This window comes from Pimephales promelas, chromosome 10 (genome assembly GCF_988280905.1).
Source record: "Pimephales promelas chromosome 10, fPimPro1.hap1.1, whole genome shotgun sequence".
Lineage (NCBI taxonomy): Eukaryota > Metazoa > Chordata > Actinopteri > Cypriniformes > Leuciscidae > Pimephales > Pimephales promelas.
Window position 1 is genome coordinate 12421308 of NC_142778.1, and position 72089 is coordinate 12493396.

At 44.8% G+C, this 72089-nt stretch overlaps 2 protein-coding genes and 1 pseudogene across 2 annotated transcripts; 1 reads left to right on the forward strand and 2 right to left on the reverse strand.

Moving 5' to 3' along the window:
* Positions 1-6026: 6026 nt before the first annotated feature.
* LOC120473900 (uncharacterized) lies at positions 6027-27141 on the reverse strand. Its single transcript, XM_039663959.2, has 6 exons — positions 26306-27141; positions 21842-21868; positions 21454-21507; positions 21296-21349; positions 21011-21219; positions 6027-6115 (listed from the first exon to the last, which is right to left on the reverse strand). Exons 1-6 carry the CDS (start codon positions 26976-26978, stop codon positions 6113-6115), a joined length of 1020 nt encoding a protein of 339 aa, XP_039519893.1. The 5' UTR covers positions 26979-27141; the 3' UTR covers positions 6027-6112.
* A 20222-nt stretch (positions 27142-47363) lies between these two features.
* Positions 47364-50224, reverse strand: LOC148977327 (uncharacterized; annotated as a pseudogene).
* A 15152-nt stretch (positions 50225-65376) lies between these two features.
* On the forward strand, positions 65377-69720 carry LOC120479218 (uncharacterized). The gene is given in 2 exon segments (XM_089116672.1): positions 65377-67719; positions 67721-69720. Coding segments are annotated over 2 exon segments (3399 nt in total). The 3' UTR covers positions 68777-69720.
* Positions 69721-72089: the final 2369 nt, after the last annotated feature.

Genomic DNA, 72089 nt, shown 5'->3' on the forward strand with positions numbered 1-72089 from the left:
GTTTTTTGCGGAATAGTCCTTTTTTTCCATATGTTGCGAGCTTTTGTTTTATTATTATTATTGCCACAGCCCATATACAAACACAGACAACAATTATTTTATCGACGGGCAAAGTTTGCACATAAATGTAAGATTTTTCCGATCCTCACCGAGGCTCGTCATAAACCCCGTTTAATTGATAGTGCGCGTCCTCGGCGCTCCTTGCTTTGTCACCTGCGGCCGCGGTGCGACACTGGTGGCTGGTGTTGCCAGATTGGGTGTTTTTTCGCTACATTTTCGCTACGTTTTTTCGCTACAAGTTTACATGTGTTTTAGCCAGGTTTTCGCCTGGAAGGCTCTATAGAAATCAATCTGGCACCCTATTTACAAAGTTATACTGAGAGAGAGCGCACGTTCACAGACACCAGAATAAACGTGTTCACAGTAATGTTCATCAGGCAGTAATACAGTATATGAACGCGTTCAGGCACAACACTGGGGAAGAGACACGTCTGCAGCGGCCCATAACAGTGCAGAAACACGTTAGAGTTAGCGTGTATTGCCTAGCTACAGGTGCGTGCAATGACGTGCGGGTCGGATATATGTGACCTGGCCGTTCAGATTGAAGTCGCATTTCAAAAGATCGGATACATATCGGATTTGGACCACATACCCAAGTGGCCTGGGTCGCATTTGAAAAGATCGGACCTGTGTCATTCAGACTGTCATGAAAAAATCAGATACAGGTCGCATAGGGGCAAAAAAATCGGAATTAGGTCGTTTCAGGCTGCAGTGTGAACATAGCCTTAGAAGCTCTATAAAGAGGTATACTTGCAAAGTTTTATGTTCTCTCATGTGTTGCTGCGGTCCTAGAACGGCCTGTCCCGGCCGCGTGCGTGAGCGGATGTTCTTTGTTGCGTGTGCACGCAGCTGGCCCTCTGTGTTCCGTGAGGTGTCACATGGCCTTCGGCGCGCGTGTGTTGAACAGAGGTTAAAGTCTTTGAGGAAACATTACCAAAGGAAATAGTTCGGCTAAGTTCACTTCCTTTCCTGGGAGGTGAACTTGGTAAAATACTTAAGAAAAAGACTAAACTTTTAGATAAAACAAAAGAACCGAAAGGATTTCCAGAGGGGAAATCGAGTCAGAGACTACATGGCTATAAGGCAGACGTAGAGACCAGTGGAGCAAGAGAGCCACTGTCCTTTTAAAGGGACCATGCCCCATCCGGAGCAACCTCTCTCGTGCATAAATCCTGACTTTTCAGCGAGTGACTTGTTTTGATCGCTAGGTAGCTCTCTGCTTGTAGATGCAGCTAAAATTTAGGTTAATTACATCAATCTAATAATAATATGTAAGGCCTTTACATTGTAGAAAGGGTAGCATCAACCAGGTCAACATATACAGTATATAACTCTGTCCTGAGCTTTCTTATTCAGAAACAGGTTTAGTCATACTGCAATTTGGATTTCTTTTTAACCAAAGCAGAATAGATATCGGTACAGATTAGAAGCTGCTGAAATGAGATTCCGTTGTCACACAGGCTTACGCTTAAATGCTGAAGTTACTGATACCGTTGGAAATCTAAGACTCTTTTACTTAAAGGTGCCATATAACATCATAAATCAAATCCTACTCCATATTCCATAACAGATGGGGGCAGTATACCTCCAAAAAATGACTTGTGCTCCTACCATCGCGCATGTTATTCAAATCATTTGACATGATAGTAAAAGGTTGGAAGACCGCAGTTTCACGTGGAACATTTGGAGATTTTTAGATATCAGAGACTCAATGAACTAAACACTAGAGTGAACTAAACTAAACACTATGAATCTCAACACTAAATGATGAAGACCGCCTCATAGATCTCAAAAACAAGCTGGTGCATTTCGACGGTATGGGAAAATAAAAGCTTGGGCAATTATTTGAAGTTTATGGTATTCGTTTTGTTCATATTACACTTTTATTGTTAGTGAATTAATTTGACAGACAGCATTCGCTGATGTTGATCAAGCTAGCGCCGTGAATTCACCGTGAGACACACGCAATTGACACTTAGCAAGCAGGTTAGTTAAGCTCTCAGATTCTGTCAATTATATTACGCAATTCAAAGAATAAATACCGTTTTGGCGCTTGTACATGTTACACTACAGATCCCTAGCGCACGTGAACCGATCGTCTCTACTAGCTTGAAAAAGAACACGAACACTGGTGAAAGATACTACAGTATGCTACAACTTACCAAAATGTATTCCTCATGCATAATGTCGACCAATCATTTTTTGAACTCTTCCCTGAACTGAAATGTAGTAATTGGCTGTATTTCCACACGACTGACATCAGGTTCAAGTACACACAAGCCGGCCGGCGCGAGCGCGACTCACTCGTCTATTGCAGTTTGGCTGGTGCTAACGTTGCCCGTCCGCATACCGCCTCCCATGGCCGGAACTGGTATTACGACACCTGCCGGGCCGGGGCTAGTAATTTAGCATGCTAATTCAGGTTAATATCTCGGCAGCACTATAACTTGTCAGTTTTTTAATGACATCTTTGCACTTATTTCTTCTCATTCTTTTGATGCGTGTAGCTCATTTTTCGTATATTGTTACCTCAATTATTACATATGCCACCTTTAAAGTAGAGATGTCAATTCCAGCTATCGTTTTATCTGCATTTAGACAAGCCAGCATTCAAAATGTGTATTGCACATTGTGTTCTAGTTGGATTGCAACGATCAAATGCATGCCTGTAGGTTAACAGTAGTTTAAAGCTCAGGTGGTTTTCCTATACTTTGGCGTTTGGCGTCAAGGTGACGTATGCCCTATTTGGAGCTAGTGTTTTTTTTTTTTTTTGTTTTTTTGTAACCCTTCATTGTCATGAAACCTAATGTTTAGCTGTGCCAATTCAACCAGCATCTAGAAACTGTTTGTTTCAAAAGAGTCGTGTATAGTCTGTTGACAGGTGAGCCTTAAACTTCCATTCAAGATTTTCTCTAAATAAGTACAATTCAAATTTTGCTAATGCAGGGTCTTGCTGCTCTGTGAGCACACATTTTCATCTACTTTTTCATCTAAAAATTGTGTGTCCTGTGCTGACCAGGGACTTTTAGCAGAGCCTTGCATGGTGTTCATGCTGTGTGCCTTCTAGTTTTGCAGTTCAGAATCAATAGGGTCCTAGGAACCCTTTCAGAGGAGGCCTTCTGTGTTAGAGGCCTTCTGCGTTAGGTCATGCATCGTTGAATGGGCATTGCGTGGGGCAGGCGAAAATATGGTGACTAATGGGTTTTGGAGTAAAAGTTCCTTGAAGCTGGTGTCCTCCTCAGTCACAGGTTCATTGTAAGTTCCACAGAAAACCCGTTCGGAGTCGGTGGTGGTAGCACAGGCCCTTCTAGGTCTGTCCTGCTGGGTGTCTGGGCTGGGCCCAGCTGGGCTGGCTGTGTCCAGATTAGATGGAGTCTGTGTCAGTGTGCCACACCGGTTAGAGACTGCAGGTGAAAATCAATGTCTTGTAGATTGGCAGGAGTGTTGTGAAAGGTGGGCTTTCAACCCCCTTTTCAGCTCTTGTGCTTTGGCTGAACGGTGCAGACTGGTCAGGGGAAACTTGTGGTGTGTGTTTCCCCTTTTTCGGTCACGCTGCAGTCTATAAGAGTGTTGCAACTCTCATTGAAAGTGTTAAGTTCGTGTTTGAGATAGGGCTGCAACTTACGACTATTTTAATAGTCGACTAGTCACCGACTATTGAAACGATTAGTCGACTAATCGAATAATTATTAAATTTTTCTAAAATTTAGCATGAGATTGCTTTAATTATGTGAAAAATGATAGTAAATACAAGAAAGAAGGGGGTACTTCAATGAAAAAAATGCATATTTTATTGAACTTTGCTGCTGATAGGCTAATTCATACTAAAATTAAATAAAAATGCCCTGTCTAAAACCAATTAGGCACAGTGCTTGGTCAGTATAGACATAAATATATAAAAAGAGAAACTATCATTTTTATAAAGGACAGGCACATTTGTTTTATAAGAAAAAATAAATTAAAATCAAATAAACATTTTCTTCCTGTAAACCAGGGACAGGCAGGCACATTAGCAGCAATAAAACAGTAAACAAAAATATTAAGTGCATTTTGTAAGATACATTCAGTGGTCAATCTGTTGCAAAAGAACTTTACAACTCGTGATCCAAAACAAAACGTATTGGCTTCCATGTTATTTACCCGTATTTTCCGCACTTTAAGGCGCACCAGATTATAAGGCGCACCTTCAATGAATGACCTATTTTAGAACATTTTTCATATATAGGGCGCACCAGATTATGAGGCGCATAAGATACTGCAGTCAAACGTTTGACTGGGTTTGCGTTATGCATCAACTAGTTGTGCTGAGAATGTAGCGAGTGCGCGGCTTCAGAGGTGAGGCGTTTATTAATGTGAGCGTGCTGGGGCGGGCACGTAACTTACATTCGCAGCCTGACTCATGAGTATTCAATGTGCGGCGGCTCGCTGACAGCAACAGCTGGCTGTTTTGAATGAGACGACCCTGTTACTGTGAACGGGGAGCGCTTTATGAACATTCTGTGACGTGCGAGCAGCGCCAGGGACAGTGTGTCTGTTCGTGTGTCTGTCAAGAGTGAGCGCTCGTGAGCGGGAGACACACATAACCTGATTTATACGAGGTTGAACTAGCCGTGTGACAAAGCGGGCATAAGATGGACGCGGAGCATTGTTAACTAATTGATCCATATACAAGGCACTCTGGATTATAAGGCGCACTGTCGTTAGTGCCACTTATAGTGCGGAAAATATGGTAAATCTTACCGAGGCGAGTCAAACTCCATTTCATTCAACTGTCTGACGTGCTTTCTCTTTAAATGTTCATGCATCACCGAGGTGCTGCCGTGATATGCAAGGACTGCTTTGCAAACCATGCAGGTAATCTTTTTATTCACCGTATCCAGGCTAAAATGCTCTCAAACTTTAGATGTTTTGGTATGTGCAGCTGGTGCGCATAGCTGCTGCATTGGACACCACCATTTCTGTATGTTATCGCTAAGCAGAGAAGCTAATGCGCATGTGCGACTCGGCAGAGGTTGTAATGAAGAGAGATGCCTCGGTCGGAACAAAAACATGTCTGGTGACAACTTCGACAATGAAATTCATTGTCGACTATTTCTATTATCGATTTTTGTCGACAACATCGACGAATCGTTGCAGCCCTAGTTCGAGATCTTGTCTCTGCTGAACGAGCTTGTGGATGGTAGCTCGCGCCAGTAGCGGTTCTAGGCACGGGCGAACCGAGCAGTCACCCGGGGCGGCATCTCTTCATGTCACATGGGGGGCGGCACAAGCAGTTAAAAAATCCTCCGTGCCGCGAAGGTTTTCTATTTTTTATCATTTCGATTCAATTATTGGCAATGGCGCCCCTGCTTGCTGAGAAGGTGCCGTGCTCAGAAGCGATGTCAAGGGGGTCTCTTGATTAGTTCACATATCGCGTCTTTTGCACGCTCAAGGTCGTTATTTCAAATAGGCGATTAGGCGAACGGGAAGCGCGCTCATTTTGGGCACACGCTCGAAGGGGGTCTCGCCCTGGGTGTAATTCAAAGTTGAACCGCCACTGGCTTGGGCCTCTTGCGAGTGTCTTTTGCAGGCCGTGGCTTTCGAGTCTCTTCAAGTTCAGTCTCTGTTCTTTGCAAAGAGAACTTCACTTTATCAGAGTTTCTCGTTGAGTTCCTCTCTGGTTATTTTCTCTGACTGCTCTCTTCGTTCTGTGTGCAGATGAAGATTAGACAGGGCAGTTTGAAGTCTTTCCAATTCCTTCTGTAGCTCGGGGTCATTGTCATCCTCGGCTTGCATCCTTAGCGTTGCAACTTCGTGCTCCAGGGCGATGCGGCTCCTTTCGTAGAGGTGTGCTTGTACGATGAACTGGCGAGCGAGGTTTTTGACGTGCCGGGCCCAGTCTTTGTCGTGGGGGCTTGGTTTGTGCGCCATCAGCTTGTCCTTGTCTGCGTCCAGCTGCTCTTGGCTCGGGGGCTTTGAGTCACTGGGCAGGGATGGAGGTGTCATGGATCTCAGCCATGTCTCCAGGTTGTCCCAGCGGGTTGTGGGACTGTAGGACCGGAACATACTGGCTTCACTGTGGGCGAGAGGAACACGTTTAACGAGCTATAATACAGGCTATGCAGTGTATGAAAATTTTGGTTAACTGATGCAGACAATTGGGTAGGTCAGCATTGGCCTGAATAAAGTTTTTTGACATGGCGGTAGCTTAGGGGTCACCTGTTGATGCTAACAGCTTGATTGTCAACCTATTACTCAGCTTTCCTTGGTATCTCAGATAGGTTTTGTCTTTAGGTGAACTGAAAGGAACACAGCACAACAGAAAAGAGCAATGGCAAGATAGCAAAGTTTGATATAACATGCAACCATCAAAGATGGAAAGGTCTGTAATGAAATGGTGTTAATAGTAGGGCTGAATTCTAATAGTCGAGAACTCAACGAAAACGTATTGGCTTCCATGTTATTTACCCGTATTTTCCGCACTTTAAGGCGCACCGGATTATAAGGCGCACCTTCAATGAATTACCTATTTTAGAACATTTTTCATATATAGGGCGCACCAGATTATGAGGCGCATAAGATGCTGCAGTCAAACGTTTGACTGGGTTTGCGTTATGCATCAACTAGTTGTGCTGAGAATGTAGCGAGTGCACGGCGTCGGAGGTGAGGCTTTTATTAGAGTGAGCGCACTGTGGAATTCAAAACTGACTGTGGAATTCAAAACTGAATTCTAATAGTCGAGGATTCAACGATTCGATTTGGAGAGGTCTGATTCGACTATGAACGTTATAGTCGAATAATACACGGCCAGTTCAACCTCGTATAAATCTGGTTATGTGTGTCTCCCGCTCACAAGCGCTCACTCTTAACAGACACACGAACAGACACACTGTCCCCGGCACTGCTCGTGAGACACAGAATGTTCATCATGCGCTCCCCGTTCACAGTAACAGGGTCGTCTCATTGAAAACAGCCAGCCGTTGCTGTCAGCGAGCCGCCGCACATTGAATACTCATGAGTCAGGCTGCGAATGTAAGTTACGTGCCCGCCCCAGCACGCTCACATTAATAAACGCCTCACCTCTGAAGCCGCGCACTCGCTACATTCCCAGCACATCTGGATGCATAACACAAACCCAGTCAAACGTTTGACTGCAGTATCTTATGCGCCTTATAATCCGGTGTGCCTTAAAGTGCGGAAAATACGGTATACATGTGTTTTATATGACAAAAAATCTATATGACAAAAAAAAATTTATATGACAAAAAATACGTGACAAAAAATCTTTGTTTTAGGAGGCAAAATATATATATATATATATATATATATATATATATATATATATATATATATTGTAATTCTGTGAATCACACTGCTCAAATCAGATGAGGAAGGGTTGGCTCTCCACAAAACATAAAATATTATTTTTCGTGTTCACAGAGGAAAAAACAATGTTACAGACGTGACAGTTCTCCGACGGACACGAGCGCTCTGAAGCAGCACTTAAAGACTGCTTTAAAACTTTCACAGACCTCAAACAGAAAAAAACTCAAAGCCTTTAAAGTGAATTTCGTTTTTTTTATAATTTTTTTTCTGGATTTTAATTAATGTTTCATCAACCAATTGTCTGGATTTAATAAATAAGAAGGAAAAGCAGACAATTAGGCTACTGATAATCAAGGCACGGAGGCATAAATAGCATAAATAAATAGCCTATAGCTACCGCAACTCAGCGTATAAGTACAGTGCCTTGCGAAAGTATTCGGCCCCCTTCAACTTTTTGACCTTTTGCCACATTTCAGGCTGCAAACATAAAGATATAAAACTGTAATTTTTTGTGAAGAATCAACAACCGGTGGGACACAATCATGAAGTGGAATGAAATTTATTGGATATTTCAAACTTTTTTAACAAATAAAAAACTGAAAACTTGGGCGAGCAAAATTATTCAGCCCCCTTAAGTTAATACTTTGTAGCGCCACCTTTTGCTGCGATTACAGCTGTAAGTCGCTTGGGGTATGTCTCAATCAGTTTTGCACATCGAGAGACTGAAATTTTTGCCCATTCCTCCTTGCAAAACAGCTTGAGCTCAGTGAGGTTGGATGGAGAGTGTTTGTGAACAGCAGTTTTCAGTTCTTTCCACAGATTCTCGATTGGATTCAGGTCTGGACTTTGACTCGGCCATTATAACACCTGGATATGTTTATTTGTGAACCATTCCATTGTAGATTTTGCTTTATGTTTTGGATCATTGTCTTGTTGGAAGACAAATCTCCGTCCCAGTCTCAGGTCTTTTGCAGACTCCATCAGGTTTTCTTCCAGAATGGTCCTGTATTTGGCTCCATCCATCTTCCCATCAATTTTAACCATCTTCCCTGTCCCTGCTGAAGAAAAGAAAGGCCCAAACCATGATGCTGACACCACCATGTTTGACAGTGTGGATGGTGTGTTCAGGGTTATGAGCTGTGTTGCTTTTACGCCAAACATAACGTTTTGCATTGTTGCCAGAAAGTTCGAGCACCTTCTTCCACATGTTTGGTGTGTCTCCCAGGTGGCTTGTGGCAAACTTTAAACGACACTTTTTATGGATCTCTTTAAGAAATGGCTTTCTTCTTGCCACTCTTCCATAAAGGCCAGATTTGTGCAGTATACGACCATTGTTGTCCTATGGACAGAGTCTCCCACCTCAGCTGTAGATCTCTGCAGCTCATCCAGAGTGATCATGGGCCTCTTGGCTGCATCTCTGATTAGTCTTCTCCTTGTATGAGCTGAAAGTTTAGAGGGACGGCCAGGTCTTGGTAGATTTGCAGTGGTCTGATACTCCTTCCATTTCAATATTATTGCTTGCACAGTGCTCCTTGGAATGTTTAAAGCTTGGGAAATCTTTCTGTATCCAGATCCAGCTTTAAACTTCTCCACAACAGTATCTCGGACCTGCCTGGTGTGTTCCTTGTTCTTCATGATGCTCTCTGTGCTTTAAACGGACCTCTGAGACTATCACAGAGCAGGTGCATTTATACGGAAACTTGATTACACACAGGATTCTATTTATCATCATTAGTCATTTAGGTCAACATTGGATCATTCAGAGATCCTCACTGAACTTCTGGAGAGAGTTTGCTGCACTGAAAGTAAAGGGGCTGAATAATTTTGCTCACCCAAGTTTTCAGTTTTTTATCTGTTAAAAAAGTTTGAAATATCCAATAAATTTCATTCCACTTCATGACTTTGTCCCACCTTTTGTTGATTCTTCACAAAAAATTACAGTTTTATATCTTTATGTTTGCAGCCTGAAATGTGGCAAAAGGTCGAAAAGTTCAAGGGGGCCGAATACTTTTGCAAGGCACTGTATAGTCTACTCCACAGACCTGAAACATATATCTATATTGAAATGTCTACTTGTAAATAGAACGATTCAAAACGAAAGAAAACGTAATGCTCTCTGCGTATGAAATGAACTGTGCATTTCTCTCTGGCGCATGCACTATGCGAAGATCGCGCAGCATCGTCAACTTCATCTTTATTAATAAACAATTAAAATGTCTCGTTGCTATATTTGTTCTTCGTGACAGCTTTTTATTTTCGGCAGCGCCACTGCTACCCTTAGGCTAAAGCATTAAGTTACAAGTTATAAGCTCACCATCGCATCAAAAACATGATTGTGTAAAGACTCTGTTTGGGTCTGATCAAGGGGGAATTTGCATATCATAATTAATAATTGATAATTAATAATTATTCATACAGATTTGCACTTACATGTTAATAAATCTCCCATTGAGGGAAGCTTTGTCAATTTTACCCACATGCATGCATGTGCATCTGTAACGGTCACCAGCTGGAGTGCCCTTGATACCCACCAGAAAGCACTCCAGATAAGACTATGTTTCACACAAACTACATTTCCCAGAACTCACTGCCCGGACTCATCATCACTGATCACATTCACCTGTACCTCATTCACTGATTGCATTCACCTGTGTCTCATCCTGTTAGTGTGTCTATATATACCTTGTGTTCACGTTCAGTGTTTGCGAAGTCTTGTTGTACTGTTTGTCTGCATTTCTGAGCATTTTCTGTGTTTGTTCTCTGGTTTTTTGACTTTTGGATTGTTCTTGGATTTTGATTATTGCTGCCTGCCCTGACCTCTGCCTGCTTCTTGGATTCCCATTGTTTATTCTCCATTGTCCTGTCTGCTGATTCTCGACCCTGCCTGTACGACTATTCTTATATTAAAGCTGCATTTGGATCTACATCTCCCAGTCTCGGAGCAGTTCATAACAGCATCTCTGCAATCAACCACAAATTAATTGTAATCAATTACACGGACCACGTTTTACAAGACAGGTAAAATTAATTTGCACAATTAAGTCATAGAGTTTATGAAAAGTAATTCTGTGGCCACAAGAATTAGTTTTCCTGCTCTATAAACAAATAATCTTTTAGGTACTTTTAGTTACAGCTTGCAGCGTTTTGATCGGCATATCATTGACCATGTAATGAGCAGACAGAATCAAAGTGAATATATTGATTTAATAAGGCAACTACTTAAGCATTTACTACGTTACAATGATACATGTATTTACAAACATTAAAACACAAACTAAGACGACGCGGGGCGTTTAGACAATGGGGAGTTACACGTGTTTATGAGGATATTTTGTCCTCCGTGCACGTGCGGCCCGCATGGTCTAGCTGCGTGCACGTTGCTCCTTTGTTCCGTGGGCGCGGGGCGTCACGTGGCATTCGGCGCGAGTGTTTGAGAGGCTTAAAGTCTTTGAGGTGACGTTACCCGAGGAAATAGTTCGGCAAAGTCCGCTTCCTGTCCTGGGAGGCAAATTTGGTAGTAAACTTAAAGAAGAGACGAACTTTAGACAAACAAAAGAAAGGATCCAGGGTCGGATCTGACCAGATCCCCGTGACTCACGGGAGTTACATATTGAAGCGGCGCTGGAAAGTTCAGAGGAGAGCGGGTGGAGCCGCGGGAGAAATCCATCCCCTCAATCTATCGGGAGAAATCCATCACCTTGGGGATATCCATCCCCTTCCTGTTGGCTGGAGCCAATCAGGGGAATGGATGTTGCACGCGGGAACTCGGTTTATTGTCCTTTGTTTGAGAGAATGCACCCCTCGTGGTGAAGGGGGTGTGTTTAAGGAGGTTTATAGTTTAACAGTTTAATCTTCTATGGCGGTAAAACACATTAAAAATACACTCTACTTTATACATCTGTGCATATTCAGTGCATATGAGCTGTTAGCATATTATATATCTGTTAGCATATTATATATCTGTGCATATGAGCATTCTAGAGGTGTCAAGAACATCAAATGAAAGTCAAAGGAAAAATACAGAGGTATTTAAAATGCATAAAGAAGGTATTTCTAATATCTATTTATGCCGCGACCAAACAAAGATGTTTCACTGTGACATTGGGAAACACACATACATAGAAACACATTGAGTATATCTGGTTAAATATCTTTAAAAAGAGAAAGAGTTTTTCCCTTTGTTCAGGAACTCACTCCTGTTACATTCCTTAGACATTCTATGTCACTTGTAACCCGATACTCACTGGAGGTATGCGCAAGTGTATGTGTGTGTGTATGTGTGAGAGTCCTGGGGAGGACGATGGTTTGACAGAATGTTCACCTTAGCAGAAGTCCCTACAATTGCGTGATAAAAACATGAAAAATACTACCTAAACATAGCCTAACTGTTTAGAAAAAAAAAACACAGAATGAATAGCCTAATACGCATACATCCATCTCTTTTGTTTGAAATAGAAAAAATATAGCTGCTACACCTATCTAAAAAAAAGGTTCGACTATCAGTTGACTACGGCAAAATCTAACGAATCAGATTCGACTATGAAAAATCCTTAGTCGAAAACAGCCCTAGTTAATAGTAACACAAGAAGTGTTACAGGGGAAGAGGAGGCCTAAGCCTGCAGTTTGTGGCTTGGAGAGTAGGAGGGAGCCAAACATTTCAATGACCAGGGGAATCTCTAGTTCCCTTTCGTAGTCACTTCGAGTTACGTCAGAAGTGACGGAGAATGGGGGCTCGAAGACTCTTCGAGACGAGCGTCCTCTTCAGTGTTGGTGTGACGGCAGTACCCAGCGAGATTCTGCATCGCCTGCGATCTGAGCAGTGGTCTGCCAGACTTTGCGCTTCTCCCTGGTCGCCTCAGCGCTGAAAGAGTGAATTTCCTCCTCTCATTGAAAGAGCTGCACGTGGCACGTCTTTTTCAAGATGTCTCGCCCGTGTTCTTCTGGGTGCGGTCGATTCATGTCATCTTCTGATGGTCACGATCGCTGCTCTGTGTGTCTGGGCATTCAACATGCAGCAGCAGCGTTCGTGGATGACTCATGTTCCTTCTGTGGGAACATGACCATTTCTACACTGAGATCTAGACTCAATGATCTGACAAAAGTGAGAGTCCCCGTCTCTGCTACTCGATCTGCTTCTTCCACGAGAAGCTCTTCGACTCGCGGACAGGGTGATCTGACGGTGACGGTGTGGAACAAAGCCCCGACGTTAGTTCCTCGGGCCACACCCCCGCTCCAGTGTTAGAGCCAGCGAGCGCCAGTTCGATTCAACCGTCTGCCTCTTCGCAGGCACCGTCTGTTTCGTTCGGCGCTCCAGAGGATGATGCGATGTCGATCGCAGCATCACAAGGCGGGCTGGATTCCTCGGGAAGTGAGGATGCGGCTGCGTTGCCTCCCTCGGGAGCGCCAGCGCTGCCCGTGTCTGATCCCGAGCTGACGGCCATGCTATCTCAGGCCGCCGTGAGTATCGGGTTAGAGTGGAACCCTCCGCCCTGCCCCGATCTCTCACGGATGGATAATTGGTGTTTGGGCAAGGCTGCCGCCGCAAGGCCACAGCCGACCCCAATACCTTTTTTCCCCGAACTGCATGCGGAGCTGAGGCGCACTTGGAAGGCTCATTTGTCCTCCCGAGAGCGCGCTCCAGCCTCCCCCGCCTTTCCTCCCCTCGACGGCGCTGCCGCCCGTGGGTACGCTGGGATGCCCCCGGTGGAGCGTTTTGTTGCGATGCAACTGTGTCCACAGAGCGCCTCCTCCCGCGGTCCTCCTAAGCACCCATCCAAAGCCTGTAGGTTCTCGTCTGCTATGGCGGCGCGTTCCTATAGAGCGGCGGGACAGGCGGCCTCCACCCTGCATGCAATGGGCACTTTGCAGGTCTTCCAAGCCAAACTGCTCAGAGATATGCACGAGGGGGGGACTGACCAAACGGCCTTCAATGAACTGCGAGCCGCCACCGACCTTGCCCTCCGGGCGACGAAGGTGGCCGCTCGCTCCGTTGGTCAGGTGATGGCCACTAGCGTGGTCCAGGAGCGCCACCTTTGGCTTAACCTGGCAGACACACGGGAAGCCGAGCGGACTCGTCTGCTCGAAGCCCCACTCTCCCAGGTTGGCCTTTTCGGCGGTGCAGTCGAGGACTTTGCCCAGCAGTTCTCGACTGCCCAGAAGCAGACGGAGGCGATCAAACATATTCTGCCCCGACGGCCAGCTGCTGCCTCCACCCAGCCGTCGGTGCAGACGCCTCCCCCTGCTCGCCATCGAGGACGCCCCCCCTGCGGCTCCCCTCCCTCCCGCGCTGCCCCAGCAGCAGCCTTCATCCGGGTCGCGGCGCGGAGGAGACCGCAGGCAGGCGTCACAGCCCCCTCAGGCTGCACGCCCCGCTAAACGCCAGGCAAAGCGACGTTCCTGAGACGGGCTGCTCAGTGATGAAGTCGAGTGATTCCCAGGAGGAGGTAGCAGGGTTACGGTGGGTTACGACCGATCCTGGATCTGCGCATTTTGAACAGTGCTCTCCATCGACTACCGTTTAAAATGCTCAGTGCCAAACGCAATTTCGAATGCGTTCATCTTCAGGTTTGGTTTGCAGCGATCGACCTGAAGGACGCGTACTTTCATGTCTCCATTTTGCCTCGAAACAGACCGTTTCTTCGGTTTGCTTTCGAGGGCCAGGCATATCAGTACGCGGTTCTCCCATTCGGGTTAGCTCTGTCCCCTCGCGTCTTCACGAAGATCGTCGAGGCAGCCCTTGTTCCCCTTTGCGAACACGGGGATCGCATCCTGAACTATCTCGACGACTGGCTGATACTGGCACACTCTCGAGAACAGGTTTGCGAACACAGAGACCTGGTGCTCTGGCACCTAGCCCGTCTGGGCCTTCGGGTCAACCGGGAAAAGAGCAAACTTTGCCCCGTGCAGAGGATCTCTTTTCTCGGCATGGAGATAGACTCGGTCGCCATGTCCGCGCAGCTCACGAAAGAGCGCGCGCAGTCACTGCTGACTTGTCTTCGACAGTTCGAGGGCAAGAGTGCAGTTCCACTGAAACTTTTTCAGAGGCTCCTGGGGCATATGGCATCCGCGGCCGCGGCAACGCCGCTCAGATTGCTTCATATGAGACCACTTCAGCTGTGGCTTAGCGATCGAGACCCGAGGTGGGCATGGCATCGCGGCTCGCTCCGAGTTCCAGTGACTTCAGCGTGCCGCCATACCTTCTTCCCGTGGTCGAACCTCAGCTTTTTACGGGCCGGTGTCCCTCTTCAGCGAGTTTCCAGGCATCTCGTTGTCTCCACGGATGCATCTACCACGGGTTGGGGTGCCATGTGCAATGGGCATGCAGCCGCGGGTTCCTGGACAGGACCCCAGCGCCTCATGCACATCAATTGCCTCGAGCTGCTGGCAGTACGCCTGGCCCTGCACTGCTTTCGAGCACTGCTCAGGGGTCAACACGTACTTGTCCGTTCAGACAACACCACTGCAGTAGCGTACATCCGTACATCTACGCTCACGCTGGTTGTCGCAGCTCGCCCGCCACCTCTTGCTATGGAGTCAAAAGCACCTGAGGTCCCTTCGTGCAGTGTACATTCCAGGAGACGGAACCTGGCAGCCGACGAGCTGTCACGGGTCCGCCCTATCTCCGGCGAATGGTGACTCCATCCCCAGACGGTCCAGCTGATTTGGGACCAGTTCGGGGAGGCACAGATAGATCTGTTCGCCTCCCAGGACTCATCCCACTGCGCCCAGTTTTATTCCCTGACCGAGGGTACTCTCGGCACAGATGCACTGGCGCAGAGCTGGCCGCGGGGCCCACGCAAGTATGCGTTTCCCCCAGTGAGCCTTCTTGCACGGGTGTTGTGCAAGATCAAGGAGGACGAGGAGCAGGTCTTGCTGGTAGCCCCTTATTGGCCCACCAAGACGTGGTTCTCCGAACTCATGCTCCTCGCGACAGCATCTCCTTGGCCTATTCCTCTGAGACAAGATCTACTCACTCAGAGACGGGGCACTCTGTGGCACCCTCGTCCCGATCTCTGGGGGCTACACGTGTGGCTCCTGGACGGGACGAGGCAGGTTTGAGTTCGCTGCCACCTGTGGTGGTGGCAACCATCACTTCCGCTAGAGCGTCGTCCACAAGACACCTTTACGCGTTGAAGTGGAACCTCTTCGTCAGCTGGTGCTCTTCTCGCGGAGAAGACCCCCGGAGATGATCGATCAGTGTCGTGCTTTCCTTCCTGCAAGAGGGGTTGGAGCGCAGGCTGTCGCCCTCCGCCCTTAAGGTTTACGTCGCGGCCATTGCCGCGTCTCATGACGCAGTAGAAGGTAAGTCCTTAGGGAAGCACGACCTGGTCATCAGGTTCCTGAGGGGAGCGAGGAGGCTACATCCGCCTCGTCCTCCCCTCGTACCCTCTTGGGACCTCTAAGTAGTTCTAAGTGCTCTGCAGAGGCCTCCCTTTGAGCCTTTGCAATCGGTAGAGTTAAAGTTTCTGTCCATGAAGACAGCACTCCTGGTTGCACTGGCCTCCATCAAGAGGGTGGGGGACCTGCAGGCATTCTCCGTTGACGAAGCGTGCCTGGAGTTCGGGCTGGCTTACTCTCACGTGATCTTGAGACCCCGGCCTGGATACGTGCCCAAGGTTCTCACCACTCCCTTCCGGGACCAGGTGGTGAACCTGCAAGCGCTGCCCCTGGAGGAGGCAGACCCAGCCTTGGCACTGCTCTGTCCGGTACGTGCTCTCCGCACCTACGTTGACAGAACGCGGTGTTTCAGGACCTCAGACCAGCTCTTTGTCTGTCATGGGGGGAGCCAGAAGGGAAGGGCTCCCTCAAAGCAACGGCTGTCTCACTGGATAGTGGACGCCATTGCTTTGTCTTACCAGCAGCAAGGCCGACCGTGCCCCCTTGGTGTGACGGCCCACTCCACTCGGAGCGTGGCTTCCTTTTGGGCTCTAGCGCATGGCGCCTCGCTAACAGACATTTGCAGAGCTGCAGGCTGGGCGACACCAAACACCTTCGCGAGATTCTATAATCTGCGAATTGGGCCGGTGTCCTCTCACGTACTCGCTTCCGCCAGTACTGGACCCGCTTAGGTGTCTTCGCTTGCTCGCCATTCCACTCCTCGGACTGGATAAGTGCTTTATTCCTCAGTAGTCTTCCGTTGAAGCCTTGAGTCCTCCAGCACCTACGATGCGGGCACCACTGCTGTTGCTCTGGATGCCGGCTAGGTGCCTCCATGTGCACGGTTCCCTATGGTAACTGTCTCATGTGTATTATCCACTGTAAGCCTCTCTGAGCATGTGTCTTCCCTTGGCAAGCCATCTGCCACCCCTGGAGTTAAATTCTGTAGCCACCTGCGGTTGGTGCTCCAGTGTTCTCCATATGCGTCCCTATGCGGCCATATGTGTATCTCTAAGTCCTCCTTCGGTAGGCATCTGGTAGCATGTCCCTCCCGGGATATGTTTCCCAGTGTACCTTGGTATTCCTGTGTCAAAGTAGGATCCCTGGTGATAAGCTATGTTCTGGGGTCCAGACTTTCGCAGGGCACTGGAAGACAGCTTGAAGATGGCGTGATGGCACTGACCCCCATTCTCCGTCACTTCTGACGTAACTCGAAGTGACTATGAAAGGGAACGTCTCGGTTACGGATGTAACCCTCGTTCCCTGAGTAGGGAACGGAGACATTACGTCTCCCTGCCACTTCTGCTGTATCGCTGGGTAGACGCCGGAGTTCAGTCTTGGCTCCTCAGCGAAGACATACTGCGGTTGTGGCTGCGGTTGCACTCCGGTTCGCATCGTATTCACGATAGATGTACAACGCAGTGTTGACCGGATGCGAGCAGAGCGACGCAACGCGAACGTGAAATCCCCAACAACACACGGATTCCCCATCCTATTTCTGGCCAAGTCCCAGTTCTTTGCAACAGTCGCTTCAAGCACTATGTTGCATCGCGCCGCTCGCGTCCTGTCTGTGTATTAGACACGGTGGCGTTCTAATCAATTTTACTCAAAATAAACTGACACCAGAGACCTCTTAGACAAATGTCTCATGTGCTACCGAGAACGCTACCTAACATATAAACACAAAATCATCCATGTTTTCAAATAGCTTACCTGATCTATCTAAGTAATACTTGGTAATATTATAAGTAATACTTGGTATTATTATAAGAAAACATGGAATTAATTTCCACTGTTACACTGACGACACTCAATTATATATTTCATCACGACCAGATGAAAACACTAACTCATCTAAAATGACAGAGTGTCTCAAAGATATAAAATGCTGGATGACGCGTAATTTCCTGCTATTAAATTCAGATAAAACGGAGGTATTACTTATTGGTCCAAAAAACTACTCACAAAACCTCTCACAATACAACTTTAATATAGACGGATGTCCTGTTACTTTATCCACTACAGTAAAAGACCTGGGTGTTATACTAGACCGCAACTTGTCGTTCGAAAATCATATTTCATATGTTACAAGAACAGCCTTTTTCCACCTTAGAAACATTGCTAAGCTACGTAACATGCTATCTATTTCTGATGCTGAAAAATTAGTTCACGCATTCATGACCTCGAGACTAGATTACTGTAATGCTTTATTAGCTGGTTGTCCTGCATCCTCAATAAACAAGCTACAGTTAGTACAAAATGCAGCTGCTAGAGTTCTTACTAGGTCAAGAAAATATGATCATATAACACCGATTTTATCATCTCTACACTGGTTACCTATTAAGTTCCGCATCAACTACAAAATACTACTACTGACCTATAAAGCCCTAAATGGTTTAGCTCCTATGTACTTAACGGACCTTCTTTCGCCCTACAATCCACCGCGTTCCTTAAGATCACTAAATTCAAGGCTTCTGGTCATTCCTAGGATATCGAAGTCCAGTAAAGGAGGGAGGGCGTTCTCGCATTTAGCTCCAAAACTCTGGAATGGCCTTCCCGATACGGTCCGAGCCTCTGACTCGCTCACACAGTTTAAAACTAGATTAAAGACGCTTCTCTTTAGTCAAGCATTCACATAATGCTTACCTTTTAGTCTTCTGTTATGCCATACGGAACCGTTTGCCACTGAAACTGCTTAACGCACCAGTGGGGCTCGACAGCCTTTTAGACAAACGGGTCGGCGCGTATGGTTGGGTTGCGGAGAGTTCAGGTTACGGAGAGTTTGTGAGTTATAACGGAAATCATTATGAACATCAGCTATGCTAATTATTTCCCATCTGCTTTTCTGCTGTTATCTCGGGACGCTTGTCCCGAGAAAAATGGCGTTCGTCAGGTCCAGTTTTGTGTCCAGCCTCTCACGGGGATTTCGGATGTCCCAACGCCTGTGATGAGACGACTCAACGCCTGTGAAGAGACGACTCAACGCCTGCGATATGTTATGGCGCCGTTTTATTCATAAACAATATTTATATTTAATATTTATATTTAAACAATATGAATGTAAGCCAGAGGAGAACTGGCCCCCGACTGAGCCTGGGTTCTCCCAAGGTTTTTTCTCCATCCAATCTGATGGAGTTTTGGTTTCTTGCCACTGTCGCCTTGCTTTTGGCTTGCTTTGAGCTTGCTCAGTTGGGATTATTTAGTGTTTAGCAATGTTGTTGATCCTGTGTTGTGCTACTTTCATGTTATCAGTGTGAAGCTGCTTTGATACAATCTGTATTGTGAAAAGCGCTATATAAATAAATGTGACTTGACTTGACTTAATCACTCCGGGCGATTCATGATCAGAGTGAGAGAGTGGCAGCCTCTTGAACCACCACCACGTTCAACTGGAAAACTTCTGCAGTCCCTAATATGCCAAAATGCTCTGTTCGACTTTTCTGAGATCATCTATTCTTCCCTGTGGATGACATACTTTCTGTAAGACCTGAATTTTTGACATTGAATTTTTAACATGAATTTTAGAAAACTGAATTTAAAGATCCGAATTTCTACATCTTTAAAACTTGAATCTGTATTTCTTTAAACTGAATATTTGCAGTATTTGAATTCAGAACAAAAAAACTAGCTGTTTGAAAATACAATTCTATAAAATTCAGCCATAAAATCCTTTCAGTTTGATAAATTTCAAATGTTCAATATTTGTCACAAAAAAATTCAAATTCAGAACTATTTAAACTACCACCTAAAATTCAACTTTGTTAGATTACACTTGCAATAATTCAAATTTACAAATTCAAATTCAAATCATTTTTGTCATATTAATAGCTCCATATTATCTTACTTCAAATACTTCAATTTGTTTTTTAAATATTATAGTAGGCCTATATTGTATTATATTATCTTTTTCTTTCATTCTTTTATTTATTATTTATATTCACTGTTAAAACACAACCAATGTTGAACCAAGGTGCTTAACACATAAATTCTATAAATAAATAAGCCTATTATTATTATTATTATTATTATAGAGTCTTTATTGTCCTATAAGGATATCCTTTTCCACACATATCATTGTTACATTCCATGCAGGATGTACCCAGCCTCATACATATAACATACAGCATTTAACAAAACCAAAAATGTCACCGGAGTTTGTTAAGTGCAGTGATTGCTGAGGGTATAAAACTTTTCTTAAAGTTATAAGCCTAAATAAAGAATCGCACAAAGGTATTGTTTAGGTGATATTAGGCTTATATTTTATTATAAGGCTAAATAAAGAACTTCATAAGGGTATTGTTTAGGGCTCATTGCCATTAAAAAGTTTGAAACCACTTGCTAAAGAAAATATCAGAAATTCATGAGCAATAAATAATCATTTAACTTTAATGGTTTAATGTGCCCTGTACACAATTCATTGACTATACAAAAACACTTTATGGTTTTTCCCAAACCATCTCAGTGTAACAGCTTCACAGCAAACAATTTTACGTTCTGGGAACGTTCTGGGAATGTTAGTTTTTGGTTCTGGGAACGTTCTGGGAATTTTAGTTTTTGGTTCCCAGAACGTTCCCAGAATGTTCCCAAGAAAGTTCCCTATTGGTGATCCAGGAAAGTTTTCTTAACATAAATAGAACGTTCTCTTAAGGTTAGGGGAACGTTAGGGGAACGTCACCAATAGGATTATGGATGGATGGATGGGTGTGTGTTTTATTGATTGAAGGATGGATGGTTTATGGATGGGTGGTTTATGGATGGATGGATGGGTCAGTGGTAGATGGGTGGGTGGTGGATGGATGGATGGATGGATGGATGGATGGGTGGGTGGTGGATGGTTTATGGATAGATGGGTGGGTGGGTGCTTTATGGATGGATGGATGGATGGATGGATGGATGGATGGTTTATGGATGATGGATGGGTCGGTGGTTTATGGATGGATTGATGGATGGTTTATGGATGGATGGGTGGTTTATAGATGGATGGATGGGTAGGTGGTTTATGGATGGATGGATGGGTGGGTGGTTTATAGATGGATGGATGGATGTGTGGTTTATGGATGGATGAATGGGTGGGTACTTTATGGATGGACGGATCGGTGGGTGGTTTTATGGATGGATGGATGGATGCTTTATGGATGGATGGATGCTTTATGGATGGGTGGATGGATGAATGGATGGGTGGGTGCTTTATGGATGGATTGATGTTTTTCCCCCATGTACCCCACACTGGTAACAGTAGGTGCATTTGAGTGTCTTGCAAAAGTATTACCATCTTGGCACTTTTTTCTTTATTTTCCAATTCCCTGTCAAGGATCTTCAGTTCATCCACTGTTTGGCATGGCCCATTTTCCAGGATTTCCCCACCTTCCTCTGTCACCGTAACTGCTACTGCAGCCAGTAACTGTCTCTGCATAGCCAGGATGTCTTGCTGGTTGTCGACAATCTCTTGTAGCTTTTGTAAGACTTTTGTCCGATAGCCTGTGAAGAAATATTGTATAATGCTCCTTGAATGTGCAGTTTTACTGTAGTGTTAAAAATCTAAAAACTGACTTACTTTTTGTTTTAGAGTTAGAATACTGGGGCTCTTCTATGAGGAACCGTAAAGCCGCTGTGAAATAAAAAAAAAATCACTCTAACTAGAATTATTGATAATTATAATGAATGTAATATTCTGAATTTTAAAATATAATATTCTGAATTTTGTAATAATACCTTCAAGAGGCTGTGATATACTTGGCAGTTGGGACTCCTGCAGCGATTCCTCTGCTGCATAAACAGACTAGTCAATTACCAAACCGGTTTCACAGACAAGGCTTACAGTGAGTCTAGTCCTAGACTAAAATTTAAATCTGAGCTATTTCAACTGAAAGAAACTTGCAATGACTGATCTTACAACATGTCAGTGCATTTGTTTTATATATGCACACCAGTAATTCTTTTTCTAACGCATGTTTATATAACAAAAAAAATCTTAAATGTCCTAATTTAACTATGACCTAATCCTGGCTTGGGCTAAGCCCTGTCTGTGAAACCAGGCCATAGATTCAGTATTAATGAATGAGTTGCAGGTTACAATTAACCATGAAAAAAAAAAACTTACAGTGTTGAGAAAGTGGTGAACTTCCTTCTTTTGCAGCGAGTGAGAGAGAGAGAGAGAGAGAGAGAGAGAGACGTTGACGTTTAAATATCTCTTTACTCAATCAAAAATTACATTACACACTTAACAATGATACAAAATAAATAATAAATAAATAAAAATTCACCAGACAAAAGATAAAACATCATCCTCACACAACACAAACAAACCACTATTTACGCACCATTTGCACATAAATTCAACCATATTTCCTGTAGTTTTAAAGAAAATATATTCAGCCCTTATTCTTGATTCAACAAGTGCTGTAAACAGGCTTAGAACTTTAACAATTCGTCCTTCAAGAGCAAGCCTACAAGTCTTCCAAATAGCTAGTTTTGCTTGCCCAAGAATAAAATTAGCAACAGTACAGCGATCCTTGTTCACTTTAGTATACCTACAGCCGTAAATAAAAAGTATTCTGTTAAAACCAAAACCCAACCCATCAATAATTCTACCCAGCAAGGCAAAAAGTGGCACCAATCTTGGACATTCAATGAAAACATGAAAAACTGTTTCATGACTATTACAGGCATGACATAAGGGCAAAACATTCAAGTTGAATTTAGACACAAAAACATTAGTGGCTAGCACACAATGTAACACTCTCCATTGTAGATCACCTGAGCGTTTTGGAAGGGGACTTTTATAAAAAAGCCTCCAAGAAGGATTAATATCATCTGCAACTGTGAGTTTTTCCCTCCATTGTGTGTCATATCTGTCATGAAGATCATTAAAACAAGCAGTTTTTACACAGACCTGATACATGTCTTTTTTCTCCACTGTATGAAAAAGTAGCCCTTTTAATCTCTCAAACTTTAACAAGTTCCCAACCTGACTGGTTTCCGGGCAAACTCCAGGACACACACATAAATTGGGAAAAGTGAGATGTGTAGGCCCACCCTCTAATGAAAGCTCTACAAACTGAAAAAGAGGAGAGGGAAGAGCAGCTTTTAAGCCTGAAATCAAGCGCTCTACCACCCTCACAGACCTCAAATCAACCTGCCTGGCAACATCTTCTGCTGATCTCCACTCTTTTAAGTCCAAATTAATCAAGTGTCCCACTTTAGTAAAACCTTTCTTCATACATAACTTAACTATACTATTAGACACGCAAACATTTCCTAAAAAAGGATTAAAAAACAGTGGTTCATTCAATCCATAATGATCATTTTCAGACCGATTGAACGTAAACACTTCCCAAGATTTCAAAACTGATGCATAGAAATCAGCACCAATTGTAACCTTTTCAATCAAAGGTGACATCAAAAACAGTTGTTTATCAAGAGAATCACAACAAAACGATCTTAGTAAAGTTAGTCCAAATGACACCCAAGGGATAAATTCTGTAGAAAAAAGCAGTCTCTGAGCAGTTTTCAACCTCATGGCTCTGACTTTAGCTGCCAGTTCAATCAGTCCTTGTCCTCCTTCATCTACTGGCAAATATAAGATTCCAGAAGGAAGCCAGTGGAATCCATCCCAAAAAAAATCAACAAAATCCTTCTGTAGTTTTTGTAGTAGTTCTTTCGGGGGGTTAATAACAGTCAGCCGATGCCACAGCATAGATGCTGCTAAATTGTTTACAACAAGCACCCTCCCTCTATACGACATTTGGGGAAGAATCCACCTCCATTTCTGTAGGCGACCAGACACTTTTTCATAAACGCCTTCCCAATTTTTCTGCATGTATTGCTCTGTTCCAAGGAAAACCCCCAGCACTTTAAACCCCTCTGAACTCCAGGGGCAGTGCTGAGGAAGACGAGGAGCAGGCCTACCTTCTTCCTCCCATTGGCCTAATAACAAAGATGTACTTTTTCTCCAGTTGACTCGAGCTGAGGAGGCTTTTTGATAAATCCCAAGAGCGGCTTCCAAAAAGCCCACATCTTCATTTGATCTTATTATTACAGTGACATCGTCAGCATAAGCGCTGAGTTTAACAGTTGCCATATCTGATGTAAAATGGCCCGTGGTTGAAATTCCGCAAAGCTGACGCCTCAGAGTTGTTAGTAACGGTTCAATGGCCATGGCATACAGAATACCTGACAAACTACATCCTTGCCGTATGCCTCTCCCAACTAAAAAAGGTCTTGTGAGTGAGCCACTTATTTTTAAGAAACTATAGATATCAGTGTACAGTAAATTCAAACACTAATGCACTTCTGTTAAAGCCGTAACACACAAGAGGACATGCAGACATTCTGACAAATGTGAGGATTGTCTTATGCAAGAGTAAAGGGTAACGCTGGGAACTGACATCTATTTCAGGATTCGATTTAATTCAAAACGATATTTCAAGAACTAAATAAAGAACCAACACCGAAAGCTTCAAAACATTTAAAAAGATACTCATGATCCACGCGATCAAACGCTTTTTCCTGGTCTAAAGATAAAAACCCCACATTAACATTATTATCTCTGGCAAAAGAAATCAAATCGCGAAGCAGAAACAAGTTATCAAAAATTGTACGTTTTGGAATACAGTATGATTGGTCTACGTCAATTATTGTTGATATGTACAGTTTTAATCTATTAGTTAAAGCTTTAGACAGTATCTTATAATCCACTCCAAGCAGAGACACTGGTCGCCAATTTCTAATATCCGCAAGATCCCCCTTCTTGGGTAGCAAAGTGATCAGTGCTCTTCGTAGACTCAGCGGTAAGGTGCCTCTTTGAAAGCACTCTAAAAAAACTGAAAACAAGTCTTCTCCAATCAGTAGCCAAAACTGTTTATAAAATTCTGTTGTTAAACCATCCAAACCCGGAGCCTTGCCAGAAGATAGATCATTAATGGTAGCAGTCAGTTCGTTGAAGTGCAATGGCTGATCAAGCTTGGCCTTATCACTCTCCCTCAAATGAGGAAGATCCTGGAGAAATGTTTTTGTTAATTCTCCATCACATGGTTCTGCACTATAAAGATTTTCATAGAAAAGCAGTGCTTGAGTAATTATTTCATGCTCGTCAGTCGTTTCACCTCCGTCTGGAAGTTTCAGACGACTTAAAACTCTTCTATCACCAACTTTCTTCTCTAAGTTGAAGAAAAAAGATGTTGGAGCGTCCATGGAATTAAAAGAAGTAAACCTTGCACGAATCAAAGTCTCTTTAGCTTTCTCTTCCAGGAGATTGTGGAGAAGAGTACTTCCATCACATTGTTCAATGTTCAGCTGCAAAATGTCCTGTTCAAGTCGTCTTATTTTGTTTTCAAGAGTATTCTTATTGTAGGCAGTATACTTCTGACAAAACATTTTGATCTGAACTTTACTGATGTCCCACCACTGACTCAGGGACTTGTACTGAGATTTACTCTCTCTCCACATCTTCCAGAAAAGTGAAAAAGAGTGCACAAAGTTGTGGTCCTGCAACAGCTTATTGCTAAAGCGCCAGTAGGGACATTTAAATGTGCTCTGTGCAGATGTGACATTGACAGACATATAATGATGATCTGAGAAAGGGGTGGGAGTAATACAACTATTAAAAAACTTGTCACAAACACTCCTTTGCACATAAATTCTATCAAGACGTGCTGCAGAAACCCTATTCAAGCTTACTTTTATCCATGTATATTGTTTTACATCAGGAAAAGCTTCTCTCCAAACGTCCACAAGATCATAATAAACAATCAAATTTCTAAAAACATCTGCTGACGGACTATGAGGTTCTTCATGATTTCTGTCCACTGTATGATCTAAAGTACAGTTAAAATCTCCAGCCAAAACAATAAACCTATCCTGTGGGACACTGCTTAATGCTGTATGAAGTTTTCCAAAGAAAAGTGTGCGTTCAGTCCCAATATTAGGAGCATATACATTAAAAAGTGAAAAATTCAACCCATGTAAAGCAACATCTACTCTTTGCATTCTACCAGGTATAACATCAAAAACGCTCACACTCTGTTCCTTAAACTCAACTCCAAGAAGAATAGCCACTCCAGCACTGTTACTTGAACCATGACTCAGAAAAACCTGTCCATCCCATTCACTCTGCCACTGAATTTGATTTTTAACATCTGTGTGAGTTTCCTGTAGAAAAACAACACTACTTTTTTTCATCAAAATATAATCAAAAACACTAGTCCTTTTCAAAACCTCACGACACCCATTACTATTCAATGAACTAAATCTCAAAGGTGCCATGAAAAATAATAAAAGATAACCACACAATAAAATAACTCCACAAGGGTTATTTAACATCCAAAACTTTCTCATTTTTTACTTTGCAAATTCAAAGAACTTCTAACGTTACTCAGAAGTTTCTTGAGACGGTACCGTTTTGGTTTATCAAGCTCTTCAAAGGAAGCTTTTCTCATAGCAAAGGTGCCGGATAATAAAAATAATTTTACATCCGGAAAATATGAATCAATTCTAGGTTTACGATGTCCTTTAGTAGTGTCCAAAAAGTGATTGATCTGCTGAATCGAATAAAGTTTGGTCTTACCTCCAGAGATAATGTCCGAATCCACTGCGTAATCTCTCATTAACTCCGTATCATCGTGATCATTATCAGAGTCTTCCATTAAATCCACAGGGTTTTGAGATGGCATGTCAACATTACACTGTTTAAACGCTTCCTCAGTATCACTCACACTTCTATCCAGCTGCGACTGTCCTCCATCGCCAGACAAATCAGTTTCAGGCACGGGCTTCAAACCCACCTGTCCCGGGCTCGTCTCCGGCTGCGTTTCAGTGGGAGCATGGCTCGGCCCGGCCACCTCCTCAACAGCCGTCTCCAGGCCGTTTCCAGAGGCCTCCAGCACCGATCTCCCCTCGGGCACGTCACCGAGCGCAGAGAGCGCTCCGTCCCGCAGCGGTTCTGAGGCCACAGCGGCCGCAGCAACCTCCGCGCCGGCCGCCCTCTCGGTGCTCTCCACACCTGCAGCCGGATCGGGCCCGTCTCGCCTCGGACAAGTCTGTCTTACATGTCCAAACTCACCACACACAAAGCATTTCATTGACTCTGAACTTATAAAAACAGTGTAATCCTTTCCCTCGATACTCAATTTCACCGACAGATTCAATGGATCACTCTGAGAATTCAGAATCATTAACGCCTGACGCCGAAAAGACATCACGTGTCTAATCTCGGGATTTTTGCATCCCAGAGGAATCATTTTAATGGGACTTACTATTTTACCATACCTCTGTAGAATTTGCTCAAGTTTTTCATTTTTAACAAACGGAGGTATGTTAGATAAAATGACTTTCTTTGCTGGGCTTGACAAAGGCAAAACAGGCACAAAAATATTGTTGATTGTCAACCCGGTTTCAATTAACTCATCCACCATTTGGCTTTCACTAAGGAAGAAAACAATAGCTTTGTTCATGCGAGAGGCAGATTTTATATTAGCACCTCCAATCACTGCACTCACAACTATCAAACAATCCTCGACTGATACCGCGGCCTCAGGCATACACTTACAACCATGTTTAATGGTTAACTGTGAAAGGTCCGCCATTTCCGACCCCATTATCCTCTCTCTCTGACCGAAGTCAGGAGAAAAACTAAACCTATGAACTATGAATCAGTAATATCAAAAAAGAATAGAAGGGAAAAAAAGAAATCTCACTCAAACAAAGAGACACTTTCACTCCCAACAACCGGCTCCTTCCACACTCACTCCGCACATCCGCACAGAGAGAGAGAGAGAGAGAGAGAGAGAGAGAGAGAGAGAGAGAGAGAGAGAGGGGGATTTATTCATCCATTCATTGTGATTGTCTAAAAAAGCATACTACAAACCCTTGTCCAGAGGATGAATATTTGAGAAAGAATCTGTAAATACAAAATTAAATGGATGTTAAATGGAGACATTGGGTAATAGTCATGTGGCCCATACTATAATTGTGGGTACATCTCATGTCTGTGAGATCATTTTGATTCTCATCATTATAAAGCCTCAATGCACACTTTTCTTGTACAAAATTATATTTAATAAGTATAGACTATAGACCCAAACATAGTCGGTAAAATAGTTGACCAGGAACATTGTTATATGCTTTTTGAAACATACATGAGTTTCTGGGAAAAAAAAAAAATATATATATATATATATATATATATATATATATATATATATATATATATATATTACATTGTCAAATGTACCCCAAATTATAGAATGACTCGTGACTCCTACTTGCGTTAAAAACTTACATTTTGGTGGATGAGGTTTTGACAGATCTGTATTGCCCTTTGGTCCTTTGGTAACTCTGCCATCATCTGAAATGGAAACATGCTTTAAAATGGACTTCACAAATTGTTATTTATAATTATGTAGGCTTTTTCCAGTTATTATTTTTTATTTTTTTTCAATGGATATAGACAAAATTCTTTCAAGTAATTTGATTAATCACCATTTGAGGAAGAATCAATTTCCGATTGATCAATTTCCAATTTTTTTTCACTGTGGAGAAGTCTTCGGTTTCAACATTTGGGGTCTCCACCACACGAAGGCATTTCTGAAGACCTTTAGTGTAAGAATCTTGAAAATACAGTAAATATTAAATATTGAAAAATATTAGATAGTGTAATAGTAGATTCATTTAAATAATGCAAAACTTCATTACCTGTTTTTAGCCAAACTTTTTTTAATAGACATCGCCTCCACTTCGCTTTGTCTGGCAGAGAGCAGTTTTTTACCAGTTTCCTCGTGTTTGTAAATGTCCAGTAACAAAACATCCCCTGACAAAAATGATTTGCCATTCTTGAACTGATTTAGAAATGTAATTACAGTATGTAAATGAATGAGAAAACAAAACAATACCTCTTTGGTTTCCTCCAACCATGACATTGGAATTATTTCAACGGCACTATCCTCAGCAAATTCCACAACTGCAAAACGTTTTGTGTCCATCTGTTGAGATAAAAAGATTAAAAAAAAAACATAAAAATTATACATATATTTATACAGAAGGAAATATTTGATAAGATAATTTACACAGTGTATTATATCTGTTCAATAACTTATTGCTTAAAATAACTGTTTTAATTAACAATAACATTAATAATTTTAATGACCTTCACTGTTTGTCCTCCTTGGCTTCTCTGAATGTCCTTAAATGGTGAATTAACAGTAGATATAACTAATGCATTGGCAGTCTCTTGGTGTGTGAGTGAGTGAGTGAGTGAGTGAGTGAGTGAGTGAGTGAGTGTGTGTGTGTGTGTGTGAGAGAGAGAGAGAGAGAGAGAGAGAGAGAGAGAGAGAGAGAGAAAGAGAGAGAGAGAGAGAGAGAGAGAGAGAGAGTGAGTGTGTGTGTGAGGGAGAGAGTGAGTGTGTGAGTGAGAGAGAGTGAGAGAGAGAGTAAACACACACTCACTCACAGCCTAAGACCTACACACATGTATATAATGTTCAATATTTTTCTTTTTTATGTATATATATATATATATATATATATATATATATATATATAGATGATTTCTAAATCCATTTTATTTTATTTATTAATCTGTTCATTTTATTATTATTGTTTTATGATATCAGTTTTAATATTTTGTGTACTAAATGTTCCAAATCATTTTCTGTGTTGTTTTGACGCTTTGGCAATAGAAAATGTTTTTTTTGTTTTTTTGTCATGCCAATAAAGCTTTCTGAATTTAATTGAATTGAGAGAAAGAGAGAGAGAGAGAGAGAGAGAGAGAGAGAGAGAGAGAGAGAGAGATTTTTTTTTTTGAGAATTCACAAAGATTTTATTTACAAAAAATCATCGTTACAATTATATAACCAGAAATTGAAACTAAAAAAACAACGAAAACAAATCAATAAATTGTGAAAATTAAATCTTCTTCAAAAACAGCACATAGAGCATCATTACAGCTCCAAATATTTTCAAAAGAAAACAAATCACCAATACATTTATAATAATAAAAATCAATTAAGATTCTAGATTGTACTAAGTTAAAAAACAATACAACAATGTTTTGTACTACATCCTGTTCAATTTTTTTTCTCCTGCTTAAATAGACAAAATTAAGCAATTGACACACAAACTTTTTCTTTAAGACATATTTACATCCTAAAATGAAAATCTCTTGTGAGAATACCTCATTGCATTTTTTAAATACATCCTTTATAACGGAAAACAATGGTTTGAGTCTATAACTGTCACAGTCTGCGTCTTCACCTGTTTGTCCCGTCAGCAGCACTACACTTCCCAGGATCCTCTCGTCACCCTATCCCGTGTTCACTCCCTCATCAGCCACCTGTTCCTAGTCATCATCATCTGTTTCACCTGTTCTCACCCCATTATGTTTGATTATTCTGTGTATTTAGTTCCCTCTGTTTTACTCATGATTGTCGGTCGATGTTGTATGTTACCCGGTGTTACCCTGCCTTCCTGCCTGTATCCCTATTAAATTACTTCTTCATTGTGAATCTGGACTCCTCCCGTTCCTTCTACCTGCACTCCTGCACTCCTGCACCAGACCCCGTGACAGATCGACCGACCGCAAACCAACAAAGATGGACGACCAGATGGAGGTTTTCCTCTTTGAGCAGAATGGGGCCTCTTTGGAGGAATTCGTAGAGGTTTATCTTCACCTACGCCAGGACATATACTGGGAGGAGGATTTCCTGAAACTACGGTTCTGGAGAGGTTTGGACGACCCATTAGCCCAAATTCTACTGCTCGATGACCTCCATCTGCCGTTTTCCGAGTTTTTGGACAGGGCTCTTTGGGTCTGTGGTTCGTCCCTTACGGTCACACCAGTCCAGCCCGAGTCCAGCCCTGTCGAGTCTGCGCTCACCGTCAGCCCTGCCGAGCCCGCGCTCACCGTCAGCCCTGCCGAGCCCGCACTCACCGTCAGCCCTGCCGAGCCCGCACTCACCGTCAGCCCTGCCGAGTCTGCGCTCACCGTCAGCCCTGCCGAGTCTGCGCTCACCGTCAGCCCTGCCGAGTCTGCGCTCACCGTCAGCCCTGCCGAGTCTGCGCTCACCGTCAGCCCTGCCGAGTCTGCGCTCACCGTCAGTCCTGTCGAGCCCGCGCTCACCGTCAGCCCTGCCGAGCCCGCGCTCACCGTCAGTCCTTTTGAGACTGAACGCCCTTCACTGCTGGTTCCGTCCAGCTCTTCAGAGACTGAATGCCCTTCACTGCTGGTCCCGTCCAGCTCTCCAGAGTCTGAATGCTCTACACTGCTGGTTCCGTCCAGCTCTCCAGAGACTGAATGCTCTTCACTGCTGGTTCCGTCCAGCTCTTCAGAGACTGAATGCCCTTCACTGCTGGTCCCGTCCAGCTCTCCAGAGTCTGAATGCCCTTCACTGCTGGTCCCGTCCAGCTCTCCAGAGTCTGAATGCTCTACACTGCTGGTTCCGTCCAGCTCTCCAGAGACTGAATGCTCTTCACTGCTGGTTCCGTCCAGCTCTTCAGAGACTGAATGCCCTTCACTGCTGGTCCCGTCCAGCTCTCCAGAGTCTGAATGCTCTACACTGCTGGTTCCGTCCAGCTCTCCAGAGACTGAATGCTCTTCACCGCTGGTTCCGTCCAGCTCTCCAGAGACTGAATGCTCGTCACCGCTGGTCCCGTCCAGCTCTCCAGAGACTGAATGCTCTTCACCGCTGGTCCCGTCCAGCTCTCCAGAGACTGTATGCTCTTCACCGCTGGTTCCGTCCAGCTCTCCAGAGACTGAATGCTCTTCACCGCTGGTTCCGTCCAGCTCTCCAGAGACTGAATGCTCTTCACCGCTGGTCCCGTCCAGCTCTCCAGAGACTGAATGCTCTTCACCGCTGGTCCCGTCCAGCTCTCCAGAGACTGAATGCTCTTTACCGCTGGTCCCGTCCAGCTCTCCAGAGACTGAATGCTCTTCACCGCTGGTTCCGTCCAGCTCTCCAGAGACTGAATGCTCTTCACCGCTGGTCCCGTCCAGCTCTCCAGAGACTGAATGCTCTTCACCGCTGGTTCCGTCCAGCTCTCCAGAGACTGAATGCTCTTCACCGCTGGTCCCGTCCAGCTCTCCAGAGACTGTATGCTCTTCACCGCTGGTTCCGTCCAGCTCTCCAGAGACTGAATGCTCTTCCCCGCTGGTTCCGTCCAGCTCTCCAGAGACTGAATGCTCTTCACCGCTGGTTCCGTCCAGCTCTCCAGAGACTGAATGCTCTTCACCGCTGGTTCCGTCCAGCTCTCCAGAGACTGAATGCTCTTCACCGCTGGTTCCGTCCAGCTCTCCAGAGACTGAATGCTCTTCACTGCTGGTTCCGTCCAGCCCTCCAGAGACTGTATGCTCTTCACTGCTGGTCCTGTCCAGCCCTCCAGAGACTGAATGCTCTTCACTGCTGGTTCTGTCCAGCCCTCCAGAGACTGTATGCTCTTCACTGCTGGTTCCATCCAGCCATCCAGAGACTGAACGCTCTTCACTGCTGGTTCCGTCCAGCCCTCCAGAGACTGAACGCTCGTCACTGCTGGTTCCGTCCAGCCCTCCAGAGACTGAACGCTCTTCACTGCTGGTTCCGTCCAGCCCTCCAGAGACTGAACGCTCGTCACTGCTGGTTCCGTCCAGCCCTCCAGAGACTGAACGCTCGTCACTGCTGGTTCCGTCCAGCCCTCCAGAGACTGAACGCTCTTCACTGCTGGTTCCGTCCAGCCCTCCAGAGACTGAACGCCCGTCACTGCTGGTTCCGTCCAGCCATCCAGAGACTGAACGCTCTTCACTGCTGGTTCCGTCCAGCCCTCCAGAGACTGAACGCTCTTCACTGCTGGTTCCGTCCAGCCCCCCAGAGACTGAATACTCTTCACTGCTGGTTCCGTCCAGCCCTCTAGAGACTGTATGCGCTTCACTGCTGGTTCCGTCCAGCCCTCCAGAGACTGAATGCTCTTCACTGCTGGTTCCGTCTAGCCCTCCAGAGACAGTATGCTCTTCACTGCTGGTTCCGTCCAGCCCTCCAGAGACAGTATGCTCTTCACTGCTGGTTCCGTCCAGCCCTCCAGAGACTGAACGCTCTTCACTGCTGGTTCCGTCCAGCCCTCCAGAGACTGAACACTCTTCACTGCTGGTTCCGTCCAGTCTCTCCGAGCCCGAGCTCTCTTCTTCGCTGGGCCCGACCAGCCCAGCCCCAGAGACCGTCCAGCCAGCGCCACAGACCGTCCAGCCTGTGCCGGAGACCGTCCAGCCTGCTCCGCCCTGGTCTCGCCCTCAGCCTGCTTCGCCCTGGTCTCGCCCTCAGCCTGCTCCGCCCTGGCCACGCCCTCAGCCTGCTCCGCCCTGGCCACGCCCTCAGCCTGCTCCGCCCTGGCCACGCCCTCAGCCTGCTCCGCCCTGGTCTCGCCCTCAGCCTGCTTCGCCCTGGTCTCGCCCTCAGCCTGCTCCGCCCTGGCCACGCCCTCAGCCTGCTCCGCCCTGGCCACGCCCTCAGCCTGCTCCGCCCTGGTCTCGCCCTCAGCCTGCTTCGCCCTGGTCTCGCCCTCAGCCTGCTCCGCCCTGGCCACGCCCTCAGCCTGCTCCGCCCTGGCCACGCCCTCAGCCTGCTCCGCCCTGGCCACGCCCCTCTCAGCCCCCAGTTCGTCCCCCCTCCTTCCTCTGTTCTGCGGCGTGAGGTCACGCCTCCCGGGAGGGGGGAGTTCTGTCACAGTCTGTGTCTTCACCTGTTTGTCCCGTCAGCAGCACTACACTTCCCAGGATCCTCTCGTCACCCTATCCCGTGTTCACTCCCTCATCAGCCACCTGTTCCTCGTCATCATCATCTGTTTCACCTGTTCTCACCCCATTATGTTTGATTATTCTGTGTATTTAGTTCCCTCTGTTTTACTCATGATTGTCGGTCGATGTTGTATGTTACCCGGTGTTACCCTGCCTTCCTGCCTGTATCCCTATTAAATTACTTCTTCATTGTGAATCTGGACTCCTCCCGTTCCTTCTACCTGCACTCCTGCACCAGACCCCGTGACAATAACAGTTTAAAAAGGCATGAAAAATTGTTTCTCTATCATCACAAAAAGGACACTTATCAGAATTTTCAGGATTTAAAAGAAGTAAAAGCGTTGACGGCAATCACACCATAAACAATTCGCCATTGTAGATCTCCTGTCTTTTTGGTCAAAGGTGGTTTATAAAAAATTCTCCATTCTTCATTCAATTTTAAAAAACCACGCCAAGGTGCATCTATCCTATTATTCAACTTTACCTTGTTAAAAACAATTACACAATATTTATACAACAACTTTCTGTCACAGGAAAAAAAATCAACACTTAATGAATCCGCTTGTTCAAAAAAAAAAACACCAGAGCACCCATCCAATTTAAGAGCAAAAAGCAAACCTGAAAAATGCTCTTCTGAGTCTGGATAACACAGTTTGTTTTTATAGTCCAACAATAAAAGTCTCTCTTGATCATTTAAGGCAGATTCCCATCTCTGAAGAAGTTGTGCTATAACACGAGTAGAATTTATCCCAAGACATCGAGATGTTGCTTCTTTGTTTTTAAAATCGAGTCCAGCTATTTCCAGTAAACGGCCAAGAGTCACTATTTTGTTGTCAACGAGTGCTTTGTTTAGTCCGGGAAGGAAACAATTGTCCGTTAAGTCCAAACGCTTCCCATGGATTAAAGGTTCTTCTAAAAGCCAATAAAGAGATTTTGAGTCACACTTTAAACACATTCTTATAAAAAATTGGTAATGTAGGAAAACTTAATTTCAGTGGATCCATAAAAAAAATTGTTCTACCCAAATTAACATTACCTATCCAAAATCAATCCTGCAACAGCATTCCAATTAAAAACATCTGAAACAGTTAAAAGTCTTTGCACAAATTGTAATCTAAAAGCAGCTATTCTACTTTGTAGATGTATCAGTCCCTGACCACCTGCTTCTTTAGACAAAAATAAGATACTTTGCGGGACCCAATGCAGCTTATCCCAAAAAAAAGTCCACAAGTAGTGCTTGTAGTTTTGTTATCAAAGTTAACGGGGGATCTAGACAAGCAAACTTGTGCTACAATGAAGAAGCCACCAAATTATTAGCAATTAAAACACGTCCTCTAAATGACATTTTTGGAAGCAGCCATTTCCATTTATCAAGTCAACCTTTTACTTTATCAATTATACCCTCCCAGTTTTTTTGCGTCATTACTTCATCTCCAATAAAAACTCCTAAATATTTAAAACCAATTTTTCCCCATTGCAGGCCCATAGGAAGTTTAGGTTTAGCATTTTTCCAATCTCCTATTAAAAAAGCTTCACTTTTTCCCCAGTTTATATTAGCAGAAGATATTTTTTTTTTTAAGTTTTCAATAAGTTTAACAAGGCTTGAATATCACTTTGTCCATTGATACACACAGTGACATCATATGCAGATAGTATGAATTTATTCCTACATTTTGGTAAAATTACACCTTGAAGTTTACACCTTATCTGATTTAACAAAGGTTCAATTGCCAAAGAATATAACATACCAGATAATGCACAACCCTGTCTTATGCCTCTAAAAACTGTAAAAGGAGTACACAAACCACCATTGACCTTTAAAATACTCTCCACACCATTATAAAGGACTTTAATGTAGTTAATAAAACTTTCACTAAAGCCAAATGCATTTAAAACCTTCCATAAAAAACAATGCTCTATCCGATCAAAAGCCTTCTCTTGATCTAACGAAATAAAACCACAATTTAGGTTTAGCATCTTGGAGACTTCAATAAGATAAAAAAAAAATGTTATCAAAAATCGATCTACCTGGGACACAGTAGGTTTGATCAGGATGAACAACACTGTCCATTACATTAGCTAGTCTGTTAGCTAAAACCTTTGATAAAAGCTTATAGTCACTGCAGAGCAAAGAAACTGGACGCCAACACTTTATGTCTTCAAGATCTCCTTTTTTCGGTAGGAGGGTCAACACAGCTCTTCGGCAACTTTAAGGCAGTTCACCCCTTGCCAGACTGGTATTCAACACCTCTAGGAGATCGTCTCCTATTGTTGACTAGAAAGATTTATAAAAATCCACTGGTATACCGTCGATTCCTGGTGCTTTTCCAGACACCATCCCTTGAAAGGCTTTCTGTAGCTCACTCATACTCAGAGGGCCAGAGATTCCACTGTTGATGCTTTCAGGCACTTGGGGTAAGTTTTCAAAGAAGAACTCACCCTCATTTTCTAGCTCTGTAGCAACTTCACTTTTATATAAATCCTTGTAAAAACCAACAGCCCTTTGGCGAATATCCGAAGGATCGGTCAAAAGAATACCAGATTCAGATCGTAAACCATGAATTGTTCTACTTTGACCATTCTTTTTTTTCTAAATTAAAAAAGAATTTAGTTGAAGCATCCATTTGATTCATATTTTGAAATCTCGACCTGACCAACGCCCCCTGTGTCCTAGAACCCAGTAGATCAGCCAATTGTGTTTTTTTATCTAAAAGTGAATCAAGGAAACCTCTTGTACCAGTATTCTCTGCCAAATCTTGAAGTTTTAAAATATCAGCCTCCAAGATACTCATTCTAAAATTAGTCTCTTTAGTGATGTTTCGAGTAAACTGTAAACAAAGTTGCTTAATTTGGGCTTTTCCTACATCCCACCATTGTTGTATAGAATTTTACAAAACTTTCTTAGTTTTAAAATCCTCCCAAAAATAATTAAAGCACTCTTTAAAATGTGTGTCACTTAACAAGGCAGTGTTGAATTGCCAATACACACTTTTAGGTTTTAAAAGATTAATAAAGACTGAACATTTGACCATACAATGGTCAGAAAAACGTCTCTGGTTACGTAACCCTAGTTCCCTGAAGGGAACGAGACGCTGCGTGTAAACGCCTCTGCGTGACGAGTCATGAAGCACGTATGAAATCTGTCCAATGGCGAGACGGAACGTCATGGGCGGGGTGACGTATCGACCAGGAAACTATAAAGCATCCCCGAAACACAAGCGCAACAGCTTCTGATAGGACTGAAGCAAGCGCTCACGGGCATGCTGGGAGTATGGCATAGACACGCAGCGTCTCGTTCCCTTCAGGGAACTAGGGTTACATACGTAACCAGAGACGTTCCCATTCAGGGAACTTCGAGCTGCGTGTAAACGCCGTGGGAACGCTAATACCAACGCCGCCATGCGAGCAGGTGTCCGTTGTATGAATATCAGAGTGCACATTCTGACGAAAGCATCTGCGCCCCTGGGGTGGAGCTGAAGTCCAGATTGTAAAACTTCACAAATGTGTGTGGTGAAGACCATCCTGTCGCCTCATAGATGTCACACAAGGGAACTCCTGATAATAATGCCTTAGAGGCAGCCATACTCCGGGTTGAATGAGCCCGGACAGCCAAGGGAGAAGGCTGACCGGAGGACTCATAAGCAAGTGAAATGGCCTCGACCACCCACTTACTCATTCTCTGCTTAGACGCCGTAGAACCTCTCTTAGGAGGCCCAACGCAGACAAATAATTGTTCTGATTTCCTCCACAGGGCAGCTCTGTGGACGTACGCGTCTAAGGCCCTCACCGGGCAGAGCAGATTTAGTTTCTCCTGGTCTGGTGTCCGAAACGGAGGAGGACAGAAGGCCTGTAGCACTATAGGTTTGACAACCGTAGTTGGAACCTTCGGAACATACCCCGGTCTAGGGAGGATGAAAGCCTTTGCCATACCGGGAGCAAATTCCAAGCACGAGGGGGAAACCGACAGCGCCTGAATATCTCCAATCCTCTTTAGGGAAGAGATGGCTAGGAGAAAGATGGTTTTGAGAGTAAGAAACTTCTCAGGCACCTCATCAATGGGCTCGAAAGGGGCTAAACAGAGCCCCTCCAACACAACCGCTAGATCCCAGGTCGGTACCCTCGTACGCACTACCGGCCTCAGCCTCAGGATACCACGAAGGAAACGGGTTACCAGGGGATGTCTCCCAAGAGAAGCTCCACTCAAAGGGACATGGTAAGCGGATAGGGCCGCCACGCACACCTTTAGTGTGGAGTACGATAACCCTGTGGAGAAGCGTTCCTGAAGGAATCCAGCACTGCCGGCAACGGGCAGTTAACTGGATCCAACTGTCGCTCTCCACACCAAGAGGTGAACAGTTTCCACCTCAAGGCATACAACTTCCTCGTGGATGGGGCTCTGGACTGGAGGATGGTCTCCACGACCTCAGTCGAGAGACCTGAATCTATGAGCTGGGCCCCCTCAGAGGCCAAGCCCACAACCTCCACAGTTCCGGACGGGGGTGGAGTATCCCCCCGTCTGCTTGAGACAGAAGGTCCCTCCTGACCGGAATCTCCAGAGGAGGACCCTCGAGAAGGGAAATCAGGTCCGCAAACCATACCCTGGTTGGCCAACGGGGGGCCACCAGAAGTACACTGACCCCCTCCTTTCCAGAACCCCTGGGAGCAGAGCAATCGGGGGAAATGCGTACAGGGGTGCCCTCGGCCACTCCTGTACCAACGCATCCAGCCCCAATGGAGCTGGAGGACTCAGGGAAAACCACAGCGGGCAGTGTGAGTTCTCCCTGGACGCAAAGAGGTCCACTTCGGCCCGACCGAAGTGTCTCCAAAGGAGCTCCACCACCTCGGGGTGAAGTCTCCACTCCCCGGGCCTCGGCCCCTGCCTCGACAGGATGTCCGCTCCCCGATTTAAGAATCCTGGGATATAAATCGCTCTCAGCGACCGAAGTTTCCCCTGGGACCACAACAGGATCTGGCGCGCCAGCTTGTACAATGGACGTGAGCGCAGACCCCCCTGGTGGTTTAGGTAAGAGACCACAGACATGTTGTCTGACCGGACAAGAACATGATGATCTCTGAGGTCTGGGAGAAAGTGTTTCAGAGCCTGAAACACCGCCATCATCTCTAGACAATTTATATGCCATCGGAGATGATGGTCTTGCCACAGCCCGCGGGCCGAGCGACCACTCATGATCGCTCCCCAGCCCGTGAGAGAGGCATCCGTCGTCACCGTTACCCGGCGACACGGGGCTCCCAGCGCAGGTCCCAGGGACAGGAACCAAGGTTCTTTCCACATAGCCAGGGCACGGAGACCACGTCGCGTGACCTTGATCTTGCGGAGCGGGTTTCCCCTCGGGGAGAACCCCTTGGTCCTGAGCCACCACTGTAGTGGTCTCATGTACAGCAGGCCGCACGGTAACACGTTGGATGCTGCTGCCATCAGACCCAGAATTCTCTGGAATTCCTTTACAGTGAGTGACTGGCCTAGCTTCACTTGCTTGACAGTCGAGATAATCGAGGCTATACGAGCCGGCGACAGACGTGCCTGCATCGTCATCGAATCCCATACCACGCCTAGAAAAGTGGTCCGCTGAACTGGCAAAAGCACACTCTTCTTGGCGTTGAGTCTCAACCCCAACCTTCTGATGTGGGCGAGGACGGCATCTCGATGCCGAATCGCCTGATGCTCCGATTGAGCCAGAATCAACCAATCGTCGATGTAATTTAAAATGCGAATGCCCTGGAGACGCAGCGGGGCCAAGGCCGCGTCCATGCATTTCGTGAAGGTTCGAGGAGATAACGCTAGGCTGAATGGAAGGACCCGATATTGGTACGCTTCGCCCCCAAAAGCGAACCTCAGGAACTTCCGATGTTGCGGAAGCATGGAGATATGGAAGTACGCGTCTTTTAGGTCTATCGTGACAAACCAGTCCTCGGACCTGATCTGTGACACGATCTGCTTGAGAGTCAGCATTTTGAACTTAAGCTTCCCTACTGACCGATTTAAGAGGCGCAGGTCTAAAATCGGACGCAGCCCCCCATCCTTCTTTGGAACAATGAAGTACCGGCTGTAATACCCCAGCTCTCTGTCGGGAGGAAGAACTCGTTCTATCGCCCCCTTCAGTAGAGCTTTCACTTCTTGTTCCATAACCAGAGCCTGCTCGGGGGTCACCACTGTGGGCAAAACCCCCCGAAAACGAGGTGGACGCGACCTGAACTGGATCGCGTACCCGCGTTCGATAGTCTGCAGGACCCAACGAGATATATTTGGAAGACTTCCCCATTCTACCAGAAATTCTACTAAGGGTACCAGTCTCTCGAGACTGGCCTCTGGAGTAGTTTTTAAAACAGAAACAGCGCCCTGTGACCGCGCACAGGCAGGGTTTAACGACCGTTCTGTATCGCTCCTCGGAGCAAACGAGCGTCCCTCGGGAAATCGCTCGCTGGGACCGTCTGCACCCCCCATTACAGGCAGGGTTGGCAGAACGAACCCCTGAGGGCACCGAGAGAAAGCGGGCGCCGGATTCAGCGGCGAACACCTCTGTCTCACGGTGGGGACCACCCTCAGTAGCCTGACACCAGTGGCGTCAGGACTTCTTTGACGAAGCCTTCCTGGCGACAATAACCGTCCTCAGATCGGTTCTATCCCGGGAAGACCTCGTCAGAGAACGCCGCGTCTCAGCCCAGTTTTGCTGGGGAGGAGCCCGAGACGCGACGCTCTTCTTCTGCTGCGCCCTATGCGAGGAACCCGACGGGCGGGGCTGCTCTCGCCCAGCAGCCCTCGAAGGATGAGTACGGAGGGGGAGACATTTCTGGAGCGCCGCTGCCTGCTTTTTTCCTTCTTGGAATCTCTCAATCACTGCGTTCACAGAACCACCAAAAAGACCTTCGGTCGACAGCGGCGCATCCAGGAGAAAAGCTTTATCTTTCTCCTTCATATTAGCCAGATTTAGCCACAGATGCCTCTCCGTGGCCACCAGGGCTGCCATAGAGCGGCCGACTGATCTGGCCGTCTCCTTGGTGGCACGGAGAGAAATATCTGCCGCCTGACGCAGCTCATTAATCACGTCAGTGCCGACGACCTCCCCCTCACTCATATCCTTCAGCAGATCTGCTTGATACGCCTGGAGGATGGCCATCGTATGCAAGCAAGATGCTGCCTGTCCCGCCGCTGAATAAGCTTTGCCCACCAAAACCGAAGTATTTCTGAGTGGCTTGGTGGGCAACGCCGGTGTTTTAAAAGACGATGCCGTCTCAGGAGAAAGATGGCTCGCCAAAACTTCCTCCATCCTCGGCATCGCCCCATAACCGTGTCTCCTAGACCCAGCAATATTAGCATACATAGAGGTCTGGTGTGTCAAAATTCTAGCTGACACTGGTTTGTTCCACGATCTACACACCTCGGTGTGTAGATCGGGAAAGAAGGGCAAACACCGGCGTGGAGGTAGTGAGTGTGATTTTAAAAATCTCTCATCCATTTTACTCTTTACTCTCGACTCTTGTTTCTCAACTGGCCATTCAATGCTTAATTTTTCCACAGCCCGAGTCAAAACCTCCATCAGCTCTACATTCGCGGGAGACTGGGATGGCGAGTCCCCGATCTCCACTGAGTCCATAGACTCTGCATCCACACTTTCAATATCCAGCTCCTCAGAACTGGATAATTGAAGTGATGGCGCCTCAGCCCGGGCAGGAGAAACCGCAACGCGGACCCCCGCAGCGAGAACTGAGGCACTGGATCTACCAGGTAAGGGCAGAGAAAGGGCGGGGCCCGTCTCAATCCCCGCTGATAGATCCATCTGCGATCCCCACGACGCAAGCCTTCGCTGTGCCTCGGCAGCAGCGGGACCCGAGCCGCGGGGAGCGCGCACCGAACCACTCTCCTCGAAGAGTGCCCGGCGGGAGCGAAGTGTCTTCATGGGCAGACACTCGCAGTGCTCACAGCCGGCCCCCTCGAGAGCCGACTGAGCATGCTGCACTCCCAAACAAACAACACACAGATCGTGTGTATCCCCACCCGTGATGAAGCGAGGGCAGGGATGAACACACTTTCTGAAATTCTGCTGTTGTTTGCTCGCCATATCAATATATACAATATTAGACAGACAGACAAAATTCATACATAGAGCGCTTGTGAAGACTCAGAAGCTGTTGCGCTTGTGTTTCGGGGATGCTTTATAGTTTCCTGGTCGATACGTCACCCCGCCTATGACGTTCCGTCTCGCCATTGGACAGATTTCATACGTGCTTCATGACTCGTCACGCAGAGGCGTTCCCACGGCGTTTACACGCAGCTCGAAGTTCCCTGAATTGGAACTAACAGGTACAATATGACAATTCCTAATAATATTATAATGGTGTTTGAAAATGTAAAAACGGTCCAATCTTGCCATAGAAATGATTCTATCACGCACATGAGTCCAGGTATACTGTTTTTGCATGCCATTTAATCTTCTCCAAACATCACACAGTTCATGCATATTAACAAATTGAATCAATCGATTTCTAGAAGGTAAATGAGGTTCTAAATGATTCACAGTGCAGTTAAAATCACCTCCCAAAAACAAAAACTCTTCTTGATTACATTTTTGCAACACAGAACACAATATATTTAAAAACACCATTCTCTCTATTGCGGAGACAGGGCAGTACACACAAATAAAAATAATAACATTCTTGTCATAGTTTACTCTTACTTTTAAGAGTCTACCTTTTACTATTTCTTCTACTTGGAAAGAATGTGGGTTAAAATTGTTCACAAAACAAATGGCTACTCCACCACTAAGTGAAGTATTATGACTTAAGAAAGAAAGACCATCCCATTCTCTAGTCCAATCAGAAGCATTTTTTAGATCACTATGAGTCTCTTGCAGCATCACCACATCTAACTTATTTTGCTTCACAAATTCATATATTTCCATTCTTTTCTTAATATCTCTTGCTCCATTAATTTTCAAGGAAACAATATTAATTTCATTCATTTTTAAAAGAAAAGAAGAAAATAAAAAACAAGCGAAAGCTGATAAAAACAAAGCTAGAAACCCATGTGTCAGTTTTAGCTTTTTAGCTATTATCATTTGCAAGATCAGGGTTTAAAATTCGTACATGAACATTTTGGTCTTGTCAACAAATTGTTTGATGTCTGGAAAATATTCACAGACACGTACTCCTCTCTTATTTTTTGTTGCTTTGAGCAACATTTTAATGTCTTCTACCTCATAATCACGACTGGATGAAGCTCTTTGGGAAAGGCTGAAATTTGAATCTGAAGACTCATTGCCACTTTCCATCCCTTCTTGATCATCATCATCATCAACTACTACATGTGTTTTTTTCTGTTTGGCACTTTCAACTTCACTTGAACTTTTCCTTTTACCTGGAACTTTAAACTCAGCTGTATCTGATTCTAAATCAACAGCACATCACACATTTCAATTGATTGACACTTCACATTACTCTCATCCGTCAAAACGGACTCAATTACATTGCTGACTCCTACACTCACTACAGCAGTAGCATTCATCTCATTCCCTTGCAAAGATACTGGTTCAGTGGTATCATCAGGAATTACATTTTGAGCTTCAGAGAACCCACTATTCTCTACGACAGTCACATATTTGATCTTTCACACTCAGAATGAGAGCATTAGAAGGTCCTGCTTCAGCCCTTTCATCACTATTTGGACTAACCTCCGTCATGCTTTGCACATCAGTCGATGAGTGATCTTTATTCTTTTTGGGGCAAGTGCGAATCAGATGGCCTACCCCACCACAGTTAAAGCACTTCATTTTATCAGTTGTAGCATAGAAAACATAATCAAAGTTGTCAACCTTAATATTAAAAGTCAAGTCTAATTCTTCACTGTCTTCCAAAATCATGAAGACAAATCTTCTAAAAGAAACTACATGTTTTAACAGTGGTGAAGCAGTACCAATGAGGATTTTCAGGAATGAATCGGTGAAACCAGCTTTCCATAACGGGACAAGATCTTAACCAAAGTTTCATCAGAAACAAAAGGTGGAATATTAGACAGTGTTACTTTGTTTGAAGGTGTCGAAAGAGGTAGAACCGGTGTGAAGAGATTATTTATAACAATCCCTCTTTCCACTAATTCATTTGCATTCTCAACCGACTTCAAAAAAACCACAACAGCACTATTCATTTTAGACGCTGACAAAATACTGTCATGCCCAACAACTTCTCCCATTGCCAAACAACAATCTTCAACACTGACCGCGGACGCCACTTTAACACCGTGACGCCGCGTGAGATTCTTTAAAACACCAATTCGTGAGTCAGCCATGGCCACGCAAGGGGGAAACCCCGCGCGACCCAAAAAAGACCAAAAACAAACTTAAAGGAAAACTCCACCGTTTTTTGAAATATGGCTTATTCACATTCTTTCCTACATTTAGATATGTGTGCAAATTCATTTTTGTCTCAGTGCATGCATTGTTTTAGTTTGACAGGGTCGGCGCTAGCTTAGCTTAGCACAATGAATGGATTCCCTTGTTGCCAGCTAGCATGTCCTGAGTAAAAGTGGTTAAAAAAAATAAACAAACCCACGTAATTACTTCTTGTGGCCTGCGTATTCACAACGAGTACAAATAGCGACGCAGATTAACACTCGGCGATTTCCTAGGCAGATATTGACTTGGGACTATATTAGGGGGAAGCACAGGCGAAGCACTACTGCTAAGGCGAATCACTGCTACTTGGGCGCAGAGACGTCACGCAACACATGAAATCGCACGACTTCCGTAAACATACCGGTGTTCAGCGCGTAAAAAAAAAAAAAAAACTGAAGAAGAACATAGCGGCGCGACCTGCAACAAGTGTCTTCGCTTTAGGAGTATTTATTTTGAGAAGTTACAGCAAACATGGTAATTACCTGCATAGCAAAAGGTTGTGAGAACAAGCAAAGAACTACACGAATGTAATGTTTCACAGAAACTGAGAAATAAATGGCTAGCTGCTCAGGAGATCTGTAGCCTACATCAACGCCACTCGACAAAATAAAACAGTTTTGTTTGCGAACAGCATTTTGCACCAGAGGACTAACGTTACCCTTGAAAAAATGGAATATGTGCCCAGAAAGACGATAAAGTTACTACGTCTGAAAGATACGGCTGTCCCATCTATTTTCAAAGCACAGGCTGAACAAAGTAAGTTCTTTTATTACTCTCTTCCTTATGTTTATCGGTGTCTTTATTCTGTTGTAAGATCGATGCTGAGACGCTTTATCTAGACTACGAACGTCATGTTGAATTCTACCTGTTTAGCATGAACAACCTGTTATCGTTATAACTTACCTATATCCATTTGGTCCAATCGGCGTGGCGCGTTTTTTTTTCCAGTTCACCTTATCGCACCGGAAAAAAAACGAGTACTGCAGGATGGATCAGGGTCAGTGCCGTGAAATCCTCAGTAACGTTAGCTGTGACACAACTGCGGGCACGCTCATCTTATCTGACGCGTTGAGCCTGGCCATCGGCCCCACTCGCCACAGCACAGACACTCTATTTCAGGTGGCATAGGTTGGCATATTCCCCCACATTCACACCACCAGTTCGTGTTGGCTCTCGTCCCCAGGCTGTTGAGCGATCGCAACATCCTCCTCCTCTCTGTCTATTTCTAAAGCACGCAGCTCCTCTTCTGAAAACTCTGGTTCAAATAGGTAACGTTATGGCTCTGGCTCTTGACTGTCTGAGAAGTCACCCTCTTCGTCTCTCACAAAATCAGCCATGTTCATCGCCAGTCATGTACTGTAAGGAAACTAGTCAGGTAGCTACTATTCAAGCCGGTATGTTTACGGAAGTCGTGCGATTTCATGTGTTGCGTGACGTCTCTGCGCCCAAGTAGCAGTGATTCGCCTTAGCAGTAGTGCTTCGCCTGTGCTTCCCCCTAATATAGTCCCAAGTCAATATCTGCCTAGGAAATCGCCGAGTGTTAATCTGCGTCGCTATTTGTACTCGTTGTGAATACGCAGGCCACAAGAAGTAATTACGTGGGTTTGTTTATTTTTTTTAACCACTTTTACTCAGGACATGCTAGCTGGCAACAAGGGAATCCATTCATTGTGCTAAGCTAAGCTAGCGCCGACCCTGTCAAACTAAAACAATGCATGCACTGAGACAAAAATGAATTTGCACACATATCTAAATGTAGGAAAGAATGTGAATAAGCCATATTTAAAAAAACGGTGGAGTTTTCCTTTAAGCAAACTGTGGCGGATGTGGGTGAGCTTGGGTCAGCTCAGTTTGAGTTTTTATTAAATGGAATTTACTTACAGTAAAGATTACATAACAACAGTATTTAGGTTTAATAGACTTTATTTAAACTTTTGTTTGGAGTTAAGTGCGCACACTCTTTAACGTTTAGTTTGAGTTTATTCTTACCGTTCTTTCTGTTTGTTTGTTATGGCTGAGTCCCGTGAGCTGGTGCACCATCAAAAGGAGGTACATTTATTAAGTGAATTCATTTGACAGTATTATTTGAGGTGTTTGTTTATGTATATTGGGTGTTTCATATGCGTTATTGTGTGTAATGGCCATTATGTGTCTGTGTATCCCCCTTTGTGTGTTGATTGGTGCTGGCCTGTTCACAAATAATATAATGTTCAACAAAGGTTGACCCGCCGAGCGGGTAACAGGCGTGACTCTCTTCTCAGGCTGACCAGCGAAAGCGGCAGGTGAAAGCAGACACCGGAGAACCACTGCTGCCCTGGCGAGCGCGGGAGGAAGATCCCTCGGCTAGTGGAGGTGAGCTGGCATCAGACAAGGGCTCTGAAATAAGCACAGCAGAGTAGCGACAAAGTAGCGGTGGAACAAACTCACAGTAGCACAGTGCAGGATAGGACAGGACTGGACAGGACTCATACGGGAGGTAGGTAACATACACAGACTAAACGTCTTGGCTGAAAGAATAATCTGGCAAAGAGGTAGGGAAAAGCAGTGGTAAAAGAAGCCGACAGAATTAGAGAAAAGGGAGAGCAGGTGTGAAAGAATGATTGGATAACGAGCATAAGGCAGCCGCAGCTGTAGATAATGAAACAGCGGAGAAGCGAGAACAGAAGCGAGAACACATGATAACCAACAGGGGGAGACAAAGAACCGAGAAAGGGACCAGATTCATGACACATGGAACATTTAAACATTTTCTTTAATGACTTTATGGGCCGTCAAGAGCCAGTCCCTTAGGAAGCCAATGGAAGAGTGATACAGCTCTCAGATTCAATCAAAAATATATTTATTTGTGTTCCGAAGATGAACGAAGGTCTTACGGGGTTGGAACAGCATGGGGGTGAGTAATTAATGACTTAATTTTCATTTTTGGGTGAACTAACCCTTTAAGGCAACACTGAACACCATGGGTGCTTCTCAATATCCCTCCTCGTCTCCTCGCTCCTCCGTCCTCCCTCCTATGACCCGGAAACCGATCGAGCTCAGCCATCTTGAAGGACATCTCAATTCTCTAATTGCACCGTGAGGAGTCAAGGATCGAGGAGTGAGGAGGCTTCCTGAGGAGTCATAGGTGCATCCTACGCGGAACTGTTATATTGACTAAACGTGACGCACGTATCAATTCTCCTCCCCCTTCACATCGGTCACAATCATTTTAATTTATACTTTACCTTTGCAGTTTATATAAACCACACATCTCAGATATTTCAACAGTATAGTCTATCTTTATTATTATTTATTATGAATTTATTAAATAACCAAACTTCAACAACATAAGGGCAGATCCTTTTAGCGCTGCTGATGACACTGTGGAGTGACGCTCGAGTGATCAAGTATTCCAATGGATATAAAAAAGCTTTTATTCGATTCCTCTGTCCTCCTTTCCTTTCCTCGCTTCCTTCCCTCACGTCCTACAGGGGGTGGAGCTGAGACGCAAGGAAAGGAAGCAAGGAAAGGAAACGAGGATGCACAAATGAGAAGGACCCCATGAAGTGATCATATAGCTGGTCAGCCAGAATTCTTTTAAGCACGATCTTTCCTGTGTAAACAGCAAACTGCCGCAGTTCGGTTGCCTTCCACCTGTCGATGTCTTCCAGATTTCTTGGTTTCCGGGCAAAACAGCTGGGGATGTCCTTTTAAAGTGACAGCAGCCTTTGGGTCACATTGCTTATTTGCCCAGCAGACATTCTCACTTTCCTGTCTCCTCTAACCCACACTGTTATGAGTTTTTTCATCACTCCCAGGCAAGCTTGGTGCATGTAATCAATTGGGAATTGTTCTACCATGTCCAGTGGGAGATTCAGAAAGGGGGACACAGGAGTGTCCTCATTTTCTTGACGCATGGACATTTCAGCGCGAAACGTGTCGTTGTTTCGTAAAGTGAGGTTATCAACCTCTGGGTAGGTCACGCGTCCATCCACCCATGTGCCCTTCTGTGTGCACTTGTCACACCCATACCCATAGTATTGTTTGATCTTTTTGACCATGGCTCTTGCGGGTGCGTCACACACAACACATCTGATTTTGACTTCTATTCCATCCAAACCATTGTCTACAAGCTCCTGAATGTCCTTTATAGCTTCTTCAATAAAATCCAAATTTGTTGGTTTGGTGGGACCGAGTGTCAGTGTGACAGGAAAGACACTAATGGGTGGCAGATGAATGGCACACAGGATGGGCCAAAGAGATGCTCTGCTGCTTTTAAAAATCGGCAGGCCATCTATATTAAATGAAAGCTCCAATGTGCTAACTCCATCTGTAATGTCTCTTGGATAGCGCTGCAGCTGCTCAAGAATGCTCTCCCTTAAGAATGCTTAAAATGGACACACTCCATTCCTGATTTTTCCACTGATTTAATGAGCCTAGGAGTTTTCAGCAGTGACCTTGCTGTTGATGGGAGTGGCCATAATTTTTAAGTCCTTTCAGGAGATCATCTAAAGCATTATGCTTGATGAGGTGTTTTGTTGCCCATTCTTGTAAAAATGTTGAGAGTGAAGTTAGGGCCACTTTGTTATCATACTCAGATTCTGAATTGCTGTTTTCGTCACTGGACCCATCGGCCACACCGTGAGGTCCTGAACTGCAGTCCTCCCCACTGACCCAAATTTCTACACTTGAGAAGCTGTCTTCATCAGTATTATTTTCTTCATCAGTATAATGTTCTTCATTAATTCTTTCTTGAAGTGTTACTGAATGAAGTGATGACTCCTGTAATGGCAAGTTTTAGAGGTTAATGAAAACAGCATCAAAGGTATAAGAAACTTTCCGAACAGGCAAACTGTAATAAAGAGAAAAGGTTTATTCTTGTGAGGAGGCCTCTTTTCAGAGCCGCAGCTACCCAGCTCGGAAAACCAGAAGACCTGTTTGATTTCCACAAACATGACATTTTATACAGTAAAACTCCTCCTTCCTAGTTTCTGTAACTTTCCACATCTGTTGTCTCAAAAGGTGACCATGCCCCTCCTTGCCACCCCAGGGCTCTATAATTAACAAAAGAAACAGGGCCATTTGTTCTACCACTCTGTGTGTGAGTGTGTGTGTGTGTGTGTGTGTGTGTGTGAGAGAGAGAAAAACATATGATGGCTATTATTCATATTAGTTAATATTAAATTTTTCCACAACAACTTCCCCCTTTTTATCATTCAGATTACCCATAATCATAATAATAAAAATCAATAGAAAAATTTCAGTCGTATCATCACAGTTATACTCTTCATATCCGATTTTTGTATATCTGAAAATAAAATCCATCATCCCTTGGCACCGTTGGCCACCCACATGAAGTTCAAGTCCATAAAGATATGTTTTCTGCTGTGTAGTTTCATCTCCAGACTTTCCGTCCAGGCTTGTTGCAATATCCGCTGGTCAGGTCTAAGTCTTTGTTCTCCCTTCAGCCCTGCATGAGGAGGTTCTGTCACATAGTGTTGCACTGTTCCATCAAAAAACTTCACACCTCCATAAGAAAAGGCACTGAATCTGGGAGCAAACGCTGGTTCCTCTTTCCGAGGCAGGAGACAGTTGTGAACTATAGGTAGCAGGAATTCTGTGATTCAAAAGAACATACGGTACAACAAACAACAAAAGCGTATGGCATCCTTGATGGTCAGAGATTTGAAATGGTCAGATTCAAATTTATCTTAAATTTATGTACTTCCAAAATATGGTCAAGGGAGAATAAAAGAAGATCTTACTAGCCCTTACACTGTTTCTGGCATTACAACAAAAACAACAAATACTGGTTTAAACCCCACTTCATGAAGAGTATCAGCAAAATAATGTAACCAAACACAGAGATTAAATTGAATTAATGTCCAAAAACATTGTTGAAAATAAAATGGACAAAATACAAATGTGCAGAAACAAAACAAATAATAAAGTAAACTCAAAGTAAAACAAAACAAAATCAGTTATCAAATGGTGTTATCTATGTGTCTGCATTTAGCTGTGTCTATGTGTAAATTCATCATGCCTCAAAACAAAGATTAGGGAGTTTTACAATTGTGATGCAAATTTGGCCCTGTTGTAACAGGGAGCCAGGATGAGAATGTGAGTATGAGATGTGATCTGGCTCAAAATCTTCCCGCACCAATGTTTTTGTTAAGAAGCATGATAAAAGTGCAAAGTTCCTGTTGTGAGCAAAGCATTCTCATGGTCAATGCAGTTGTGAAGCACATTGTAATCACATGGTAATTCTACCTCCTTTACGTGGTTTTACTACAGCTATATGGAGAATAGCAGAGTTATCCACTAAGGGGACACATTCAACAGTCATTATTCAATTGGGCACATTCCTGTATCAAAATCTGCTCTGCTCTGTAGAGAAAAACAAATTTTGAGTTTAAGTAGTTTCTTTTCGCCCTGGCGCTTCCCGTCGAATCAGTCCTGCAATTTGTTATACCACAATTTTTTAGGACATTTTTGTCCCCTAAACCATATTATATTTGGCCATTGCTAAACCATATTATATTTGGCCATTGCTAAACCATATTATATTTGGCCATTGTTACCATTACATCCCCCTTTTTGATGCATGAATTCATCCTTGCATCAAATTAACACAATGGTGTCCTCATCATTTGAAGGCTAATAGCCCTCAGTCTTACATTCTATTTTCTGTCAAGTCAGGTCATGCTGTACAGACTTGTCAATGTCAGTCATAATTTTCCCTTTGTTTACATTAATCATAAACGTTAAGGGCTCCCTTGATAATTCGATATCTTAGCCAATATGTCACTTTGTTCTTTCCAAAAAATTATCAACCTCTCTTGAATTTGTTATTCGCCTTAATTCTTTCCAGAGGTTAATGATACACATTATTCAGATAGAGCAACTCCTCTAAACTCACTCTCATCAAGACATAAAGTGCAATCACCATAAAATACATCTAAATATGAACCGTTCATATTTCTTATTTTTTTATCTAAAAAGATTTACAGTTTAAATGATATTTTAGACCCTGCGTATTTCTATATCTTTTATCTAATTATTTTCTATGGCCTCTTAACTATAGTTTAAAACATGTTTGTTCATTATTCTTTTGATTTTAGAAAAGTCAGCTGTGTTGGTTTTTGTTCATTATCATTAAATTGCTTCAGCTTCTTTGTCTGAATGAAAAACAGAAAGATAGAGTACACAGACCTTTCTTCTTCAAGCAGTCTCTCTCTCTCGAACAAACGAATAATCTTTTCAACAGCCTCCTAAGACTGTAATTTAGACAGGGTAAATTCCTTACACTAAACTTTTGACCTTTGTTATTCAGACTTTTAGTTGTCCTAATCTTTAGCCACCACCATGTCTCTACCCTGATATGCTGGATTTTGCCACACACTCCTTGCCCTTAAGGCAATTAACATCATAAAAAATGTTTGTCAATGTCTACACATCAGATGCATCCAACTGTGGTCTCTGTTAATGATGTTTGAGACACCCCATTGTCTGATAAGATTCCCTGTGTCTCACACCGGCCCCATTTCTACAATCGACTACCATTTGTTTAGAATGTGTTGAATTACAATGGTGAAGAAACAAACTAACTTTTTTCTAACTAATCTTTTATCTCTATGATAATTAAGCCATTTTGGAGGATAAGTTCATTCTAAAGTATATTTGGGAGTGGACTCTTGGTCGAGGCAGACAAACTGTATCACAGTCCTCTGAGTCCCCTCTCTGATGCCCTTTGCCCAAAGTGGCATCACATTCCACTCCCTTCGCACAGTTTACACCTCCCTTTCCTGGTCAGTGTTGGGAGTAACGCATTACAAAAGTAATACATTACAGTAACATATTACTTTTTGCTGTAACGCAGTAGTGTAAGGCATTACTAATCAATTTTCAGTAATATTTTACTCGTTACTTGTTCAGTGAGGCTTGTATTACAGTTGTATTACAGTGTATTGTCTGCTTTTACTTCTTAAAGGCAACAAACTGTGTGAAAGTTTTAAAGCAGTCTTTTAGTGCCAGTTCAGAGCGGTCGTGTCTGTAACATTGTTTTTTCCTCATAAATGCGAACACGAAAACTAAAATAAAATGAATATTTTAAGTTCTATGGAGACTGGAGAGCCAACCCTTCCTCATCCGATTTGCGCAGTGTAATTAACAGAATTGCAAAAAATATATTTTGCCTCCTATTTTTTTTTTGTCACGCATGAATGTGTGTCTTTTCCCTAATATTAAAAATAAAACATAGACTGATATTTGTCTAATGTCTGGAGTCCTTTGAGGAAGCCTAGACGTTTCAATACATGTATTTTCTGAGAATTTTTATTTCAAGTTTTGACTGCAAATGTCATGTCCATAATGCTCCTTAACTAGTTTTGTGGTGTAGGTCTACGTATTTTATAATGTTAACTTCAAATAATACTAATAGCCTAATTTTTAAAAAATAAAATAAAGATAAGGCAGCATTGGATCTGGACGGTAAGGAGAATAATGCTGGGAGTTGTGTCGCAATTCTGTTCGTGGATCTGAGTCGTGTGGCGAATCGCGATTTCGGTTTCATATTGCATATCGTTACAGCCCCAAAGTTGTTCTACTTAGTTATTTTGGTGAAAGTAACTCAAAAGTAATACATGAGTAATGTAACGCATTAAAATTCTGAGACAGTAATATTGTAAGGTAATGAATTACTTTTAAATAACAGTAACAAGTAATACCTAATGTATTACAGTTTGGAAGTAACTTGCACAACACTGTTCCTGGTGGGCAGGTGCCCAGTAGCGGTGAAACCCTGCCTTAGGTTGTCTTTTAGGGCTATCGAAGATCGTACCCGTCGTTGGGATGACACCTCATGCATACTGGTTACAGCTCCATCCAATTTGGCAGAATTATCAAACAGACTTTTCTAAAAATTGACAGTTATGACTTTTCTCGTGGGTGTTGGTGAGAAGACATTCAAGAATCATCACAGTCCAGTAGGACAGTATTTAATTAAATTAACCTTTTAAACATCCTCAGCAAAATCACAATGCTTGGAAATTTAGATCACGACCGTACATTCAGTGTACATCTATATCTGTAGCCTAGAGCCATCGATTCTGAATGGTGGAGGCTAAAGAAAATGAGACAAAGAAGTTACTGGTCCTAAAATAAACTAATCAAAAAAATGTCTCTTCTATCGTATAAGGTCTGCATTATTTTAAAAACGTCTTTAAAGTAATTCAGGTTTGCTCCTAAAGTATTTACAAATTGTCCTCTGCTTCTTATTATCACTTATAACACACTCAGATAACAGCTTTTAGCTGTCATTGAGAGAGAGAGAGAGAGAGAGAGAGAGAGAGAGAGAGAGAGAGAGAGAGAGAGAGAGAGAGAGAGAGAGAGAGAGAGAGAGAGACAGACTCTTGAGTTATTCAGGACTGGTACTTCCTGCTTCCTTCAAAACGTGTAACTTCAGACTTTAACTCTAGCCCAGCTTAAGGCATCTTTTCCATAAATTACTTGTATTTTTAATACAAGCCCAATTTTATAAGAGAATTTAGACATTACAAATTTCTACTCGGATTGAGTCTCTGTCATGCTGGCAGCTTCCGTCCCAACACACAAGATTAAGATATGCAAATTGTTTCAGCCAAACCACAGCTTATTTTCTAAAATCAACATCAGCTTCTAAAATCCTTTCTTGGTGAATACTAACAAGTTTTTTTCACATTTTACATTTATCAACTGTTAAACCTGTAACACTGCTTGCTTAGCCTATTTTATCTTTTATAAAAATAGTAATGCTTCAAATTTCATCTAAATTTTATTTGCCAGGTTCCTAATGGCCATAGTTTAATATCTGACTTAGTTTTTTTATTTTCTAGGAGTTTACCAATTCTGCAATTAGCAATACTTTTTAAAAGTATTTGCAACTCATTTGCAACTCATTTCTTATCTGTCTCTTTCTCAACCCAATTGAAACCCGATCTAACAGGTTAGAAATACAATTTAACAGTGGGACGCTCAACCCCCTTTCTTGGGTGTTTTACTGTTCTCACCCCTGTGAACTTAAAACAATACATAATACGATGGTCCTTCTAACCCCCCTCCTGTTCTTTCTCAGACCAAAATGTTAATATCATCACTTAAACACTGATCTATATTCAAATGCACACAAAACTATTCTTATACATTTAAAAGAGGGCAGGATTACATGAAAGGTGGATACACTGAGACAAAGCAAATGTAAATGATTCAGCAGCAGCAGACACGCTAATCTGATCAGTCTGACCACAGTGGTCAAACCTTTACCATACAAAAGCAAAGCTGTATCTTGAACTTATAATGGCCAGGAAGTGCATAAAGACAAAAGCTAATGTTTGACACCTGGAATGCTTGGCTTAATCTTCTTGGCCTCAAAATGGTAAATACTGTAAATACATTTTTCAGTTAAAAATCTCAGCTTTCATCCACAGCTACATGTTAAATAGCTGCTTAAGTTTAACTTTAGTCATACTTATCCAGGGAAATGATTCCCTGATCCAAAATTCCTTCATAACACAGACTGTCTTTAATTTAGCATTATCATCAATAACACTGATTGCAAAACCCATTATAACATCCGAAAGCCGGGCTAATAAGCACGCACTATTTGCTGTATTACTTAGTCCCTTCTCAGTTATTAGGAAAAGGCATCATCTGCAAATACCAATATATATTCATTTGTTTATCTATTTATAATTTTTATAAAAATAAACTATAATTTCCAATTTATTTTATGATAAATGAAGGTTTGATGGCTAGTCCATCTTTTCACTATCCCCACTATAAACCCTTTGGTTCGAAAACACAATGGTTATTAAACTAAATCTGCAAGTATCTTTAAAGTTAGAGCTTCAGAGAAGAGCTGCTTACAGCATTTTGCTCTCTTTTGTCTTCCCATCATGACTGTTCAGTTACGATTTACTATATCTATAATACAATAAAGCACATTCACATCATCATTTCAATCATTATTTTATCACGTTTGTACTTTAGTTTTACTGGAAATACTTTTCCATATTCTGCTTGATAAACCTTTCACACCATTTCAACTTACTTGGACTTAACAAGTGTTCAAAAATGGTCATGAATTCTATTTTTTTCCCTTTTATATTCCAGCTTCTTCTTTATCTGGTGTTTTCTTCCAACACTATTGTTTTCCCTGCCTTCTTCCCCTACATGCATAAACCATCCTTCTACGTTTTATTTCTACATTCTGATTCTATCCAACAACTCACTGCGTGGAAAAACTCACATTTTTCCTACCATCTATCTATCCTCAATCCAACAATTCATTGTTAAATTCTATCAGGAAAAACGTCTCGGGTTATGACTATAACCCTTGTTCCCTGAGAAGGGAACGAGACACTGCGTCGATAAAATCGACTCTTTGGGGACGCTCCCTAAGCGTGCGCCTCTGAAGTATGAATGAAACTAATCCAATCCTGATTGGTGTTGCGTCGTGACGTAACATGTGACGGCATACCCGGAAGTATAAAAGTGACGCTGTCACAACACACACTAGCCTCGCGATGAAGCAAGACGCTCAAGGGTCTGAAAAGGGGGCGTGGCAACACGACGAAGTGTCTCGTTCCCTTCTCAGGGAACAAGGGTTATAGTCATAACCCGAGACGTTCCCTATCGAGGGAACTCAACACTGCGTCGATAAAATCGACTCTTTGGGGAACGAGTACCCACTAGGCCACGCACCGAACAGACCCGCCCCAGAGTGAAACTGATTAGGCACTCAGCAAGGGCCGAGTACGTGTGCACCGGGCGTACTGGGAAGGCTGAGACTGTAAAACCTGATGAAAGTATGCGGGGTAGCCCAGCCGGCTGCCTCACAAATCTCCTGCAGAGGTACTCCCGACAGAAGGGCCCTAGAGGAAGCCATGCCTCTAGTCGAGTGAGCCCTTAAGGCCAAAGGTGAAGGAACCCCACGCACCTTGTAAGCCTCAGTAATAGCCTGGACAATCCAGTTACTTATAGTTTGTTTGGTCGCCGGGAGCCCCCTCTTAGGTGACCCAAAGCATACTAACAACTGGTCAGATCTTCTCCAAGAAGCAGACTTTTCCAAGTATACACTCAAAGCTCTGACGGGGCAGAGCAAGTGAAGCCTCTCTTCTCCCGCCGACACATGAGGTGGAGGATGGAATGCCTGAAGGACTACAGATCGAGCCGTACTCGAAGGAACTTTAGGCACGTAGCCCGGACTCGGGTGCAAAAAGGCCTTTACTTTGCCAGGGGCAAACTCCAAGCAAGCTGGCGTTACCACCAGGGCCTGGAGATCTCCCACCCTCTTAAGAGAGGTAATCGCTAAGAGAAAGACCATTTTCAGCGTTAAGTCCTTAGGCGAAGCCGACTCTAAAGGTTCGAAGGGAGCGAGCGACAACCCTTCCAGAACTATTGCCAGATCCCAGGCAGGCACCCTGGACCTGATCGCCGGCCTCATCCTCCAAGCACCACGGAGAAACCTAATGACCAATTGGTGCCTCCCCAGAGGTCCACCATCCACTGGCGCGTGGAAAGCCGAAACGGCAGCCACGTACACCTTAAGAGTGGACGGGGAGAGACCCGCAGAGAAACGATCCTGAAGGAATTCCAGAACTGAAGCCACTGGGCAGTTTACTGGATCCAACCTTCGTTCTCCACACCAAGTGTGAAACACCTTCCACTTGCGGGGCTGGATGTGAGAGGGAGAACCAAAGTGGACAGTGGGACGTCTCTTGAGACGCAAACAGATCCACTTCCATCGGTCCGAACCTCTCCCATATCGACTTCACCACATCCGGATGAAGTCTCCATTCCCCGGGCCTCAGCCCCTGCCTCGACAGGATGTCTGCTCCCCGATTCTGAACCCCTGGGATATACATTGCCCTTATTGACAATATCTTTCCCTGGGACCAAAGGATAATCTGATGCGCCAGTTTGCACAGAGGGCGCAATCTGAGTCCCCCCTGTCGGTTCAGATAGGCCACCACTGACGTATTGTCCGTCCGTATAAGGACGTGGCGACCCTCGATGTCTGGGAGGAAGCTCCTCAAAGCCTTGAATACCGCCATCATCTCCAGGCAATTTATATGCCAAGTGCGATGATGGTCCTGCCACAGACCCCTGGTAAAGCGGCCGTCCATGACCGCGCCCCAGCCCGTAAGGGAGGCGTCTGTCGAAACGGTTTCCCGGCGACATGACACTCCCAACACTGGGCCTTGGGATAGGAACCAAGGCTTCTTCCATATTTGCAGAGACTGAAGGCACTTGCGCGTTACTCTGATCATACGGAACGGATTTCCTTTGGGTGAGAACCCCTTGGTCTTCAACCACCACTGGAGGGGCCTCATGTGAAGGAGGCCCAGAGGAATAATGTTGGATGCCGCTGCCATGAGGCCCAGCATCCTTTGAAAGTGTTTCACAGTGACGGCCTGACCTAGCCTCACCCTGGACACCATCGCCAGAATTGACTCGATACGTGCGGGAGACATACGTGCCTGCATCGTAATCGAGTTCCACACGACTCCCAAAAAGGTCGTGCCCTGGGACGGTTCTAGCACACTCTTCTTCAAATTGAGTCTTAACCCCAATTTTTGAATATGGCCAAGAACGACATCTCGATGCCGAACTGCCATCTCCCGAGACTGGACCAAAATAAGCCAGTCGTCGAGATAATTCAATACGCGAATCCCCTGAAGTCTCAGTGGAGCAAGGGCCACGTCCATACACTTGGTAAATGTGCGGGGAGAGAGTGCTAGGCCGAACGGAAGAACCCGATATTGGTATGCTTCGCCCCCGAAAGCGAACCTCAGGTACCTCCTGTGACAAGGAAGGATGGAGATGTGAAAATAGGCGTCTTTCAGATCTATCGTGACAAACCAGTCCTCGGATCTGATTTGACTCACGATTGTTGGAATGGTCAACATTCTGAATTTGAACCTTCTCAGAGACCGGTTCAACACCCTGAGATCCAAAATTGGCCTTAACCCCCCATCCTTCTTTGGAACTATAAAGTACCGGCTGTAAAACCCGGACTCCCTGTCTACCGGAAGAACACGTTCTATGGCTCCTTTCGACAGCAGAGTCTGTACTTCTTGTTCCAACACCTGAGCCTGCTCTGGGACCACCGCAGTAAACACCACCCCAGAGAACTTGGGGGGGCGGTGCGCGAACTGCAGTCTGTACCCAACTCGTATTATCTGCAGGACCCATGGAGATATGTTGGGAAGATGATACCATCCCTCTACAAAATCTGCTAAGGGTACCAGCCTCTCGAGGCTGGCCTCTGGTGTCTTTTCGCTGGAAATTGATGCGGCCCGAAGCGCTGTTAACGGCGGACCTGCATCTTTTCCTAGAGGGCCCCGTTGTGAGAACAACCTCGGTTGTCTCACTGCGGAGGGGGCAGCCCTCTGAAGTCCTGCCTTGGCTAGGACCTCTTTTCCGAAGTCCTCTTAGCCTGAATGACGTCCCTCAGGTCGCCCCTCTGGCTGGAGGACTTCGGTTTTTGGGAGCGTTTCCTCTGTTGCCAAGACCCCGGAGGGGGGGCTCTAGAGGAAACGCTCTCCTTCTGCTCTGCCCTGTGGGAGGAGCTGGCTGATGGCTGGGGCTGATTGCTTTGCCCCCCCCCTACTAGATTTGGCCTTCGCTTTCCGGGGGAGGTACTGCTGGAACGCCGCAGATTGTTTTCTCGACTCCTGAAACCTGTCGACAACCGAATTAACGGCGTCGCCGAACAGGCCAGAAGCCGAAAGCGGCGCATCCAGCAGGAAGGACCTATCCTTTTCTTTAATACCGGATAAGTTCAGCCACAGATGCCTCTCCGTGGCCACCATGGCCGCCATAGAGCGGCCAATAGCGCTGGCCGCTTCCCTAGTGGCCCGGAGAGACAGATCTGCGGCCTTCCTCAACTCCGCGACATCTTCAGGAGTAGGCCCCTCCCCCTCATCCAAATCTTTCAGGAGGTCGGCCTGGTATGCCTGCAAAATCGCCATTGAGTGCAGACACGAACCAGCCCGACCCGCCGCCATGTAAGCCCTGCCCACCAATGCAGATGTCTCTCTGCAGGGCTTACTAGGCAACACCGGGGTCTTTAGGGAAGACGCCGATTCGGGAGAGAGATAGCTCGCTAAAGCCTCCTCCACCTTCGGCATCTTCCCATATCCCATATCTCGAGCCCCCATAACATTGCTGTAATCTATTACATTGGGACTCGAAATACGGGACGAATGCGGTCTTTCCCACGTTCTCGAGATCTCTTTATGGAGATCAGGGAAAAACGGCAGACCCCGGCGGTGAGGCTGTGACCTGCGCTGCAGGTAGCGCTCGTCCATTTTACTGGTGACTTGCGTTTCCTGCTCATGTTGTGGCCAGCTGATGTTTAGTCTGGTGTTTAGTCTTTGGAGTAACGTTAGCGGAGTGGCAATCGGGAGAGTCGGGAGTTTTCCCGGTGAGCCGGTGGTGTTTCGAGGCCGCGAGGGCCGATCTGATAAAATTTATACATTGTAAGTTCGCCATGCGCCCAAGCGAATTTATACATTTTTTTTTTTTTGCATTTTCGATAACGGAGCTTTGCCTGTCTAACGGAGAAGTGCCTGTCTTTCTAGTAAATAGATGCACGTCACGGAGTAGGTACAGTGGCGTAGGTCGTAGGGCGTGAGTGAAGTTAGATGCGCTCGACCTGAGTTCGAATCTACCTTTTGCCTAACTATCTCTTCTCTCTTTTCCCAACACACATGAGATGTAAAATGTATAATGTAAAATGTATAACCTAACATAAAGGGCTCTAGTGTTATATTTTGCCAACAAACTAAAATCGAATCCATGATATGGCTTTTTGCCTATATAAAACAGCACAAATTTTGCTGGGTGGTTTAAAGAAAAGTGTGCACTTTGCTCACGCGATCAGCATGGTTATATATCTGGTATTTTCTCCTAAATAAAAGCTTACGGGTTTATTTCTTGCAAGTGTAGAAATATGATAAAAGTATTTTAATTTTTCTATAGTGTAATGTTGACTAAAATATACTTTTGAAATATTAATTTTCATTATATAGTACATTTATAGGCTATATGGATTTTACATCATAGGAATAATTATATAAATCATTATTACATTATTATAATATTTGTTTGGGATCTTAAAACACCATTGATAATGTAATGTAGACTGAGACTCAACTAAAAAGATGTTTGAGCCCTCTTTGTTGTCCTGGTACAAATCAATGCTTTTTCTTTGTTCAACGAGCAGTTCATGGGTTGAAGCTCTTAATTTTGATCTCTCAAAGAGCACGAGATTGATGCATTTAACCTTAAAATGTACAAAATTTTCCAACGGGGGACCATGCCCCCGAACCCCCCTAGAGAAACATAGTCCACCCAACATAGTTTAACAAATTTGTTAATATCTTTAAGGTTGCCTTTTTTACTGCTGGCTGGGGAACTACTGATGAAAATTAGCTCTTATACTCGGGTACATTTTCATTGTTCTAATGTTGATTAATGTGTACACTGCCCCCCTTACAAATAACTAATTAAATAAATAAAATGAAGAGAGAGGGGGAGCGTATATGGGTGTAAAATGTGGGTGGTGGCAGTGGGGCTCATTGGGTGCTCAGCACCCCTAAAGCTCTGACCCTAGAATCGCCCCTGCCGCAAGGATCGGTTTTAGGCCCTCTGCTATTCTCAATATATATATGCTGCCACTTGGTAATATTATAAGAAAACATGGAATTAATTTCCACTGTTACGCTGACGACCCTCAATTATATATTTCATCACGACCAGATGAAAACACTAACTCATCTAAAATGACAGAGTGTCTCAAAGATATAAAATGCTGGATGACGCGTAATTTCCTGCTATTAAATTCAGATAAAACGGAGGTATTACTTATTGGTCCAAAAAACTACTCACAAAACCTCTCACAATACAACTTTAATATAGACGGATGTCCTGTTACTTTATCCACAACAGTAAAAGACCTGGGTGTTATACTAGACCGCAATTTGTCGTTCGAAAATCATATTTCATATGTTACAAGAACAGCCTTTTTCCACCTTAGAAACATTGCTAAGCTACGTAACATGCTATCTATTTCTGATGCTGAAAAATTAGTTCACGCATTCATGACCTCGAGACTAGATTACTGTAATGCTTTATTAGCTGGTTGTCCTGCATCCTCAATAAACAATCTACAGTTAGTACAAAATGCAGCTGCTAGAGTTCTTACTAGGTCAAGAAAATATGATCATATAACACCGATTTTATCATCTCTACACTGGTTACCTATTAAGTTCCGCATCAACTCCAAAATACTGCTACTAACCTATAAAGCCCTAAATGGTTTAGCTCCTATGTACTTAACGGACCTTCTTTCGCCCTACAATCCACCGCGTTCCTTAAGATCACTAAATTCAAGGCTTCTGGTCATTCCTAGGATATCGAAGTCCAGTAAAGGAGGGAGGGCGTTCTCGCATTTAGCTCCAAAACTCTGGAATAGCCTTCCCGATACGGTCTGAGCCTCTGACTCGCTGACACAGTTTAAAACTAGATTAAAGACGCATCTCTTTAGTCAAGCATTCACATAATGCTTACCTTCTAGTCCTCTGTTATGCCATACGGAACCGTTTGCCACTGAAACTGCTTAACGCACCAGTGGGGCTCGACAGCCTTTTAGACAAACGGGTCGGCGCGTATGGTTGGGTTGCGGAGAGTTCAGGTTACGGAGAGTTTGTGAGTTATAACGGAAATCATTATGAACATCAGCTATGCTAATTATTTCCCATCTGCCTTTCTGCTGTTATCTCGGGACGCTTGTCCCGAGAAAAATGGCGTTCGTCAGGTCCAGTTTTGTGTCCAGCCTCTCATGGGGATTTCGGATGCCCCAACGCCTGTGATGAGACGACTCAACGCCTGTGAAGAGACGACTCAACGCCTGCGATATGTTATGGCGCCGTCTTATTCATAAACAATATTTATATTTAATATTTATATTTAAACAATATGAATGTAAGCCAGAGGAGAACCGGCCCCCGACTGAGCCTGGGTTCTCCCAAGGTTTTTTCTCCATCCAATCTGATGGAGTTTTGGTTCCTTGCCACTGTCGCCTTGCTTTTGGCTTGCTTTGAGCTTGCTCAGTTGGGATTATTTAGTGTTTAGCAATGTTGTTGATCCTGTGTTGTGCTACTTTCATGTTATCAGTGTGAAGCTGCTTTGATACAATCTGTATTGTGAAAAGCGCTATATAAATAAATGTGACTTGACTTGACTTGATGATTGCCTCAAGAATCTTATGTGTGTGTGTGTGTGTGTGTGTGTGTGTGTGTGTGTGTGTGTGTGTGTGTGTGTGTGTGTGCGTGCACATGTACAGTTAGGACAGGTATCTGACGTGAAACCCCTGTAAACACACACACAGGTATCTGATGCACATGTACAGCTAGGACAGGTATCGCATGAAAACCCTGTAAACACACACACAGGTATCTGATGCAGATGTACAGTTAGGACAGGTATCTCATGAAACCCCTGTAAACACACACACAGGTATCTGATGCAGATGTAGAGTTAGGACAGGTATCTCATGAAGCCCCTGTAAACACACACACAGGTATCTGATGCACATGTACAGTTAGGACAGGTATCGCATGAAACCCCTGTAAACACACACACAGGTATCTGATGCAGATGTACAGTTAGGACAGGTATCTCATGAAACCCCTGTAAACACACACACAGGTATCTGATGCACATGTACAGTTAGGACAGGTATCTCATGAAACCCCTGTAAACACACACACACAGGTATCTGATGCAGATGTACAGTTAGGACAGGTATCTCATGAAGCCCCTTTAAAAACACACACAGGTATCTGATGCATATGTACAGTTAGGACAGGTATCGCATGAAACCCCTGTAAACACACACACAGGTATCTGATGCACATGTACAGTTAGGACAGGTATCTGACGTGAAACCCCTGTAAACACACACACAGGTATCTGATGCACATGTACAGTTAGGACAGGTATCGCATGAAACCCCTGTAAACACACACACAGGTATCTGATGTACATGTACAGTTAGGACAGGTATCGCATGAAGCCCCTATAAACACACACAGGTATCTGATGCACATGTACAGTTAGGACAGGTATCGCATGAAACCCCTGTAAACACACACACACAGGTATCTGATGCACATGTACAGTTAGGACAGGTATCACATGAAACCCCTGTAAACACACACACAGGTATCTGATGCAGATGTACAGTTAGGACAGGTATCGCATGAAACCCCTGTAAACACACACACAGGTATCTGATGCAAATGTACAGTTAGGACAGGTATTGCATGAAGCCCCTGTAAATACACACACAGGTATCTGATGCACATGTACAGTTAGGACAGGTATCTGACGTGAAACCCCTGTAAACACACACACAGTTATCTGATGCACATGTACAGTTAGGACAGGTATCTCATGAAAGCCCTGTAAAAACACACACACAGGTATCTGATGCACATCTACAGTTAGGACAGGTATCGCATGAAGCCCCTGTAAACACACACACAGGTATCTGATGCACATGTACAGTTAGGACAGGTATCGCATGAAACCCCTGCAAACACACACACAGGTATCTGAAGCAGATGTACAGTTAGGACAGGTATCTCATGAAACCCCTGTAAACACACACACAGGTATCTGATGTACATGTACAGTTAGGACAGGTATCGCATGAAGCCCCTGTAAACACACACAGGTATCTGATGCAGATGTACAGTTAGGACAGGTATCGCATGAAGCCCCTGTAAACACACACACAGGTATCTGATGCAGATGTACAGTTAGGACAGGTATCGCATGAAACCCCTGTAAACACACACACAGGTATCTGATGCACATGTACAGTTAGGACAGGTATCGCATGAAACCCCTGTAAACACACACACAGGTATCTGATGCACATGTACAGTTAGGACAGGTATCAGACGTGAAACCCCTGTAAACACACACACACAGGTATCTGATGCACATGTACAGTTAGGACAGGTATCGCATGAAACCCCTGTAAACACACACACAGGTATCTGATGCAGATGTACAGTTAGGACAGGTATCGCATGAAGCCCCTGTAAACACACACACAGGTATCTGATGCACATGTACAGTTAGGACAGGTATCGCATGAAACCCCTGTACACACACACACAGGTATCTGATGTACATGTACAGTTAGGGCAGGTATCAGACGTGAAACCCCTGTAAACACACACACAGGTATCTGATGCACATGTACAGTTAGGACAGGTATCGCATGAAACCCCTGTAAACACACACACAGGTATCTGATGTACATGTACAGTTAGGACAGGTATCGCATGAAGCCCCTGTCAACATACACAGGTATCTGATGCACATGTAAAGTTAGGACAGGTATCTGACGTGAAACCCCTGTAAACACACACACAGGTATCTGATGCACATGTACAGTTAGGACAGGTATCGCATGAAACCCCTGTAAACACACACACAGGTATCTGATGCACATGTACAGTTAGGACAGGTATCTGGCGTGAAACCCCAGTAAACACACACACAGGTATCTGATGCACATGTACAGTTAGGACAGGTATCGCATGAAACCCCTGTAAACACACACACAGGTATCTGATGCACATGTACAGTTAGGACAGGTATCGCATGAAACCCCTGTAAACACACACACAGGTATCTGATGCACATGTACAGTTAGGACAGGTATTTGACGTGAAACCCCTGTAAACACACACACAGGTATCTGATGCACATGTACAGTTAGGACAGGTATCGCATGAAGCCCCTGTAAACACACACACAGGTATCTCATGCAGATGTACAGTTAGGACAGGTATCGCATGAAACCCCTGTAAACACACACACAGGTATCTGATGCAGATGTACAGTTAGGACACGTATCGCATGAAGCCCCTGTAAACACACACATAGGTATCTGATGCAGATGTACAGTTAGGACAGGTATCACATGAAACCCCTGTAAACACACACACAGGTATCTGATGCACATGTACAGTTAGGACAGGTATCGCATGAAGCCCCTGTAAACACACACACAGGTATCTGATGCACATGTACAGTTAGGACAGGTATCGCATGAAACCCCTGTAAACACACACACAGGTATCTGATGCACATGTACAGTTAGGACAGGTATCTGACGTGAAACCCCTGTAAACACACACACAGGTATCTGATGCACATGTACAGTTAGGACAGGTATCTCATGAATCGATGTTTTATTAACAAGTTTCGGGAGGATCACGTTCTAATGATCAAACAATCAAGTCAGCCAGCTGTCAGCAATCAGTAATCAACTGGTTCACTCAATCAGCACAAGTAAAGCCTATAAAAACACACAGTTGACTCACCCTTATTCCTCGACTGTTCTCAGCATTTGGTGTACTGCTTTGCAAAAAGATGTCCCAAATGCAACTTTCAACATCCGATGACGACCTCAACCATGCTCCGCCGCCATCAGCTGGCCCCAGGACAACTTCTCCACCTGATACCGCCTCAGAGCCCCACGTTTCATCTCGTGGGCGCCGGTCGGTACAAACAACTCCTTGCATGCCAAGACGCCGGGGCTTACCCTCACCTCCACCGGCGAGGACTCCAGCTTCCTCCCCAGCGTCCTCCTATCGTTCGGCCGTGCCAACGATTCCGCCTATTGAAAAGTGGACAGTCTTGAGTCTAAGACAAGCGCTGATAAACTCAGATTTTCAGCCCTCGCGCAGGATGACTAAAGTGCAACTTTACAACATGTACGTTACCTTGCAATCATCAAACATCTCTCCTAGATCCACCCCAGGTTCCAAGGCGGCCAGCAGGCCGGGAAATTCTCGCGAGGCCCTGAACTCGCCTCGCCCGACTCTGCAACCTTCCCGTACAAGGTCTGGTTTTCCGCGCGCTTCGGCCCGGAGCGCCAGGATTTCTGCGAGCCTGGGTCGCGCTCCAGATTCCACCGCCACGGGACATCACTCGCCTCTCGCTTCACCTCAGCTTTTCAGCACGGCGCTTCCCGCCGCAGCGCCATTCACAGCTGGGCCCGCCGGCTCACATTCCGCTTCCCAGTTTTTTCCTCCTGCTGTTTCTAACCCCTTTCCTCTGCAGTGGCCTCCGGCTCCCGTAGCAAACGCTAGCGTGAGGTTGCCTCCGCTAGCGGCAGAGGCTCAAAATTTCCACCAGTTTCCTGCGACTAACCCCTCCCCTTTTCAGTGGCCTGCAGCCCAAGCAAGCGCAAGACCACCTCCGCTTGCAACACAGGCTCAGGCATCTCATCCATTTTCTCCTTTTCCCTCTGGTGCTTATTTCAATCTTCCTTCTCAAGCCCCACAGGCCGACCTAAGCGTGAGGCTGCCTCCGCCGACAGTCGCAGCCCAGGCTTCTCTCCCTTACAGCTCTCTTCTAAATGCCAAATCACAATATTCTCTTTTCACAGCTTCCCCGATGCCAGTTCCACCAAACGCCGTCGCTCTGGAGCCTCCCCCGGTGACTCAAAACATCCGAGCACAGATTATGGCAGGTGCGGATGTAGATCTCTCACATTTACTTTCTCTTTTTCCCGTATCCGATTCCAACCGTCAGTTAGACTGCGGGGATTTTTCAGTCACTTTAAAAAATCAAAATACACATTCGTCACGTTTACTTTCTTTTCCAGAGTTTTCAATCGCTTTCAGCCACTACACAGACATCATTTGCTCAGCCTTCCCCCATAGACGACGCGAACTGAACGACTATTTAGCACTGATAGCCGAGCTCGCGTTGTCCTACGGGGGAGGGCACTTTTACACTTACCACAAACTCTTTTCAGCAAAATGCGCCGTTAGGGTTTCTCAGTGGAACCAATGCCCTTACTGGGGAGCACTAAACACTGACTTACACAGTAGAGTCTTCCTCGGCTGCAGGAATATTTCCTGCGCGGTCTGTAGGTCAGTGTCGCATCCCACGACATCGTGTCCCCAAGTTAACCCCTTCGTTTCTTCTGAAACAGCTCCAGTCAAATCCACTAGCTACACACCAAGACCGGCGACTAGCAACCTTCACGAGGCTAAATTCAGCTCCAGAGCACTCACAGACAACAAACAGCCTTGCAACAATTTTAACATTGGCAAATGCACCAGGCAGCGTTGTCGGTACTTGCACATATGCAGCTTTTGCGGCGGTGCTCATGCCCGTCCCGTATGCCCTGTATATAAAGATGTCAATAAAAAATCTAGAAATTATTTATCGACTCCTGTGAATATTTCTCGCCTTTCCATCGAACTAGCTCACCACCCGGACTCCGAATTCACCGAATATCAGCTGTCTGGCCTACTACACGGCTTTAAACCTGGAGTGGTTTGTCCGCTCTCCCAAAACATCATCTGCGATAATCTCCAATCGGCTCTCGCCGAGCCCGACGTGGTAGACAACCTGATTAAAAAAGAAGTCGAGTCAGGCTTTATGATCGGCCCTTTTGACGAGCCTCCTTTCAAAAATTTTCGCATTAGCCCCATTGGAGTGGCTACGAGAAAGTTTTCAGGTAAGAAACGCCTCATAGTCGATCTGTCAGCTCCACATAAGTCCATGTTCCCAAGCATTAACAGCCTGATCCCACTCAACGAATTTTCTCTCAAATACCACGACGTAGATCACGCAATCGACCTGATTAAAATCGTGGGTCGGGGTGCCTGGCTCGCTAAAATTGACATCACTTCAGCTTTTAAAGTGATGCCCATCCACCCGGATTCATGGCACTTATTCGGCGTGCGCTGGCATGAGAAAATTTTATTTCTCCGTACGCTTAACTTTTGGATGCAAAAGCAGCCCCAAAATTTTCGACATGCTATCTGAAGCCGTTTGCTGGATCTTGTCAAACAATTACGCAATTCCTCACCTCATTCACCTGCTGGACGATTTTCTAATAATTTCGCCTCCTGGCGCCATTCCAGCAGCCCAGATCCTCACAGTTCAAAAAGTCTTTTCCGAGCTCGGAATCCCCATCGCCCAGGAAAAAACCATGGGTCCCGCTACATCCATCGAGTTCCTTGGCATTAATCTAGATTCAGTTCGATTCCAGGCCTCCCTGCCCAAGGAGAAAATTGATAGGATAATCCTCATCTCATCTACCCTCGCGGACAGTCCAGAGTGTTCCAAACGCGAACTCCTATCCATGCTCGGCCACTTAAACTTCGCCATGCGCATTATTCCACAAGGCCGCCCTTTTATTTCTCATCTCCTCTTTCTCGCGTCTTCAGTCCACGCACTAGAGGATCTAATTTCCATAACTCCGGCATGCCGCGACGAACTCGGGCTATGGATAACTTTCCTTAAACAGTGGAACGGCCTATCCTTTTTCTATAAGGATCTAATTTCCTCCCCCCTCGACATCCAGCTGTTCACAGATGCAGCCCCCTCAGTTGGCTTTGGAGGGTTCTACCAAGGTCGCTGGTTCGCGTCTACGTGGCCCCCCCAAATACAGGACACGCTTCAGTCCTCTGCATTATTCGAGCTCTACCCTCTCGTAGTAGCAGCCTTCCTGTGGGGGAAAGAATGGACTGCTAGCAGCATTGTAGTGCATTGTGACAACGAAGCTACAGTCCAGTGCATTAATAAAGGCCGTTCCCATGCACCCGCTCTAATGCCACTTTTAAGACGTCTAACCTGGATTTCCGCATGTGACCAATTTATCTTAATCGCAAAACACATCCTCGGGTCAAAAAACCAAATTGCTGACTCTCTGTCTCGCTTTATGTTTCAGAAATTCAGGATGCTGGCTCCAGAGGCGGACGAGCTCCCAACTCCAGTACCTCATTATTCGGAATTAATATTCCCATAACTCACCCGCAAAAATCCCTCCTCAACAGATCGCTCGACACCATTCTCCAAGCTGTTTCCCCCAGAACTCTCCAATCCTATGTGACCGCATGGAGATGTTTTAAAGCCTTCCACCTTTCTTATAACACGCCATTCCCTGATTTTTCCCTCCTTACAATAACCTCCTTTATCTCTTACCTCGACAGTGTCAAAAACCTCCAAGTCGGGTCCATCAAAAGTTATTTAAGCGGCATCCAATTTTTTCACAAATTGATCCACGGCGCCCCCTCTCCGGAAATAAATAATTCACAAACCTCCCTCTTGATTAAAGGCATCCAACGATCCCAGCCCACCCGCCCGGATACCAGACAACCCATAACTTTAGATATTCTCACTAAATGCATTCAGACCCTCCGCACAGGCTACCGATCCCTCAATACCTCCCGCACACTCGACGCCATGTTCATTCTAGCCTTTTTTGGTTTCCTAAGATGCTCTGAACTGGCTATCACTTCCAGATTTGACCCAAAAATCCACCCAAACATCTCAGATCTCTCAGTGCTCGACAACGAAACAATCTCGTTTCTGATTAAACAGAGCAAAACAGACCAAACCAAAAAAGGCCACTTCATATATATTTTCAACCTCTCGTCACCAATTCAACCGTTCCAAACTATATTAGCCTACCTCCAACTGAGAAACTCTCATGCAAAATCCCCTCTCGAACCCTTGTTCATCGACGATTCTAACAAACCCGTGACACGCTTTTGGTTCCAAAAACACCTAAAATCTGTTCTCCAACTTTCAGGCATCCCAGCAGAGAATTTCTCCAGTCATTCCTTCCGCATTGGAGCAGCAACCTCAGCAGCCCAAAAAGGCCTCTCTCAGCAACAGATCCAAGCGCTCGGAAGATGGTCCTCAGACGCGTTCCAAACTTATATCAGAACTAATCGTTTCCATATCAAAAAAGCCCACCAAATCCTCATTGGTTAAAAAAAAAAAAAAAAAAAAAAAAAAAAACTTTTCGAGTATCCATTCCATGCCTTCTCGTTCTTCATCCGGCAAATATTGATCTCCCAGCGGACATAGCGAGAGCCTTCCTGGTCGAGCTTCTATGTCTTCTCTGTCTCCGTCCAGCAAGTATTAATCTCCCAGCGGACCCAGAGACAGCCTTCCCAGTCGAGTAATTATATCTCCTCTTTCTCCGTCCAGCGAGTATTGATCTAGCGGACACAGCAAGAGCTTTCCTGGTCGATTATTTATGTCTATTATTTCTCCGTCCAGCGAGTATTGATCTCCCAGCGGACCCAGTGATAGCCTTCCCGTTCGAGTATTTATACCTCCTCTTTCTCCGTCCAGCGAGTATTGATCTCCCAGCGGACACAGCGAGAGCTTTCCCGGTCAATTATTTATATCTATTCTTTCTCCGTCCAGCGAGTATTGATCTCCCAGCGGACCCAGAGATAGCCTTCCTGGTCAGGTACGCATATCTCCCCTTTCTCCGTCCAGCGAGTATTGATCTCCCAGCGGACTCAGCGAGAGCTCCCTTGGTCGAGCATCTTCATCTCCTCCTCCATCCAGCGAGTATTGATCTCCCAGCGGACTCAGCGAGAGCTCCCTTGGTCGAGCATCTTCATCTCCTCCTCCATCCAGCGAGTATTGATCTCCCAGCGGACTCAGCGAGAGCTCCCTTGGTCGAGCATCTTCATCTCCTCCTCCATCCAGCGAGTATTGATCTCCCAGCGGACTCAGCGAGAGCTCCCTTGGTCGAGCATCTTCATCTCCTCCTCCATCCAGCGATTATTGACCTCCCAGTGGACATAGCCTAACCCTCCCAGTAAAGCATCTATGTTTTTCTTTCAGGACTGGTGAGGCTTACCGATGCCGGGACCTTTGCCACAAGAACCCTCCCGTTCGGACACCGCGAGCTCTCCCAGCCAAAACTACCAGGCTCTCCTTGAAATGCCAGCCCGCCAATCTCTGCGCTCTTTTCGGGGGGTCTTTAAGCAGGCGGCTGTCCTTTACTTACTTTGCTTTTTGGGGAGTACTCTGGGTTCGGGCCCAATTTCCGAGCTCGGAGCCCTCCCCCCGGACAGCACGCCAAATACGCATAACTATTTTTATTCTCTGATCATTAGTGAGTGTGAACTCGTGAATCGATGTTTTATTAACAAGTTTCGGGAGGATCACGTTCTAATGATCAAACAATCAAGTCAGCCAGCTGTCAGCAATCAGTAATCAACTGGTTCACTCAATCAGCACAAGTAAAGCCTATAAAAACACACAGTTGACTCACCCTTATTCCTCGACTGTTCTCAGCATCCCTCCACCACCCCATCTCCTCACACTTGCCTAATTATCTTCCTAAACAGAGATACGGGGGGAGTACTCTGGGTTCGGGCCCAATTTCCGAGCTCGGAGCCCTCCCCCCGGACAGCACGCCAAATACGCATAACTATTTTTATTCTCTGATCATTAGTGAGTGTGAACTCGTGAAACCCCTGTAAACACACACACAGGTATCTGAGGCAGATGTACAGTTAGGACAGGTATCGCATTAAGCCCCTGTAAACACACACAGGTATCTGATGCAGATGTACAGTTAGGACAGGTATCGCATGAAACCCCTGTAAACACACACACAGGTATCTGATGCACATTTACAGTTAGGACAGGTATCGCATGAAACCCCTCTAAACACACACACAGGTGTCTGATGCACATGTACAGTTAGGACAGGTATCTGACGTGAAACCCCAGTAAACACACACACACAGGTATCTGATACACATGTACAGTTAGGACAGGTATCGCATGAAGCCCCTGTAAACAAACACACAGGTATCTGATGCACATGTACAGTTAGGACAGGTATCGCATGAAACCCCTGTAAACACACACACAGGTATCTGATGCAGATGTACAGTTAGGACAGGTATCTCATGAAACCCCTGTAAACACACACACAGGTATCTGATGTACATGTACAGTTAGGACAGGTATCTGACGAGAAACCCCTGTAAACACACACACTGATGCAGATGTACAGTTAGGACAGGTATCGCATGAAGCCCCTGTAAACACACACACACAGGTATCTGATGAACATGTACAGTTAGGACAGGTATCTGACGTGAAACCCCTGTAAACACACACACAGGTATCTGATGCACATGTACAGTTAGGACAGGTATCTCATGAAAACCCTGTAAACACACACACAGGTATCTGATGCACATGCGTTCGTCAGGTCCAGTTTTGTGTCCAGCCTCTCATGGGGATTTCGGATGCCCCAACGCCTGTGATGAGACGACTCAACGCCTGTGAAGAGACGA

Coding starts and splice junctions, on each gene's coding strand:
- LOC120473900 (XM_039663959.2), bottom strand. CDS start 26,978: ATGATTCCTCTGGGATGCAAAAATCCCGAGATTAGACACGTGATGTCT. Junction 21,350..21,453: donor TATATCACAGCCTCTTGAAG/GTATTATTACAA, acceptor TTTATTTCACAG/CGGCTTTACGGTTCCTCATA. Junction 21,220..21,295: donor TTCTAACTCTAAAACAAAAA/GTAAGTCAGTTT, acceptor ATTTCTTCACAG/GCTATCGGACAAAAGTCTTA.